The sequence below is a fragment of the Lynx canadensis genome, chromosome C2 (genome assembly GCF_007474595.2).
Source record: "Lynx canadensis isolate LIC74 chromosome C2, mLynCan4.pri.v2, whole genome shotgun sequence".
NCBI classification, from domain to species: domain Eukaryota; kingdom Metazoa; phylum Chordata; class Mammalia; order Carnivora; family Felidae; genus Lynx; species Lynx canadensis.
The window spans coordinates 133,069,212-133,141,300 of record NC_044311.2 but is presented as its reverse complement, the minus strand read 5'-3'; the positions used below and the strand labels follow the sequence as shown (position 1 = coordinate 133,141,300).

General features: G+C 38.0%; 1 protein-coding gene across 6 annotated transcripts; it reads left to right on the top strand.

Moving 5' to 3' along the window:
* Positions 1-21,926: 21,926 nt before the first annotated feature.
* On the top strand, positions 21,927-63,396 carry CC2H21orf91 (chromosome C2 C21orf91 homolog). 6 transcript variants are annotated; one of them, XR_003971605.1, is made up of 7 exons: positions 21,935-22,248; positions 23,153-23,286; positions 47,822-48,358; positions 49,604-49,666; positions 50,845-52,242; positions 57,544-57,729; positions 60,102-60,709. XR_003971605.1 is itself a non-coding variant. In XM_030328534.1 (5 exons), exons 1-5 carry the CDS (start codon positions 22,115-22,117, stop codon positions 51,009-51,011), a joined length of 1,035 nt encoding a protein of 344 aa, XP_030184394.1. In that variant the 5' UTR covers positions 21,935-22,114; the 3' UTR covers positions 51,012-55,548. The 6 variants fall into 6 exon arrangements, 2 of the variants coding, with proteins under 2 accessions (XP_030184396.1, XP_030184394.1); XR_003971606.1 differs by lacking the exon at positions 21,935-22,248 and adding an exon at positions 22,612-22,802; XR_003971607.1 differs by lacking the exon at positions 50,845-52,242 and having other exon boundaries at positions 21,928-22,248; positions 60,102-63,396.
* Positions 63,397-72,089: the final 8,693 nt, after the last annotated feature.

Sequence of the window (72,089 nt, the reverse complement as noted above, 5' to 3'; positions counted from 1 at the left end):
GCGTCCGACTTCAGCCAGGTCACAATCTCGCGGTCCGTGAGTTCGAGCCCCGCGTCGGGCTCTGGGCTGATGGCTCAGAGCCTGGAGCCTGTTTCCGATTCTGTGTCTCCCTCTCTCTCTGCCCCTCCCCCGTTCATGCTCTGTCTCTCTCCGTCCCAAAAATAAATAAACGTTGAAAAAAAAAAATTAAAAAAAAATAAAATAAAATAAAATAATAATAATAAATCATTGACTGAAATGGTTCAACACTATATTGAAAGTAACAAAGTGAACTGCTATTTTTCTCACACCTGGCCTTCTCTCTGAGGCATATTCTGATTCTAATTTAATGCTGGGTATAGGTCACCAAGGTGAGAAGGGTTGCTAGCCGATATTCTTTAGTACAGTGCATTCCAAAGACGTCCAGTCCATTCTTGGGTCAATTAAAAGTCTACAGGACTCCAAGAAGGTACATTAGGTATTGAAATTGGCCAGATAGTTAAGATAAACCCTAGAGCAGTGGTTGTCAGTGGGCACAGTGGGGAAAAGCATCAGGTGGTTGGGGATGGCAGAGGCGGGGGGGGGGGGCGGTTTGCTCCCCATGGGAATGTTGGCAGTGTCTGCAGATAGTTTTGGTTGTCACAACTGAAGACAACTGGTAGAAGCCAGAGATGCTGCTAAACATCCTACAATGTACGGACAGTCCCCACAGGAATCAACAGTCAAAAAGGTCATTGCTACTAAGGTTGAGACACCTGCTCTAGAGGTGAGTTAGAAGTCTAACCACTTTCAGGATCCTGATAGCCTCATAGAGTCGACCTATCACTTTGAATTGTTCATAGAAAAAGTTCGGTGTTCACGGGATCTTTTGTTCTGGGGAGAGCTTGGACAGAACTTCTAAAATTGTTAGAAAAATACTTTTTCTTTTAAGGGGCTCATGATGATGATGATGATGATATTCAGGTAAACTTAGTTCTAGTTCTAGTTTAGAGCAAGAATGACAATCTATTCATTTGTTTATTTTGGATCCTATATTATGGCCATTTCAATACTGAGATCAGGGAGAGAACAGAAAAGGGAGAAAGAAAGAAGTCTGTAAGAGAGAGGAGCTCAACATTACCTGTTACACTGAGAAACAAATTACTAGGTCATTTAGTAATATTAGCTTTGAAAAATGTAAACATTAAATTTTAAAATGGTCATTAAAGGGGTGCCTGCCTGGCTCAGTCAGAAAAAGCATGTGACTCCTGATCTCTGGGTTGTGAGTTCAAGCCCCACATTGAATATCTCTACACCTAACTAAAAAAAAAAAAAAAAAAAAAAAAAAAAAAAAAAAGGTTTCTGGAACACCTGGGTGGCTCAGTGGCTCAGTTGATTAAGCATCAATTTTGGCTCAGGTTATGATCTCATGGGTTCATGAGTTTGAGCCCCACATCAGGCTCTGTACTGACAGTGCGGAGCCTGCTTGGGATTCTCTCTCCCTCTGTCTCTGCCCCTGTCCCATGTGCACATGTGCATTCTCCCTCTCTTTCTCTCTCTCTCAAAATAAATAAACTTTAGAAAAAAATACTAAAGGGGAACCTGGGTGGCTCAGACGGTTAAGCGTCTGACTCTTGATTTTGTCTCAGGTCATGATCTCGCGGTTCCATAGGTTTGAGCCCCGAACTGGACTCTGTGTGGGCAGCAAGGATCCTGCTTGGAATTCTCTCTCTCTCTCTGCTCCTCCCCCACTCGCACTGTCTCTATCTCTCTCAAAATAAATAAATAAACTTTTAAAAATAAATAAGTAAATAAAATATTTCAAAAAATAAAAGGATCATTAAATTGTTTTAAGAAATAGTTTAACTTCTAAATAAAAATGAGGGCGCCTGGGTGGCTCAGTCGGTTAAACGGCTGACTTCGGCTCAGGTCATGATCTCGCGGTCCGTGAGTTCGAGCCCTGCATCGGGCTCTGTGCTGACAGCTCAGAGCCTGGAGCCTGTTTCAGATTCTGTGTCTCCCACTCTCTGACCCTCCCCTGTTCATGCTCTGTCTCTCCCTGTCTCAAAAATAAATTTAAAAAAACGTTAAAAAAATTTTTTTTAATAAAAAAATAAATAAAAATGAAAGTGCAGTCTAAATTCTTCCTTTACTTAAATGTAGAATCCAGTTAACCAATAAATAAATATGGTAATCTCCATCTTAATTTCAATAATCTGTTTTTGAATAGTTCTGTACAAAAATGCTAACTGGGAACCTATTATGATTTACATAAGAAAAACTTATAATGTGGCACATATCAACCACAAACCCACAGCTAACTTCCTAAAACTCAGTAAAATACCTCTAAATAAATCACAAACCATCATACTAGGATGTAAAACGCTTAAAAAATTACTTCCTAGTAGCCAACAAATTAATACAGCTAATAACTAGTTATTTGGTATATAGCAATATATTGAATACCTCCTGTCTGAAGGCTCAAAAGCTTCCCAAAATATCAACATGTGACCCCGATGTTGTGGTTGAAATAACTCAAATACTTGTCCATGCATTGTTTCATTGAAAATATTTCGTTGGGGCCCTGGGTGGCTCAGTCAGTTAAGCATCTGACTCTTGATTTCAACTCAGGTCATGATCTCATGGTTCATGGGATCAAGCCCCACATCAGGCTCTGTGTTGACAGCATGGAGCCTGCTTGGGATTCTCTGTCTCTCCCTCCCTCTCTTTCCCTCCCTCTCTCTCTCACTCAAAATAGATAAATAAACATTTTTAAAACGAAGAAAATATTTTGATTTTTCATTTCATTGATAACTAATGGCGTTGCATTTTTTAAGGTACTCAGTGGGTATTTGTATATTTTCCTTTGTTAAATGTCTCTTCATGTATTTAAGTTACTTCGTTTATTCAATGTATGTATTTTTATTGTTGAGATATAAGAGTTTCTCTATATTCTGGGTACGAGTCTTTTGTCAAATATATGTAGTGTGGATATTCCCCCCACCCCTGCTTGTAGTTTGCTTTCATTTTTTAAGTGTTTTTCAAAGAGCAGAAACTTTTAATTTTGATGAATCCAATTATTCAATTGTTTCTTTTCTAGTTAGTGATTTCTATAAGAAATCTTTACCCACTTCAAGGTCACAAAGATATTTTTGTGTTTCTTTCTTCCAGAAGTTTATACACACTAGGATGGCTGAAAATAAAGGTTGACAACACTTAATGCGGGAAAGGATGTGGAGCAACCAGATCACTCATAAATTGCTGCTGAACTTGCAAAATAGTACAAGCACTTTGGACGTTTCCTTGGTAGGTTCTTATGATGTTAAACAAACCGCTACTCTATGACCCAACGATTCTACTCTTAAGTATTTACTCAAGAGAAGTGAAAACACGTTCACTAAAAGCTTATTTAACAAAAATACTCACAGCAGCCATATTCTTAATAGCTTAAAACTGGGAACCACGCAATCGTCCAACAACAGGCAGCAGATGAACAAACTGTAGTATATTCATATAATGAGGAATGAACTAGTGCTGCATACAATATGGATGAACCACAAAAATGTGGTGAACAAAAGAAGCCAGACACAAAAGAGTATTTGTTTTATGACCCCATTTACAGGAAATTCAAAACAGGTAAAACTAATTGATGTTGATCAAAGTTAGAAGAGTGGTTGCCTTAGGGGGAAAGAAAGGAGACTGACCAGGAAGGGGTACAAGGGAATTTTCCAAGGTAATAGACATGCTCTATGTCTTGACAATGGTGTGGATTACGTAAGTATATTGATTCATCATGGAATTGTACACTTAAGATGTATACATTCCACATTATACCTCACAAAATGTACATCATCATATTGCATGGGCACAGCTGAGAGCTATGTATATTTTATGACATTTGGGTATTAAAAGTCACAAGCATTCTGCTGGAAAATGTTAAACTGGGAGAAATCCTGTTGGGGTATGCCTGTATTTCCTGTATGCCTGCAAAGATCTGTCCTTGCCTGTGCCCTTTTAGATGCAAGTAGAGAGTCAGATTATGTGCTGGAAGTTGTTAGACTCTGGATTACAAGATTTTAACTCAGTGGGAATCCAAACAGTGGAGCTGTGTTCTCCCCTATTAGATCGGTACTATTGGCAAGTGCCAAAAGTTAATTCTATCTCTACCTATAGTTGCAAGTACAAAATATGGTATAATAAGATTTTATTTATAAAATAAAAAAGTTGAAAAAGATTTCCTTAGCTATAAAATTAAATGTAACCCTTCTTCCCAAGGACCAGAGAAAGTATATTACTCGATTAGTGATGGATTACCTGCTGAGCATCCAACCTAGTCTTCATAGTACAAAGGAGACCACATAACTGTGAGTAAAGCATGAACTAAACCTCTTGTCCTTTATGACTAAACCTGACCTTGGATTAACTTTATAACACTGTTTCTCTGGAAACCTGAGAAGGGTAGATTGGAAGTGGTACTACTAGGTAATATTTCTTATGATAAAAAAAAACACAAATCGCATCTAGCAGGAGAGAAACTACATAAGAACTAAGAATACCTTGTGGGAAATCATAGCTTTGGGCTCCCTAAGTGTGATGATTCTCATAAACTGACAGGCCCCTTGCAGGGACTCAGGAATTTATGCCCCCTGATTGGTGTGAGGACTGCGATCAGAAGTCTTATTGAAGAGGAGTGCTGAATGCTGACCTTCTAGCAAGTTCCATTTCCAAGCCCATATTCCTCTAAATGAGTCTGATGCCAGGTACACCCTATGGAAGTCTTGTGAGTGAGTCAGAATTTTTAGAGACTACCCTGGTGGGTATTGCAATAAGTCGGCTCACAATATGCAATACCATACATAGAATAAATATGTCTCTCATGATCATGGGGAATTCGTTACTCGTGGAGTCATTCTCATCTCTGTTCCACAGATAAGTCATTCTTCAATGCTAGAATATAAAGTAGAGATGGCAAGTGCTCCTGTACAGTAGTAGGAGTGTCACAAACATAAAATACCATATGAAATACTTTGACTTCCTTAGAAGAAAGGCATTATAAAAGTCTAAGTATACTTTGGTACGGGCAGAGTTACTAGCTTTGGTATCTTTCACATTTTTATATCCTCTATTTTTTACTTTCTTCATAGATGTATACGTAACTGGTTTGTCTCTTTAAAAACCACAAGTTTACATGTATCACAAATGAAAATTATAATCTCTCTTCTACATTGGTTAACTGCACCTGGCTATTAAACTTCACAAACCAGGGGCGCCTGGGTGGCGCAGTCGGTTAAGCGTCCGACTTCAGCCAGGTCACGATCTCGCGGTCCGTGAGTTCGAGCCCCGCGTCAGGCTCCGGGCTGATGGCTCGGAGCCTGGAGCCTGTTTCCGATTCTGTGTCTCCCTCTCACTCTGCCCCTCCCCCGTTCATGCTCTGTCTCTCTCTGTCCCAAAAATAAATAAACATTGAAAAAAAAAATTAAAAAAAAAAATTAAAAATAAAATAAAAAAAACTTCACAAACCAAAAGCAAATAAAGAAAACTGACAAATACCATTAGAGAAGTCAGTGACCACAGAGTAGACAAGACTAAAGAATGGAAATAAAAGCATTCTAAAGCAGAGAGAAATAATTAAGGATTCTTAGACTTAAAGGTATTTGATATAAACTTTAAATAAATAAAGCAAACTGAGAGTAGTTCCTGAACAGTTTCCATTGGCATATAAATTAATCTGTCAGATCTGTCAGAAATCAGTGTACTGCCCTGAGTCACTATCTTTTCTTGAGTTTGCCATACAAGCTTTTTTCCTACATAAACTTTTAATGAGCTTAACATAAAATGTAAGCCAGTGAACCTAATATTATATAATGCACTTTAGAGAGATTATGCATCCTAAGCATACATGCATTTGTCATTTGAACTTCAATTATGAAAAAGAGCTGGATACAGTCAACTTCCCTTACTGAGTTTTAGGTATAAAGCCCACATCCTCACTTGGCAGCTAACATTATCATTCATCTGCACACTAAATGGCTTTGCAAAAAAAAAAAAAAAGTTAAACATATTAAAGACTAGATAGCTAGCTTTGGATGATAAAGCTGCAAAGCTTTTTTGTTTTCTTTGATTTTTGCAGACAAAAAAAAAAAAAAAAACAAAACTATAGTTTCCCAGATGATTAAACTGAAATATTTAACACTCTGCAATTCTAATTTATTCTCTAGGCATGCATGAAAATTTTACCAATAGCCTGTAGCAGCATACTTAAGCTGCCACAAGTTAATCAACACACCGTACCCACAGTCAGTTCCATTTTCCCTGGGGTTTAAAAAGGACCCATTGGTGGACATAGAGGAGAAAGAGGCAAACTATCTTACCTGATTCCTTAACTCTATAATCTTCTCCACCAATGGGTTTATGTCAGAATAAATAGAACATAAATAATATGACCAAAATTGCCTATATTCGTACTATTCCTTAAAGCCTCCCTCAAATGGTAACTGAGAGTAAAATCCATGTGGACCCATTGCAGAGATGATAGGCTACCTCTAGCCATGTTGGTCTACCTAGAAGACTAACCAATTCTACTAGTTATACTGAATTTGAAAGTTAATAAACACTTGCTCTGTGATAACAATGTGCTAGATACAAGTCTTCTAATTACAATGGGGTTATATCCCTATAAATCCATTCATTGTAAGTTAAAAATATCTTAAGTTGAAAATACATGTAATAAATCTAACCTATGAAACATCATACCTCAGTCAAGCCTACCGACATTACATTAGCCTCCAGTTGGGCAAAATCATCTAACACAAAGCCTATTTTATAAAAAGTGTATTTATTTATTTTACAATAAAGAATATAATAAAAAGTATCTTGTGAAATTTATTAAATATGGCACTGAAAGTGAAAAAGTGGTTGGAAGTGTATCTGTTGCTTACCCTGGTAAGCAGTGGCCCCTGTAGCCCCATGTCTCAACACAGTATGGCACCACGTATCACTAGCCCAGGAAAAGATCAAAATTCAGGATTCAAAGTATGACTTCTAAATGCGTATCACTTTTGCACCGTCATAAACTCAAAAAATCATTAAGTTGCGGGGTGCCTGGGTGGCTCAGTCAGTTAAGCATCTGACTTCAGCTCAGGTCATGATCTCAGGGTTCGTGAGTTCGTGCCCCACGACGGGCTCTGTGCTGATAGCTCAGAGCCTGGAGCCTGCTTCGGATTCTGTGTCTCCCTCTCTCTTTCTGCCCTTCCCCCCTCTCTCAAAAATAAATAAATACTTTAAAAAATTGTTAAGTTGAACCACTGTAAGTCAGAGACTGTGTAACTGTGATTATTTGTTCATACCCCTATTGTCAATTCCTTGAGGATATGCATGAACTGTATCTTATTAATCTTTTTACTCTAAGTTTTGCATATAGCCTGATATATCGTAAACTTAATAATGAGTGAATGGACAAATGGTTAAATGAGTAGCAGTATGGCAGCCAATTAGTCTGAGCAGCTACTAAAAATACTGCTACTGTATCAGTTAGAATATTTTCAGCTACAATAAACAAATAACAGAATAGCAGACAAAAAATGGATTAAATAAAGTAGATATTTATTATCTCACTTTAAAAGGGAGTGATTGGGGCGCCTGGGTGGCGCAGTCGGTTAAGCGTCCGACTTCAGCCAGGTCACGATCTCGCGGTCCGTGAGTTCGAGCCCCGCGTCAGGCTCTGGGCTGATGGCTCAGAGCCTGGAGCCTGTTTCCGATTCTGTGTCTCCCTCTCTCTCTGCCCCTCCCCCGTTCATGCTCTGTCTCTCTCTGTCCCAAAAATAAAAACGTTGAAAAAAAAAAATTAAAAAAAACAAATAAAAAAATAAAAGGGAGTGATTGAATTATGTCATATGGGTCCAAGTTCTTTCTTGCCATCTTTCAACCTCAGTATGTCAGTGCTGTCTGCCTTCATGATCACAAGATGGCTGCTAAAGCCTCAACACCACACTATCACAAGAATAAAGAATAGCCAAAGCAGAAAGGAAGAGAGTGAGCAGGAAAAAAAGAAAAACAAAGCCAAACAAACAAAAACAATTTTCTTTTCTTTCCAGAGGTTCTCCATCTTAACACACTTTTGCTTACCTCTCACTAAGCCAAGACTGGGTCACTTGTCCATTGTTAGGCTGAACAAAGAAGAATGGAATTTCCACAACTGGCATAGAAACTCTATGGCTAGAGAACAGAGAACAAAGATGCATCCTCCCTGCCTTACGCTACCAAATACACAAAATGAGGATTCTGTTTACACGGAAGATGAAGAAATGGTTGTAACCCCCAGTATCTGCAGAGCTCACTAACAGCATGATATATAGAAGATCTTAAAGAGTCTGCATACTCTCAAATCATTCATTCATTCAACAAATATTTGTTAAGCACTTATTATGTGGCAGACAGACACTATTTGCATCCCTGGGTTACAACATAGAAAAAATATAATTCCAAACATCATAGAATTTACAGCATAGAGGAGAAAAACAGACAATAAACAATAACAAAAAGATATATATCACATATATAAATATATCATATATATAACTATTTCATATATATATATGGAAGTGATTTGGTTTTATTTTTTTAAGATCAGGGCAAAGTGGGACTGGATGGAAGATAAGAATAGAGAAGGCCTCTTAAGAAAGTGACAGTGATTTGAAGGTAAAAAAGGCAAAGATTAAGGCCCTGGCCTAAAAAGCTGACTGATTCTGGATTCTAAATGGCAGAAGGTCAGATTGTTGCTTTCTCAGCCCAGTCTAATTGTTCAGATGGCCTCAAGGTAGCTGCCATTAAAATGAAAGAACATATCAAAAAGGAAGAGTAAGAAAGCAAAACCCTAAGTACTGTGCAGAATATATGCAAAAAAAAATTTTTGGTTGTGCTTATAGACACGCTGGAAGAAAAAAAAAATGGAGCTTACTAAAACTGCAGAAATTGTGTTGTTAAAGAACCTATGAGCCTAAGAATCAAGGAACCATGTGACTCTTTGAAGTCTTAAAACAACCTATGGGCCTACAAACAACTGCAAAATATATGCAGCCCCCAGGGAGAACATATTCCCAAAGCCAATTTCAGATGTGACCAAGAGAAATAGTAGACAAGATAGGTCCTCCCAGACAGAGAAGCAGGGGCCACAGACAGCAATGGACAAGAATTCCTTCCCAGGGAGTGAAACAGGGTGCACTGGAGGGGCCTCATCCACTGCCAGAGCACAGGTCTTTGACACTCCTGTCCTGCTGATCTCCATCTGTGCTAGGAACCAGTGACTGCGGTTTCTCATTCTTCTCTTTTCTGAATAGAAGTTTTAATTTTCTGATCCACCTGAGCTACATTTGGACATGAATGAAGAGACAGATCATGACCCAGGACTCGTTGGATTTAAGCTGAATACAGAAACTGGATGATCCTTTGAGTGGTCTCCCTTGGAAAGGGGTGAGTGTGCTCTACGTGTCTTGCTTGGAGAAAGGATGAATGTGAGAAGGATACACACAGAAACCTGGCAGCCAGAGCTGTAGGCTGTGGGAGACACCATAGCAGCCCACCAATATCCATCCAGCCCTTATTCTTGGGCATATAATCAGATTATATACATAATCTATCTACATATATATGTATATGTACATATACATATAGATAGATTATGTATATAATCAGGTTATTTCCTAGTCTCCCTTGTAGACTGATGCAATCATGTGACTAAACTGTCAGCAACAGGGGCACCCGGGTGGCTCAGTCAGTGGAGCATCTGACTTGATTTCGGCTCAGGTCATGATCTCACAGTTCTTGAGACTGGGCCCGCATCAGACTCTGTGCTGACATTGCGGAGATTGGTTGGGATTCTCTCTCTCTCTCTCTCTCTCTCTCTCTCTCTCTCTGCACCTCCCTGCTCATGTAATAAATAAACAAATAAATAGTTTACATACATACATAAATAAATTCTCAGTGATAATATGTGGGTAAATGGGATATGTGCCTGCCTTGTCAGGACTGGGGCCTGTAAGAGTGGTGTACCTCTGATGCACTGTTCCCCTTTCCACTGGCTGCAACCTGGATGTGGTGAACAAGCCCTGAGACCGTGCACCTGATGACAAGGTCCTATAGGATGAAGGAGTCACAAGAAGGAAGAGTCCTGGTCCTTGAAGCAGCATTCACAAGAGTGGAAGAGAGCTGCTACCAACCTGGAGCACCCTCGACTATTACTCGTTCCTGAAATCTCTGATTTTCTAACTCTATGTGTACAACGACTTAGTATACACTAACATAGAAATTTAACTCCCTGGCTGATGCAGAAGTTATCTTCTATGTATTTTAAGATGGTAAAAAAAAGAATATAATTCACTTTAGAAAGCTTTTGTCTTAGTTTGGGCCCATAGACTACTAGATGGGTTACAAATGACACAAATTTATTTCTCACGGCTCTGGAGGCTGAAAGCTAAGATTAAAGTATTGGTGCATTCAGTGTCTGGGGAGAGCCCATTTCCTGGTTCATAGACAGACATCCTTTTGCTGTGTCCACATGTGGCAGAAGGGTAAGAGAGCTCTTTGGGATCTCTTTTATAAGGACACTAATTCCATTCATGAGGATTAAGTCACCTCACCAAAGACCTCACCTCCTTATACTATCACATTGGTGATTAGGATTTCAACATATGAATTGGGGGGGAAGGGACATAAATGTTTATTGTAGTTTGCTTTCAAAATAGCTAAAATTTTTAAAGTTTTGAAAACATTTTTGTTATTTTGGAAAAAAATTGTGGAGGAACCACTCATTTTCTACAGATTATGGATACATGAATCATTACTAAACAACACGTAAGATTTAGAAGAATAATGAAGAAAAAGACAGAAAAATATTATTTGCCAATGTAGTATTCAGACCCTTTATAGTGCTACATCAATTAAAACGCAAGTATACTTCAATGTCATTAAAAACGCCATTCCAAAAGCAATCACTTAATGCCTGTCTCTTCCACTAGGTCATAAATTTCTCAAGAATGATTATTTTGCTTTCTACTGTATAATTAATACCTGGCATAATATCTCACACACAATGAGCATTTAATAAAAATGTGTTCAATGATCAAATGAAAAAAAAATTAATGTTTAATTAGTTTTAACTTTTATGAAAAAATACTGTGTTTTGGTTTTGGTGGGGTTTTTTTGAGAGAGAGAGAGAGAGCACGAGCCTGGGAGGGGCAGAAAAAGAAGGAGATAGAGAATCTTAAGCAGGCTGCATGCCCAGCAGCCTGACACAGGCTCTCTATCTCATGAACTGTGAGATCATGACCTGAGCCAAAACCAAGAGTCCAATGCTTGACCAACTAAGCTACCCAGGTGCCCCCAAAGTACCATGTTTAATAGACACCTGAAACACAAAAAGTTGTATTCTTTCTCACCCACCCTGAATGCTACCATTTCCCATCAACAAATATTTTGGAATAAAGAAAATTATGAAAATTTAAAATTCTTAAATTTAAAATTTTATATCTAACTCAATAGGCACATCAATAGTTAACTCAGAAATATGTCTGCATTTCCATTTCTAGCTTGAGTATTCCACAGCTAGACATTTGATATTTATACAATGAAATATAAAAATAAACCTCTAATAAAATTTTATGAAATGGACTCTTCTCTAACTTGAGACATCACTCCCAAACTTTCCTTTTATCACCTTGAATTTAGCAGTGGGAACTGTGCACATTACTAAAGACTGGATTTGGCCCACAGTAAAAAAAAAAAAAAAAAAAAAAAAAAAAAAAAAAAAAAAAAAAAAAAAAAAAAAAAAAAAAAAAAAAAAAAAATCAATAGCTTGGTAGTTACCTCCCAATCTCCTCCCAGCAATGCCAACAGTGAATTTATCCACAGACTGGAAATAGTTTTGGTTTGTTCTGCCTGCACAGCAGGACAATGGATCAGCAGACAGTTTACCCATAATGTCAGCATTACTGAAACTATAGGTGGTAAATCCCTTTAATGCAAATATTTGTATCCCAAACTCTCAAAGGGATGCTTGTCTAAGCTTAAGAGGAGACATAATTTTAAGAGAGACATTTTCTTTAGGGTTAAGGATTCCAATACAGCAGCACTAGACTTCATCTCAAATACTGTTAAGGATTAGACTTTTAGAAAATGGATTGACAAAGCGGAAATAAGACCCCCGCACTGTTCAATTTGAGGACAATGCAAAAAGAATTCTAAAACAAACCATCAACTTTTGCGTTCTTGCTTACTAAAAATGAAGAATAGTTTAAAAAGGCATTTTAACCTCAAATATATTAAGCATGCATAGAATCTAAGTATGAAAATTTAGTCTTCAGTGTTTATTAACCAATTTTAATTTTTAATATGTGATTCATTCACTCACACTCCTCTACAACAAATATTTATTGAGCACTGCAGCAGAGATTGCTTGTTGCCTGCTCCAATATCCTCACTCCTTTAGAAGCCCTGAGTTTTAATTGAGCACACGGACGCTGAAATAAAGACCTGACACCCTAGTTTCCCTTTCAGCTAGGCTCTTAACACCACAAGGGAGAGGGGTAGTCAGAAATGTTATGTGGCAGCTTCTGAGACATAGCCCTAAAAAGCAGCTGGCATGTATTCTGTGCTCTGCCTTTTGACCTTCCTCCACCCTGCTGTTTGGAACGTGGTTCTAATGAAAGAGCCTGTGTCCTGTACACAAACAAGAGACCCACCTCGTAGAGATGACTGAGCAGAAAGCTAGAAGGATCATGAATGCCTAAGGACTTTGTGAATCAGTTACCACACCCACCCTAGACTGCCCACCTCTAGACTTTAATGGAAAAGAAAAAAGTCCTATCTTTTAAAATCACTGTTCTTTGGGGTTTTTATATTGCTTGCAGTGAAATCTAATCCTAATTGATACAAGATATTTGTAAGATATTTTAAGTGTTGAAATAAATACAAGATGAGTAAGGCAGAATTCCTGTACACAATCAGCTTAAAATTTAGCAATGAATACTGAAGTATAAACAGCACCAGAGTGGATTATAATAGTTTTTGCCTGTTTATTATGATTTCAAAAGAACTCTCTTCTTCTGATAACAGCATCCATTTTCCTTTGGAATAACTCTTCTCATATACCATAAGATCAAGTTTCAATACCTGTAGCCCCATTCCTGAGCCAACCCGTAATTTGAGAAGGTGGGGAGGAGGGGAGAGATGGAATGTAATCTAAGCTTGGCCAATTAAAGTACTAGCCATTGTAACCGATTCAGGAATGAGCATATGAATTAAACTTGGCCATTTAGAATCCCACTGTATTAACAGCTATCACTGCAATATGTTGCATATCAAAACAAACCATAAGTTAGTGCTTACAGCAACAAACATCTGTCATGGGGCTGCAGGTCAGCTGAATTTACCTAGCTTTAGGCTGAAGATTAAGCCCAGGCCTGCTCCACATCTCACATGCTCCTTGGACCAGCAATCATTTGGGTAAAGTTCTCATGACAGGTGGCAAAGGTAAAGAAGCCAAGCTAAACCACACAAGTACATTTACGGTCTCTGCTCATGTTGCATTTGTTAACACTTCATTGGAGAGGGAAAGTATATTCTGCCCAAGGTAGTGAATTGTAAGGTCACTCGGCAGAGGGAGAGTATGAAGAAGTAGAAATAACAATGTAATAAATTATGCACATATCTTGAGTTTCTGGTGCCTTCAGAGTCATGGTATTAAAAAGTTCTAAGCCAGTGGCATCATATGCCCATCATGCAGGCTAAATGGATGAGGCACATCTCCAACAGCAGCGAAAGATAACACGCGAAGAAAAGCAAAGATGGCAGGGGTGAGATATGGATGGATAGATATTGCAAGTATACTGAATCCTTTTTTTTTGTTAAGTTTTTATTCATTTATTTTTGAGAGAGAGACAGAAAGAGAGAGAAGGGGAGGGGGAGAGAGAGAGGGACAGAGGGAGAATCTCAAGCAGGCTCCACATTGTCAGTGCAGAGCCCGATGCGGGGCTCAAACTCACAAACTGAGCCAGACCCAAGAGCCGGTCGCTTAACCAACTGAGCCACCCAGGTGCCCCTGAATCCTTTACTTTAAAATGTACACAATGCCAGTGGTGCCTGGGTGGCTCAGTTGGGCGTCTGACTCTTGATTTCAGCTCAGGTCATTATCTCACAGTTTCTGGGATCAAGCCCCACATTGGGCTCTGTGCTAACAATGTGGAGCCTGCTTGGGATTCTCTCTCTCCCTCTCTCTCTCTATCCCTCCACCACTTGTGAACACGCATGCACACACTCTCTCTCAAAATAAACTTTTAAAAAAAGAAGAAAGAGGCAGCTTCTCCTCCAACTTCGCCTACCCCTTCCATCACTATCTTCATGCCTGTTAGAAAATATGTTTGTAAGGTAGCCATTCTGTACTCTTCAGAGGAAATCCAGAATAGTTGCAGAGTGGGTAGTCTTGACAATGACTAGCCAACAAACAGAGTTTGTTCCTCTGATTTTGTTCTGTGAAACAGAACTTCACTCAATTCAGATAATGTTAATCAGGTTTTCTGTTACTTGTACCTGAAAGAATTCCTAACTGCTTTAAGCCTGAAGTCAAGGTAATATCTGTTTTAGGTCAAGAACCAATTATATAACTTGTCTTTGTATATTACTTTACACATTTTTGTTTATAACAAAATGTGTTTATAACATTTTTGCCCATGCTATTGAGTTACTAGAGTTGAAAGGATTGCAGCTAAAGATAAAATCCTTGACTATCCAAGTAAATAAGTTAGGTTTTACCAAATAAGTTGGTAAACTGGCAGGTCCACTGTAACTGTCTAAATGCTAAATAGATTTATATATTACTGTTATGAGAAAGTCAAGAAATCAGCACACGTTTGGGGGGAGAAAACTTCATCTGTGTTTATTTCAGAATGGACTGTGAAGGATGGACTGCTAAAACTAGACTGGAAGCAAAGAAATCCTGTGAAGAGGGTCTTGTTTGATGAATGAAGAATTCACTCACAAAGTAAATGATTCCAGCCAGGATAGAGTGAAGAGTACCAGAGTCACTGTTAAAAGTTAGAAAACAGGGGGAAATATATGAAATTTCTGTTTTCAAACACTGAAACACAGGAAAGCAAATAGGAAAAAAAAGAAAAAATGAGGTGAGCCCTACAATTGTCCCAGTTTTATAGCTGGAGGTACTTTTAGGCCATGATCAACACAGGGAGACCCAAAGCAAAGCTGGGCCGAGGAAACAAAGATTGAGCTTGGGGAGTATGAAATGTCTGGAATTTGCAATATGGAGTTAGAAAGGAAGAACTGTACACAGAAAGAATTTCATAATACCCTTTCTTTAAGTCTTTGCCTGAATACTAAGCTGTGCATGTATAGGGTAAGGCTCCAAGAGAATGGGCAAAAATTAACTACCAGAGGAAAAAAAAATTACTGTAGAACTATAATCTGAGTGACTACTGGCACTCACATGGGAAAGGGGTCATTTGAGTTTCATCCAATTAGAGTATAGAAACTTTATTAAAGACCTAGGACAGACAACAGAAAGCCTAATCCAAATTCTCTAGAAAAGGACTAGAAAATCCTTAAAACAAAAGGATAATCCAGACCCTCACAAACAAAGTTTAAAAACAAGCCTCAAACGGATCAAGCTGATCCACTACTAGAGTAACAGCCTCCCAAAACAAAGCCCAGTACTCTAAAATTCTAAATATCTAATGTATTAGTTTCACAATGCTGCTGTAACAAATTGATATAAATTTAATGGCTTAAAACTATACCCATCTATTATCTCATTATTCTGTAGGTAAAAAGCCTAAGTACAGCATGATTCTGTTGAATCCTCTGTTTAGAACCTCACAAGGGTGAAATCAAGGTGTCAGCAGGGTATTAGAATGAACTTCAAAAACCCTTTCAATTTGTTGGCTGAATTCAGTTCCTTTCAGTTTTAGGACTGAAGTCCCCATTTTCCTGCTAGCTATCAGCTGGGGCCCAGTCTCTGCACCTAGAGCAATGGTGGCTAAAATCTCATGCTTCCAGTCACTTTCATTCCTCCTTCTGTGCATCTCTCTGACTTGAGTTGGAGAAAGTTCTTTGCTTTTAAGGGCTTATGTGATTAGACCGGGTTTACCCAATAATCTGGGATAATCTCCACATCCTAAAGTCCATAACCTTAATTATATCTGCACAATCCCTTTTGCTATGTTACATACTGTATTTGCAGGAAGCAAGGAGTAGGGTATGAGTGTCTTTGGGGAGCTATTCTACCCACCATGCTCAACAAAGTCCCATTTACAATGTTTAGCATGCAATCAACGCATATCAGATAAAGTGCAGGAAAATATGACTTACATCCAGGAAGAGGAAAAAAATCTGTTAATATATTTTTATATTTTTATGTTATTTTTTAGTAATTTCTACACTCAATGTGCAGCTCAAATTCAATCCCAAGATCAAGAGTCACATGCTCTTCCGACTGAGCCAGCCAGATGCCCCAAAATATCTATTAATGTTAACAGGCAGAAATCAGAGATAATGGAACTAGCAGATAAAGTTTGTTTTTTTTTTTAATTTTTTTTCAACGTTTATTTATTTTTGGGACAGAGAGAGACAGAGCATGAACGGGGGAGGGGCAGAGAGAGAGGGAGACACAGAATCGGAAACAGGCTCCAGGCTCTGAGCCATCAGCCCAGAGCCCGACGCGGGGCTCGAACTCACGGACCGCGAGATCGTGACTTGGCTGAAGTCGGACGCTTAACCGACTGCGCCACCCAGGCGCCCCGATAAAGTTTTTAAAATAGTCATTAAAGGGGGTGCCTGGGTGGCTCAGTCAGTTAAGCGTTCAACTTCGGCTTAGGTCATGATCTCATGGTTCATGAGTTAGAGACCCACATCAGGCTCTGTGTTGACAACTCAGAGCCTGAAGCCTGTGTCAGATTCTGTCTCCCTCTCTCTCTGTCCCTCCTCCACTTGCACTCTGACTCTCTCTCTCTCTCTCTTAAAAATGAATAAAGGTTTTAATTAAAAAAATAGTTATTAAAAATATATCCAATGTTTTGGGGGATCTGGGTGGCTCAGTTGGTTGAGCAGCAGACCCTTGGTCTCAGCTCAGATCATGATCTCATGGTTTGTGGGTTCCAGCTCCTTGTCCAGCTCTGCACTGACAGCACCAAGCCTGTTTAGGATTCTGTCTCTCCCTCTCTCTGCCCCTCCCCCATGTGCCTCTCCCTCTCCCTCTCAATAAACTTTAATATATATATACATATATATATATATTTATATATATACATATATATGTGGAATATATATATATATATATATATATATATATATATCTCCAATGTTTTAAAGAAAAACATAAAGACACTGAGGAAATAAATGTAAGTTAAACAGAAGTAAACAGAATTTTTAAAATATTTAAAATATTTAAAATATTAATATTAATATATTTAAAGTATATTTAAAATACTTTTAAAATATAAAAACAGAATTTTAAATATATTATCTGAAATGAAATTTTCACTGGATAAGCATAAGTTAGACACTACAGAAGAAATAGGAAACTTGAAGACTTGTCGATAGAAACTGTAAAAAGTGAAGTACAGAGAGAAAATGTTGAAAAATAAATGACCAGGGCCTTAGTAATCTCTAGTATAATATTAATCAATCTAACATGTATAATTGCAATCTCATACTATAAGAGAATATTACATTCTTTTTTACATTTGATGAAAAATATCAACCCCATATGCAAGAGGCTCAACAAGCCCCATGCAGGATAAACATAAGAAAACCAACCAAAACACATCATAATCAAACTGGCTAAGACAATTAAGAGAAGACTGGAAAGCAGATGGGGGCGGGGGGCGGGGGGTGGGGGGAAGACACATTATACGTAAGAACAAAAGTTAAGAAATTCAAAAGGCTAAAAGACAAAAATCTACCTTCCTAGAATTCTGTATATACAGAACGATTGCTTCAAAACTGAAGGTGACATAAAGACACTGTCAGACAGGGGTGCCTGGATGGCCCAGTCAGGTAAGCATCTCACTCTTGATTTCAGCTCAGTTCTCACTCTTTTGTGAGACCAAGCACCATGCTGGACTCTGCACTGACAGCAAGGAGCCTGCTTGGGATTCTTTCTCCCCCGCTTTCTCTGGCCTTCCTCCCACCTCACACTCACACATGCACGCTCTCTCTCTCTCTCAAAAACAAATAAACAATTAGACCTACCCTATGACCCAGCAATAGCACTGCTAGGAATTTACCCAAAGGATACAGGAGTACTGATGCATAGGGACACTTGTACCCCAATGTTTATAGCAGCACTCTCAACAATAGCCAAATTATGGAAAGAGCCTAAATGTCCATCAACTGATGAATGGATAAAGAAATTGTGGTTTATACACACAATGGAGTACTACGTGGCAATGAGAAAGAATGAAATATGGCCCTTTGTAGCAACATGGATGGAACTGGAGAGTGTGATGCTAAGTGAAATAAGCCATACAGAGAAAGACAGATACCATATGTTTTCACTCTTATGTGGATCCTGAGAAACTTAACAGAAACCCATGGGGGAGAGGAAGGAAAAAAAAAAAAAAAGAGGTTAGAGTGGGAGAGAGCCAAAGCGTAAGAGACTCTTAAAAACTGAGAACAAACTGAGGGTTGATGGGGGGTGGGAAGAAGGGGAGGGTGGGTGATGGGTATCGAGGAGGGCACCTTTTGGGATGAGCACTGGGTGTTGTATGGAAACCAATTTGACAATAAATTTCATATATTGAAAAAAAAAAGAAAAAAAACCAAATAAACATTAATGAAAAAGACATTGTCAGACAAATGATAGCTGAAATAAAATTTGTCAGACAAATTTCTCCAGGGGAAAGAAAATGATACCAGTGGCAATATGGATATACACAAAGGAATGAAGAATGCTGAAATTGGTAAATATGTGGGTAAATATAAAACTTATTTCATGCTCTTATTAAATTTATTTAAAATATAGCTTGTTGAGGAAAAAATGTATTTGGAGTGTATAACACATGTGAAGTAAGATACATGACAATAATAAATGATCAGAGTAGAGAAATATATTATTATAAGCTTCTTATGTTTTACATAAAATGGTATAATATTATTTCAGGTAGATTGTGATAAGTTAAAGATGAATCTACTAAACTCCAGATATTTTTCAGCCCCAAAATACATAAATATATCCATCAATCCCTCCACACATAAAATATAGCTAATAGAGGAGATAAAATGAAGAGACAAAATACTAAACAACAAAACAAAACAAAAGACTCAACTAATCCAAAGAAGCCCTGCAAAAAGGTAAAAGGAACAAAGAACATATAGAACAAATAGAAAACAAATAATAAGATAGTAGACTTAACCCAACTATATCAATAATTGCATTAAACATAAATGGACTGAACACACCAATTAAAAGACAGAGATTGTCAGACTGAATTTAAAAAGCAAGACACAACTATATTTGTCTACAAAAAAAAAAAACATGTAGTAATATAAAGACAGAAGAGGTAAAAATAAAAAAAGAGAAAAAGATACACATGCAAACACTCATTATAAGAAAGCAGGAGTGGCATCAGAGAAAGCAGATTTCAGAAGAACTATTACCAGAGATAAAAAAAATTGTATAGTGATACAAGGATTAATTCATCAAGAAGACATAACAGCACTAACTGCATAAAATGGTATAACTTCTGGGGCACCTGGGTGGCTCAGTCAGCTAAGCATCCAACTCTTGACTTCAGCTTAGGTCACAACCTCATGGTTCATGGGATCAAGCCCTGCACCTGGCTCCATGGTGAGCATGCAGCCTGCTTGGGATTCTCTCTCTTCCTCTCTCTCTCTCTCTCTCTCTCTCTGCCCCTCCTCTACTCACTCTCCCTCTCTCAAAACAAATAAACATTTTTTTAAAAAATGGTATAACTGCTTGGGAAAGCACTTGGGCAATTTCTTTTAAAAGTAAATATGCACTGGGTACCTGGGTGGCCTAGTCCGTTAAGCGTCCGACTTCAGCTCAGGTCATGATCTCGCAGTCCGTGAGTTCGAGCCCCGCGTCAGGCTCTGTGCTGACAGCTCAGAGCCTGCAGCCTGCATTGGATTCTGTGTCTCCCTCTCTCTCTGCCCCTCCCCTGCTCATGCTCTGTCTCTCTCTGTCTCAAAAATAAATAAAAACATTAAACAAAATTAAAAAAAAAAAGTAAATATGCACTTACCATATTACTCATCAATTCCACTCCTAGGTATTTACCTGAAAGAAAGAATACATGAAAACACAAAAAGACTTTTAAATGAATATTCATAATAGCTTTATAATAATAGTTCCAAAACTAGAAACAACTCACAGGGATAACAAATTGTGCAATATTACTCAGTAGTAAAAAGAAACTACTACAAAGCTCATCATAAATTGCAAAAACATGCTGCATGAAAGTAGCCAATCACAAAAGAATACATACCATTTAACTCCATGTATGTGAAGTTCTAGAAAAGGCAAAACTTGCCTTTAAGGATATAAATTAAATCAGAGGTGGGCGGAGGTTGACTTGGGAGAGACATAAGGGAATTTGGGGGTTGTGGAAAGGTTCAATAAATTGATTGGCGTGGTGGTTACACAGTGTGTACATTTGTAGAAATTCACTATTTTTAAAATAGGAAAATTTTATTTCTGTAAATTAGGCCTGGATTTCTTGACTTAACAACAAGAAGGGTCAGGAGTTTTAAAGAGAATTAACAGGGTAAAATGCCACAGGAAGTAAGATAATTCTGAGAAACGAAAAGAACTTGTTTAAATGCAAGAAGTGTGATTTTAGAAAACACCTTTATTGAAAAGATGTGTAGAATCCATGATGCAAGACATTTTGGTTATACTTACCTAGACTGAAAAATTCAAATAGAAAAGGCACAGACTATTCTATTTCAGTTAATGCTTCTCAAACTTCTATTTCAAATGTTTCTTTAATGTCCATAGGAATCACCTAAAGGTCTTGTTAAAATGCCGGTTCTGATTCAGGAAATCTTGGGTAAGATCTGAGATTCTACATTTCTAACAAAACACCAGGTGATTCTGATGCTGCTGGTTCATCCACTACACTTTAAGCAGCAAGAACACAAATAACATTACTGAGGCATCGATGGTTTGTATCCAATGCCAATTTGGTCTAGAAGTTTCCCAGATCTATGGAATCCATTCCTATCATCCTTTACATGCAGACTGACAACCCAGCCCGCTTCCTGTCTGTGAATGTAACCAGTGCAGGTGCTTATGATGCTGTGGAAAATAACAGTGATTTTACATCGGCAGCCCTGGGTCCAAGTCCCAGTTCCGTTTCTAACCAACTATAATCTGAGTTAGTCATTCATAGCTATGAAATGAGAGAATAGTTCCGGTTTCTCCTAAACTGTTGTGAAGATTACAACAGAAAATGTAAGCGAAAGTATAGCACGAAGTACAACCTTAAAAAAATAATGGCTTAAAATGTCAAGCAAAGTAGGCAGAAGATTTCAAGTACTACTCAGTTTGAGAACAGGGAGGGACCTAAAAATATGAGGCGGGGCTCTGGGATTATCCCGTGGGCGTGCAAGGAATAGACCATATTATACGGAAGGGAAGCCCCATTTAAAAAGTAAGCTTCTGTATTTAACGTTATCCCTAAAGGATGAAACCTGAAATCTGAACTTCTCCCTTATTAAATGTTTCAACTGGAACCTAACTCGACGTTCAGTGATACTACTTTTTCAGTCTAGTGATTTCAAACAAAATCCTACCCACGCATTTCTGTCCCCTTCTCCGATCCATTCGTCACTTTTCTGCCCCCGCCCCCTGCGGCCCCCGCCCGAGGGCAGTAGTTTCCACTACGCTGAAGGGGGAGGTGGTAACGGACTCCGGTATCTACTTGCCTCGAGAAGGGGGGTGTATCAGCAGCCACGTTCCAGAGAACCGTAAGAGATGTGGGCCAAGAGACTCGGAATCACGAGAAAATCCTAGCCAAGAACGCGGCGTCGGAGCAAGCGGAGAAAGTCAGGGCCCGCAGCCGCCTGGCCAGCGCGCAGCTTTGCTCTCGGCCGCGTCCCCCCTCCCGCGCGTCCCCCTACCAGCCTCCGCGGGATGGCACCGGCGGGAGGGGGCGGGGCCGGGTGCGCTGCTGCCTCCTCTGCTGCGGCCGCCTCCGCTGCGGCCGGAAACAATAGTGGAGGAGCCCGAGCCGTGCGGAACGGCTGCTGCTGCGCGCGGAGCCGACGGTAAAGACCTCGCGTCCCGGTCCCAGACCCGCAAGCGCCTCGGCCCCGCGATCCCGCGGTTCCGCCGCCTTCGCGCTCCGAGCCCCGCGGCCCTTCGCACTGCTCATCGCGGGGCGCCTGGACGGACAGAGAGTCGGACTCGGGTCCGCGGCTTCGTGAGGGACGGGCGCGCCCCCCCAACGCCGGATGTGGAGTGGGGGCCTGGCTCCCCGAGGCGTTGAGTCCTGGGCTGTCCGGCTGCCTTGGCACTTGGACGCCTTCTTGGGTGGGAAGAAGTCCAGGGCGAGGGGTCCCCAAGACTCCTACCAGCTCGGCTTGGACACCCCGGCTCCGGCCGTGTCCGACCCGTGCTGTGGAGACGCTGCCCGGCCTTCGGTGCGGGTCCTTTGGACGCTGCCGGGACGCCCTTTTCGGGTGTTCGCGCTGGCACGTGTGTTTTTCTGCCGCGTATCTCTGATAGGAAGCCTCGCTACATCAAGTTAGCGAAACCCATCAATGAAGTTAGCAAAGCAGTGTCCCGAAGAGATCGTTTTTCCTGAATTTAACAGTGTGAAGTAGGTTGAAAGACCCCTGGCAGCGCTGCTAAGCATTCAGTGCCAGGGCCGGGGATGGGGCAGAGCAGAACACCCGCAAACCGCTTTCCTTCAGCTCACCTCCTCAACCAAATGAAGTACGAGATCAAAAAAGGCGCTCAGGCTTAGTGACGCCTATGGCAAGGCTTTAAGTTTTACTAGCTTTGTGACTTTACACGATAAAAGTGTGATACTCAAGTACAAGCATAGCGATGCTTGTTTGATGGGGCTGTGACGTTAGATAAACAGCATCCTTCCCCTAGAAGTTCCTGTTATTGCCATACCGTCAAGTTCTTGAAATTGCATAACCTACCCTTTCTGTTTCTTAACAGGGGCACTATGAACGAAGAGGAGCAGTTTGTAAACATTGATTTGAATGATGACAACATTTGCAGTGTTTGTAAACTGGGAACAGACAAAGAAACACTCTCCTTCTGCCACGTTTGTTTTGAGCTAAATATTGAGGGTAAGGATACAGTATAGATTCATTTTAATGGCATGAACTTTACACAACTACTTTTGCTGAACTAACTATAAGGTAAAACTAAAATTTCTTGAATGATTGGCACTTGTGCCAAGTATGATGTGTGAAGATCTGTGGAAGATAAAAATTTATGGAAGGGAGGCCAAAGTTCTCACAGCTGTGAATTTAAGATAAATCTTTTCCTTTTTTTAATTCCCAGGGTACTAACCCCATTTTTGCTAATAGAAAAACAAGGTATGAGCATTGAGTAGGAAACGTGTTTTCTGGTTTGAGACCCTATTAAATTGTCAGGTGGATGCTTTTGTTCGTTGTATATTAAGAATGAACATAACCAAACATTTACATGGATGAGAAAATGTAATTTAATTCCTTTGGCCTTTCATGCTGGTACCTGACTGAGGTGAACGAGAACTCTTTTCCCCAGTCATGTCTTATCTGGAAAAACATTTTTAAATTTTTAGATAATTTCTAAAAGGTGATCACACACACCTTTAATAATTTTTAAAAACTAAAAAGGTTTTTTACATTTCTTAATAGTAATTTTGAAAGTATGTGAAAGAGTTCTCCAACTATTAAAAAAAAGTCTCTTATTAAATGTACTATTTGTTTGGATTCGTGTACAGTTAATATGTGTATGGACATTAGTAGTTTGCCCCCAAGAAACATGTGGGATATGTTTCTTTAATCTTGATATTATGATAAAACTCAGATTTTTTAAAAAAATATTTATGACTCAAACTAAAACGAATCTTAATATTCTTGTGATTAAAAAGTTTATGTGTCATTTGAATTTTGAATTGTAACATATCAGTACAGAGATTTTGTTAGACTTTTAGATTTGGGACAGTTTCAAAACAGTATTTAATTTTTTTTTTCCTGGACTGTATATTTGAAAAATTTCATTACCTTTCCTTTTTCTGTTAAGTAACTAGAGATGTGAAATGTTCTTATAGTTAATCCTAATGTATTTGTTGTTACTGTTTTCAGTTTCCTTTTGAGATTCCTGTTAGGACTTTTCAGATATTGTTGTAGGCACCAAATTAATATATTTAGCTATTCTGTAGTAACAAGCCAAAATTATAACCATAAGTAGACACTAAAATCATAATAAATTTCATGACATTCATCTTCCCCTTACGATCGTATTGGTTATGTTAGTTTTGCCATTTTACCTTCTGGAAGAATTGTAGTTCCTGAGCATGATAGTTGATGGAAGATCATGGATTTCTTGGGAATAAATAGAATACATATAACTTGGGCCTTAATAAGTGTAGTAATTATAACTAATTTGAAAGGACTGACTTAAAAATATGATTCCTCTATAGCATTTAAATTACCATGTCCTTAATTATGCCAAGGTGACAGATCTAAATTTATGTTCTTTGGAAATAGAGTTGGCCCTATATATTCTTCTACATTGTAGATTTTAATTTTGAATGGGCAAAGGCATTAGAAATGATCCAGCCCAAACCTGTATTTTAATTGAAGGAAACTGAGGGTCAAATAATAGAACTGTTCAAGGTTGCAGTGGTGATGGCAAACTGTCATTAGGTGCCAGGCACTGTAGTAAGCATCTTACGTGGATTATCGTATTGAATGAACTCAAAATAGCTCTGGGGTGGCTTCTATTATCCATTTTAAAGGTAATGGGACCTAACCATTGAGACCTTCAAGAAAGGCACTTTGAAGTCACACAGCAGTAATTGACATGCTGGGGTTTGAAGCCTGGTGATCTCCTTCCAGTATATATTTAAGTCCATTGATCTTTTGTCAATAGTTATTTTAATATCGGAAACCCATTTTCCTGAATCTTAATTAGCTATCCTTGCTATTCAGTCAGCCAGCATTTCCTAACCAGTGCTTCCTAATAAATCATCATTAGTGGTGTTCATGCTGTGATAGAATTTTTCCACAGAAACCTAAACTTCCATAATTGCTTTTCTAGCCTTTCAAAAATATGCCTTTCAACTTGTTTTCTGTCATTATATAGAGAACATACAAATATTCTTCAGGTACCACCTTTGTAAATATTTCATCTCTGATAACATCTATTTTAATATATAAGCATAACATAAGTCATGTTGTTGAAATAATAGTGATGTGTAACTTAAAAAACAAAGAGTTCTCAATTTGAATCAGAACTGTTTCATTTTATGCTCTACATACACTGAAGATTTTATATTTTAAGATGTTAATTAAACTTCATGGAGAAAAATTATTTCAGAATTAAATTTTCTTCTCCATTTATCTGATGTTGCTCTTCCAAATATATACATTTTTATACTTAACTACAGTGACAAGCTAGTCTATTATAACCATTTTAACTTAATGTCATGAGATTATTATAGGAGGAAAAGGAATGAGAACTCTGAATTCCACAGAATTTCAGTTTTCATATCAGTATACAGGTCTTTAAAACTCAGTGAAAAAAAGTGATAATAAAGTAATCGCATACCTGAAAAATAACAAGGTATATTCTGGTCTTTGTCAATAAATCTTTTAAATTTTCTCTTCCTTATGAAGTTGTTAGCACAATACCAGCCAATAAATATTAGAATATAAGAGGAACTTTTAAAAACAATGGCATTTAACTACAGTAGTTTTGTGTAAGTCTTTGTAGTATGGTAATGTTGCTCTTACTTGGTTTCTTAGTTTACTAATTGCTAAATTTGTTCTAAAGCATTCTATATTCTCCAAGAGGCCAGTTTGAAGAATAATAACAGTTTACCTAATTTTGAGTCCACACATTTGTAGTAAACAGGAAATTTTGTATCTTTTGGGTTGTTGATTACATCAAATCAAAACTGGTCCAATCAAATGGCCTGTTGTTTAAAGCTGTGTACCTGCATATATTTATAACTGAAGACGAAAGAACAAAGAAATAACAAAAGACAGTCAAATCTTCTTGGAGAGATTTCGTATTCTGAGCATGGCTCTAAATTGCCTTTTTTCTGTGACTTCACAGTAATTAAAAGGAAATGGTACCTATATTTTTTATACTTCCTTGTATACTTCAAGGACCTAAGAAATGTACTTTGAGGACTTAACTGTTTTGAAATGCTTGCAAGATTGATTTTTCGTTGTACCTGTAATTCACATTAAAATAACTTGTCTACTTCTAGGATTAGAAAACAGATGCATAAACTTCCTAATACTCATGGCCTATCCTAGGCTCTAAGACACTATAAACTTTTTTATGCATGTATAATCAGATACTCTAATATGCATCATAGTTCATGATACTAAAATCTTTACAATTAGTGACCATATTACTACCTTTCCCTAAGCTATTGAGGCTGGGAAGAAGATAGCCCAGGATAGTCGGGAGCCAATAATAAAACTCAGCTGTAATGTAACAAAGTTGGAAATGAAGCTAGAGGGGACAAAAGTCCAGGACTCCAATCTGTTACTTCATACAGTTTTCATTTTCTGCCAAAAGACTGTGCAAATAATTTTTAGAGCATTCTTACCTTCCTCTAATAACTGACTTCCTCTCTTTTCTTTTCTGTGGAGATAAACTTTTTTATAAAACTGGATTGGGGGCGCCTGGGTGGCTCAGTCGGTTAGGCGTCCAACTTCAGCCCAGGCCATGATTTCACGGTTTGTGAGTTGGAGCCCCGCATTGGGCTCTGTGCTGACAGCTCGGAGCCTGGATCCTGCTTCAGATCCTTCACTCACGCTCTGCCTCATTCTCTCTCTCTCTCTCTCTCTCTCTCTCTCTCTCTCTCTCAAAAATAAATAAAAATTTAAAAAATTAAAAAAAAAAAAAAAGACCGGATTGGTTCCTCTTATGCCAAGCAAAGTTTTCAGTCCAACTTGATGGTTGATTAGTAAGCACCACCAATGCTTACTAGTTCGTCTCCAACTTCATTCTCCCCCTAATTTGTTGAAGCTTCTAGAAACTTTTCTAGAAACTGACCCAAATTCATATCCTTGGTAATCTTTCCAGCAAGAAAAACCTATAGGTGTTTTCTCACTGGTGAACCCAGTGCTTACTTTTAATCTGTTCTTCCTTGATTTTATGTCTTTGACCAAAACATTGTTCACATGGTTAGTAGTCAGTAGTCAGTGAGCAGTTTGAATCTCAACATTAAATCCTGATTCAGTTTGGTTGTCAAGACTGGTCATTTACTACTCAAAGTCTGCCAATAGCTCTTCCTTTGTCCTGCTTCTGACACACTAGCATCTTTCCACTTAAGTAAAAAGATCCACCTCTTGTGATAGGAAAACTGTATTTATAGCTAACTGTATCTGGCATTAGCCTCTTGTTTCATATAATTGCAAACGTGATATATTGGTATTAACTAAGAGAATACTTTTATTTTTTTTAATTTTTTTATGCTTATTTATTTTGGATAGAAAGAAAGAGTGTGAGCAGGGGAGGGGCAGAGAGAGAGGGAGACACAGAATCTGAAGCAGGCTCCAGGCTCTGAGCTGTCAGCACAGAGCCCGATGTGGGTCTCAAACTCCCGGACTGCGAGATCATGACCTGAGCCGAAGTCGGCCACTTAACCAACAGAGCCACCCAGGTGCCCCGAGAATACTTGTAAATATAAAGCTCAGTGTGACTTTTAAACTTTAACTTGGCTATCTTTGATATACTTAGAAATACAGGCACAAAGTTAATTCTTTAACTGCCTTTCAATGTCACTTTAAATAAATTTGAATGCTTTTTAAATGGCTGCAACAGTAAAACCTCATTATTTGGACAGGAGTAGGGAGGGATGAAAGTGGAAAATAGTTTTAACTGGTGATAAGTTTAAATTATAGAATACTTTAAAAGAAAAATAATTGAATCTAGGCTAACAGAATCTAATGAAGACTTGTGACTTAACTACCAACCCATTTATAAGGAGCCAGGTTCTAGAATCATCCCTGTGCTAATTATGTTTGCCTCTTTTTAGTTACTCCCAGCTTTTCCTCCCTTTTAACTTTGTGAAGCTTTCTAATTCTAAAGTCTAGGATGAATTTAAAACCTAGATCGTACACAAATTTTGATGGGGAAGATACATCCATCAGGAATGAGATCTGGCCGCAAATAACAGGAAATCCAAATAATAATGGTGAAATAAAATGGAATGGATATTTATATCTCCCATATAAAAATAAGTTGGACCTGGACTTGGTATGATAGCTCCCTGATCAGAAGGACTCAAGCTACTTCTGTTTTTCTATTCCACTTCCCTTACCACATATGTAACTATCTTCAAGATCATCTCATGAGCCAAAGTGGCTGCTGGAACTCCAGCCATTGCTTCCTTATTCTCAGACAAGAAAGAAAGGACAGCAGGACATCTGACAAAAGATGCATGTTAGCAGTCTTGCATCTAAAAAGGGATTTTTCGTGAAGTCCCAGCTAATAGTTTCTTACACATTTCGTTGCCCCTAAGAGAAGCTGCTCCAAATAACGTCAGTGTTTCACAAAGATGGGACAAAGGATATTGAGTAGGCAAGAAGTAAAATCAGGCAGAGAGGGGCCTTCCTAGTAATTAAAGGTTATTCCATGTTGGAGACAAACTATTTGAGCTACAGCTAATACTAACAAGTAATGCTCTGATGATTCTTCCAGTCCTGGAGTTAGAACTGGAAGGGATTTTAGCGGAATGAGGGATTGTATTCTGAGGATGGGCATGCAGGCAGATCACATGTGGACTTGTTGCCAGAAAGCTGTAAGAGTTTTGAAGTATCTAACCTATCTCATTATGTATCATGTAAGGATTGATGTTACTGTTCTGAAAGAGGTCCCCCAATTTTTGTCTGGAAGAAATTTGTGTGGTTAAGCAATTTAGAGATTATAAACTTGGGAAAACTTTTCCCTCCTCTCTCCCAGACTCTGTTCATGGTAGACTCACATGGTTTCTACCTCCCTCATACTTTTACAGGGAAGATTGCTTTTCCGCAGCCGGGTGCATCTGCCACTGCTCACTTCTGTTCTGCTGATTAAGCACGTGGGTCCTAGACTCAGACCTGGCCTTGCATTTGACCCTGCCACATAACTAGTTGGGTCTTCTTGGCAAGATATCTAAGTTTTTGTGTCATACTGGTTCTCAAATGTCACCAGTAAGAGCAATTTCCTATTTGTATTTCTTAACCTTGAAATTATTGTGCCAGAATCTCATTCCGAAGGCTGACCTCCCATAGTTGACATTTGTTCCAAGAAGAGCACTTGGCAAAATAAGCAGTGGATCTCAGGTTTGTTTGTTCTTGATGCTGAGGATGAAGCTGCAGAGTAGCAAGCAGTGAATGGGAGCACAGGTTCCTAAAACTGCTCCAGAGGCCCAACACCTCCAGCTGGGGCACACACTGCAGAGCCAGACTGGATTCAAATTCCCATTCACCAACCAGGAGAACTTGGGCAAGTTGCTTAAGTGTATTATGATCCTGTCAATTCAGCTGGAGGCATATGCCTATCTGAGTTTTAAGTAGGAAATGATTAAGATTTATTTTCTCTTCTTTAGTGATACAGTGTATAGTTAAAATACCTGTAGAAATGACTAGAAAGGTTGGAAAGCCTGACTTTGCCTACTGATTTTTAAGCATAACCAAGCATTTATTAGAGCTAACAGAGCTCTCCCGTCAGGACTAAGAAGTAAGTGGTAATATTCCCAATATATATGTGGCGAAATAAAGGCTCTGGGGTCAAGTAAACTTGCCTAAAGTCACATAGACAGTAAACGACACAGAAGGGATTCCAATCAGGTGTCTCATATCAGAGCTGATGTACCACTGTGTGAAATGGACATTTCTGTTTCCTTTGTCATATTTTAACAGCTTAAATTGTAGACCAGCACCTCTATAATGATGCCATTCACTCATTCACTCACTGGTTTTCTTAATGTTTTTGAGTGGTCCTGATAATCTGTATAGGTTTCTTTAAAAAAAAAAAAAAAAGAAAAAGGAAAATTTAATGTTGGCCTCCTCTGTTCTAGGCTTTTCATCCTCACTCTGGGCTTTCATAACCTTTTATATGATGAAAACTAACAAAACAACCCCTTGCCTCCTCCTCCTTCCCTTCACCCCCACCCCCAGCTATACATCGATATATGTAACTAATTTTTAGACATCTTCACCTGTATAACCAATAAGTACTTCCAAGTTACATGTCTAAAGCTTTAAGCTGTTATTCCTACCCTAGCCATATCTCTTTTCAGAGTGAGTGAATGAATAAATAAGTAAATTCCCCTTCTATCCCTGAAACCAAAAATATCAGAGTTGGAAGTCAAGGGTGGAGAAGGTAAAGACTTAGATGCCTAACTAAAATCTGTGCAGGTTAGCTCCACAGAGAGAGCCTGCCTGTTTCTTAATTCTTAGAAAGTTACTTCTCAAAGGATCCCTCCCTGCCTTTTAATTCTCCTCCCCCCAGCCCCTCCCCACCACCACTACTCTCCCCAATATTCTTTTCCTCATAGCACCCTTTTTTTTCATGGCACTCGTTATAATTGTTTACTGTAGTTCTTTGCTTGTGTGTTTGTTTAATGTGCTTCCCTCCCCCCCCCCATTTGTAATTCTGTAAGGACATGGATTTATTTTAGAGTATGTTTTGTTTGCTAGTACATAATCAGCAGTAGCACAGGACTGGCAAAGAGAAATGAATAAATATTTGACTGAAGACTGCATCAATCTAAAGGAGACTTTAGAGTACTGTTTCTCTTTACATTATTTTTCCTTTGCTCACACTGAAACTTTTCTACTATTTTTCTGCCCTTTTAGAGAATTTCATGAGATCTTTTTAGAGTCTACTAGAAGTTTTATGAATCTTAACTAATAGAACTTTGTACCATATTCAAAAAAATAAGATGTAGCCAATAATACTAATAGTGATAATTGGTTCTTTTTCAGTCAGGGTAAAAAACAGACATAAGTATTTTTCCCCAAATACAGAGCAAGAAGTTTTAACAGGGCTGTGTCAAGAATGGGAGTTTCTAGATTCATTTTACGCATTGCATTTCTCTTTTTCTGGACACCCCAACATAGTGTTGTGTGCTCATAATGATGACCCCTAGGCATTTGATGACCCTGAGTCCTCTTTAAATCCGTGATAAAAATATATTCGTTAAATCAGTGATTTAAAGTTGAAAACAAGGAAGCAGAATATACAACCCAGAATATCTTAGTAATAAGAACATCATAATTATAAATAAAAAGGATTTGTTAGAATGTTAAAAATGTGGCATTCTGGTTCAGCTTCATAATTCTTTCATCCCATTGTGTTGACAAAGATGAAAAATATTTTATGAGGTATGGAAATAAATTGAATCTAGATTGAAAGTCTTTAATATGTAGGTCAAAATTATCTATTCTCAGTAAATGGATATGATTTATGTGACTTAAAATAATTTAAAACTGTTACTGAAAAGTTGATAAAGAGAAATCAGCTACCCAGAAATAAAAGGGTAATTTTTCTATCACATGCAAAATAATGTCCTGTGAAGAAAGAAGACAAAGATAGGTTTCTCTGTTCTCTGGAAGAAGTGAACTATCACTCTCAAGTTAGGAAGAAGCTAGTTCAACTGTCAGTAAATACTTAAGGGACTTACACTTTCAGATAAGAGACTTATTTAAATAATAGGTATTGTTTGTCGAGTATTGTACACTTTACATGCGTTGTTTTTATTGTTATCCCAATTTGATGAATAAGGAAAGTGAGCAGACAGGCTAGGTAACTGGTCCAAAATTGCACAGCTTACAAGTTCAAACCCAAGGTCTCTGATTCCAAAAAACCAAGTGCCTAAATCATTTCTGCTTCCAAAGAAAATTACATGAACTATTAAAATTTAGGAGGTATTAAGTTAGGCAAAGTCAGGGGTGAATTATACAAATGTGAATATTGAGGCAAGGAACAAAATCTGGGTCTCAGGAGACATAAAATTTTTTAAAATTATTTCTCCCCATGATATTAATACATGTTCAGTGGAATATCTGAAAATATACATTTCTGATGACTTAAGAGAGTAGGATGATGCAGTCTCCACATGGATTGTAATCTCAATATGTTGTAATCTCAACAATCTGTCAAGAAAATACAATTTTTAGAACCCTTGGATTGGGCTGGTAACGATCAGAGTGAAGGGAACACACCTGTGACTATCTTGCCACTCCTGCCCAGAAAGGATAGGCTTATTGAGCTGTAGACTGACATTTGCTAGAGAATCATGCAGGTGTCGACTGGTAACGAGGCAGTGGTTCTAACACTGTTCTCTGTCCTCCCAACCATCTGGGTAATGGAGGCTTACCCTGATTATCAGTCTTTGAAGAGGGAATAGGGATCTGAGTAAATGGATGTAGTCAGTGCAAACACAAGTGAAAATGTTAGCACCATTCCTGGAAATTGCACACCATGGTCCTTTTGCTCATCGGCCTCAATAAGTGCCTGGGGCACTTTCAGAAAGAGAAAAATAGGTAGTTTATGAGATGAGTTTTCTAGTTTCTGAGTTTAGAAGGTAATGAGCATTGAACTTAACTACATCAATAGAAGATTTTAGAAATACTTAGAACATATTCAGAAATACAGCACCCCTGCTGATATTCTGCTTAAAAAAAGACTTAAATTTTCCAGTATTTATTACTGAAAATAAAGACCTCATACCTTTATATTTGCATAGTACTTTAGAAAGTGAAAGGTGCTTTTACAGCACCTTAATCTCCACATTATATAGGAAGTTAACATTGTGAATTTCAAATATAGTAATACATGAAAAATGTATAAGTGATTAAAATCAAAGAGGCTAACACTGAAAACTTATCAAAATGTGGTAGCTATAGTTCTAGTTAGAGTGGATTTAAATTATGCTAATCCAATTTGGCACACCATATGGTCCATTACGATTTTGATAAGGGGAATAAACCCATTAAACACAGCCTTGGATTTATAGTTTGTAATAAGGGAAACTTGCCTGTTTGTTTACAAATAATTTTAAACTAGTGTATCTCTGGTAATTTTTTGCCATTCCTGTCTCAATTGTATACCAGTAAAGCAGAATAATTTGTGTGTACCCATTAAAATCTAAATCTCATAATTAAAGCTGTGTGGTTGGGTCCATAGCAATTTTTAAGCACAATTATTCAGTAAATATTAACTAAGCAACCACTCTGTGCTGGAAGTTATTCTAGTAGCTGAGGATAAGACATGGAATAAAACAAACATAAATCTCATAAAGCTTATATGAGAGGAGGGAAAAGACAATAGAATAAATTAACTATATAGTATGTTGGAAGAGGATATGGGATTATTTGCCGTTATGAAGTATAGATTAAATCACTAGTATATTTTTCCATGTATTACCTTACTTGAAATTTACACTTAATGTTCATTTCTTATGAAATAACGTGGAGATTAAGTAGATAGTGAAAGCACCTTCCAATCTCTAAAGTGCTATTCAAATATACTTAAATGACATTTTTAATATCTAAAACTTAGGATAACTGTTGGAATAATATCTACAATGAATGTAGTGAACAAAAATTGCTAGTCTGATTTGAAAACAGAACCCATATGTTAAAGTTTAGGGGTATTGGGGAGTGTTTCAAAATTAACATAAAGTACTCTTCATATTTTTGTATTTCTGTCTTTAAATACTTACAGATCTGGGGCGCCTGGGTGGCGCCGTCGGTTAAGCGTCTGACTTCAGCCAGGTCACGATCTCACGGTCCGTGAGTTCGAGCCCCGCGTCAGGCTCTGGGCTGATGGCTCAGAGCCTGGAGCCTGTTTCCGATTCTGTGTCTCCCTCTCTCTGCCCCTCCCCCGTTCATGCTCTGTCTCTCTCTGTCCCAAAAATAAATAAATGTTGAAAAAAAAATTAAAAAAAAAAAAAAATAAATAAATAAATACTTACAGATCTTTAAGTATTGGGTACAATGTAAAATATTTTCAAGTTTTTGTATTCTTTCTACTTCCTTACTAACACTGTTTGTTAATATATTTGTCCTGATAACATTTCTGTTTATTATTAAAATATTCTTTATAATCTTGATTATGTTACTTTGGCTTATTCAGAGTATTTTCAGGATATTAACAATCAGTTTTCAACTCCGTGTCAAGCAACATTTTGATTGTATTTCTGCTACGAAGTAGAATAAATATATATAGATTAAATATAACAGTATAGATAAAATATAATTCCTACATACTGTAACAGAAAGTTCTCCCAAAAACTCAGTTTTAGGTTACCAGTGTATTAACTAAATGTGTCTGGTAAATACCAGCCGCAAGTATCTTGAGAAAGAAACTAAAATCTCACAATTCTATATCCAGTTAGGACTAGATGTAGAAAAATATCATGCTTTTTACAGACTGTCTTTTCTACCACCCACTCTTCTTAATTCATTTATTTACTCTCTCCTCCATTTGTTGTAACTTCTGCTTACTCATCATCTTGCCTACCTACAGTTACTATCTCTGTATCCTGGCAGATTGACCAAAAAGATGGTTAGAGTGGCAGAAATGCTCATGTCTCCCATACTTAAAAGAAAAAATCATAAACCATATGATTTCTTTCCCTGAAACCATAGTTCTTGGAACAGTCGTGTTCATTCTGGGTCTACTCAGTCCTCCCATCCTATCCTTCAGTGCCCTTACAATTTGCCATCCTCCTTTACTCTCACTAGTGACCTCCTTGTAGTCAATGCAGTAACTAGTCTCATGTTCGTGCCATTATCAAAATCTGACATTTAACATTTTCTTTTGAAACACTTGACTCCATGGGTTCTGTGAGAAAAGAGCTGTGTCCTCTTATTTCTGCCCACTTTTCTGTCTTCTCGGGTTCATTGCCAGGTACAAGTCCCTAAAATACTAGTGTTTCATTGAATTCTGTCCTTCTCTTATTGCACTCATCTACTTCTTTCATTGACATGTCTTTAGCTATACCTCTGTACTATACCACAGACACATTGCCAGGCCAAACCAAATCTTTCTTCTGAGTGCCAGACCTGTATATTCAACTGTCTTGAATATTTTGTGCCTTCCATTTGAATATTTTGTACCTGTCTTGAATTTAAGTTTCTCAGAACTAAATGGATCTCTATTTCCATATACACATGCATTTTATATTTCATTCATCTTTGGTTCAAATGGAACTCTGGGATCCACATGCAGAGATTTTGATTTCATAGGTCTAGAGTTGATCTTGAAATTTGCATTTTAACAAGAGTCCCAGCTAACTATTCTGCAAATGACCTCAGGACCAAACTTTGAAAAACTGCCATTAGTGAATGAATGGTTCCTGGTTCTTCAGGACTTTCTATGTAGAGTTGTGTAGGTACAATGATAATGTAGCCCAGAATCTGATCTAGGCTCTGCTGTTCAAGCTGTGTACCCTGGTAGGGATGACTTTCCAATATATAAAGGCAAGTTGGCCTATGGCCTAGCAGCAGGTCCTGTCTGTTACCCGACGGCTTCCACCCGCCCTCTCTTTGCACTCTGTCCCTGAGTCCTATTGATTCTCTCCCATTTGTTTCCTGCTTTTCATTCCCACTGCTATACTTTTGTCCAGGCCCTTTTTCCTCTTTACCAATATTACTCCAAGACTACTTAATTAGCTTCATAGATTTAATCTTTTTATCCCCACCGCTACCCTTCCTCCCCAGTTCTTTCTCAGTATCAACAGAAAGGTCTTTTACTTTAAAGATCTGATCATGCCATTCACTGTCATAGAACTAACTATCCATTGACTCCTTGCTATTTTACTCAGATTATTAGCTTCCTAACACAACACATAAAACATGTCATGACTGGGTTATGTCTGTTCAACTGGCCACCTTCATCTTTCATTACTCTTCCAAAGGCACTCTACAAGCCAGTCTGTGTGCCAACTCTATCTCTGTCTTTCTCACTCTGGTTCATTCCCTCCATTTCTTTCTCACTTCCATGTCTTTCTAAGTTTCCTCTGTCTTAAATGCCATTTCTTTCTCCTTCCTCCTAGTATGCAACTGCTCAACTTTTAGAGTACATGTATTAAATAAAGGCGATGATAAACAACATCAACGCCTGTGTTCAAGGAGCAGTGTGAGGGTCACATCAAATGATGAGTATAGAGGAGCCTTGTGGTAAATATAGTATATGAAACAAATGTTAGTATTTAAATTCAAGTATTAGAAGGATCTGAAAAGATGAAATACTGCTTGTATATTGAACATCTCCATTGACAAAAATAATTTAATGTTCTATTGTACATTGAGGAGGTTTGAATTTACCTGATTTTACCTTTCTGTGATTTGGTTTCATTAGGTTTTTCTGCTCTAGCTTTCATTTCTGTTTTGTAGCAGCTGCTCAGCAAATCCTTTCACCATACATTCTTTGTTTTTTTAATCAACAGTATGAACTGTCTTCACTTATCGGTGTCTTTTTCCCTTACTCTCTTTGGGTCCTTGGGTCATCACCGAGGATTGCCAGATAAAACGATAACATGGTTATGATTTTTCTTTGGAGAAGAGGAACTGCTTTCATTTGAAGGAAAATACTTTTCCTTGCTAGATACGTTGTTCGCCTAAGAAAATTCTCACAGTCTTGAAAAAATTAAGAATCTTAGGTATGTGTGTCTTTTACCATTATCAGTATCTCCATCTTTTTTCTTTCACTTAGTTCAATGGAACATACAGTCCAATACTAAAAGCATAATTTGTCTTAGACTAAGGAATGCAGTGTTCTTTCCCAAACCAAAATGTATTTATTCCTAGACATTTTTGGGGCGCCTGGGTGGCGCAGTCGGTTAAGCGTCCGACTTCAGCCAGGTCACGATCTCGCGGTCCGTGAGTTCGAGCCCCGCGTCAGGCTCTGGGCTGATGGCTCGGAGCCTGGAGCCTGTTTCCGATTCTGTGTCTCCCTCTCTCTCTGCCCCTCCCCCGTTCATGCTCTGTCTCTCTCTGTCCCAAAAATAAATAAAAACGTTGAAAAAAAAAATTTTTTTAAATGTTTTTCACTGAAAAAGCAAATAATGCCTATTCCAGAAAAATCAAAATATAGGAAATAATAAGAATATTAAGATTCATAATGCCACTCATCTACCAACAATCTCTTGATATTTTTGGTGTGTTCTTCTAAATTTTTTTCTGTAGTAGACTATGTATGTGTATGTGCATGCACACATATGTAGTAAATTGTGTTTAAAAATGAAATCAAGCTATATATAGCATTTAGTAATCAGCCTTTTCATTTAATATATTAGGAATATCTTTTTCATGCTAGGTAAAATTTTCTACTTTTTTTAAGGTTGCAGTCCATTGTACCCTAATTCATTTAACCACTATCCCATTGCTAAATGTTTAGCTTGTTTGCAGTTTACCAGTACTAAAACATTGTTATATGTACATTTTTTATGCATGTCTGATTAAATTCCCATTTCATTGTAGTTTAAACTCCCAGAGGTAGACTTTTAGATCAGAGTCCTGTCCCAATTTGTAGTCCTATCATTTGTTTCAATGGCTTCCATTACTGCTGAATTAGGACCATGTAATCTTCCAGTTAAAAAAAAAAAAAAAAAAAAAACTATTTGTTTCATCATGGGAAAATTTTATTTTATTTTATTTTATTTTATTTTATTTTATTTTATTTTATTTATTTTTTTTTTAAAGTCATTTTCTTTTTTTTTTTTTTTTAACGTTTTTATTTATTTTTGGGACAGAGAGAGACAGAGCATGAACGCGGGAGGGGCAGAGAGAGAGGGAGACACAGAATCGGAAACAGGCTCCAGGCTCTGAGCCATCAGCCCAGAGCCTGACGCGGGGCTCGAACCCACAGACCGCGAGATCGTGACCTGGCTGAAGTCGGACGCCCAACCGACTGCGCCACCCAGGCGCCCCGGAAAATTTTATTTTATGTCAGTTCACCAACCCCTTTGTTTAGTTCTTTCTACTCTAGAATTACTATGATGCAATTATAACAGTCATAATATTTCTATGTTTAGCATCATGCAATATGATTTATCAATTATTTTTAATGTTAGTTTTTCTTATCAAATGGTTAGTGAATTGTAATGATTGTTTTCCATCAGCCTGAATTTTTACCATTTACTACCTATAGTAGTAAGTGACTTATACATGTTTTCAAATTCACTAGCTAATATATCCCTATTAGATGCTACCATTTAGCATCTATTTAAGGAATAGGCAACTAGAGTTTCAGGAACCATGATTCAAATTTATGCAAAAAGTTGAAATGCAAAACTGAGGTTTTAAAATAGCTGTAGGACAGCTTTTCATTTTTTTTTTCCTCATTTGTAAGAAAATAAATCATTCATAACCTTTACTGGGCAGACAAGGTTTCAGGAGATAAAGGGCAAAGAATTCATATGTCTATCACATTTCTTGCTTTGGAACCTATAATTTTACTTTGTCATTATGATTTTCCCTGTTTATCTGGTGTTACTATAAAAGTGGATTTCTTTTTTTTTACAGTCTCTTTTGTTTAAGTAACATGTATCATTTTAACTTTATGTATCTTTAGGAATGTTGGGATTTTTTGTTTTTTTCTGCAAATTAGTGTCTCTTTGTGCCACATATAAAACAGCTCAATCATACTACAGTTAATTAGAGTAACTTTTTTCTTAAGTTTATTTATTTTGAGAGAGAGAGAGCACAAGCTGGGGACAGTGTGTGTGGGGGGGGGGAGAGAAAGAGAGAGAGAAAGAAAGAGAGAGAATCCCAAGCAGACTCCATGCTGTCAGCACAGAGCCCAGTGTGAGGCTTGATCCCATGAACCATGAGATCATGACCTGAGCTGAAATCAAGAGTTGGACGCTTAACTGACTGAGCCACCCAGGCACCCCTGATTTGAGTAACTTTTTGGGAGTCTTTTATACAGCTTCATGCACAAAAACAATTTTTTAATGTCAGTATACTCAGAGCTCTTTTGGGGAAAATGAAACAAGTAGATGTTTACTTGAGTCAGTTGGATTATTGACTTAAAACTTTTTATAGTATAATGTTTTTTTGTACCACCAAAAAATTACAGTCTAAATTTGACATATTTTAATGTACTAGACAAACAAATTTAGCCTTTTATATTGTATGCTGCTGTAAGCTTAGTAGCCCATATTAAACCATTAGTAAGAACATGGACAGCTTCTATCCATGTTCTCGTTCCAAGTACACTTTTGCTTAATTACTTCCAGACAGACTGCCCTGTCCAATTTGGTAGCCTTACCACAGTATGGTTATTAACCTTAATTAAAATTAGATAAGGTTAAAATTTTAGTTCTTGGTCATGCCAGCTACATTCAAATGCTTAATAACTGCATGTGGCAGTGGCTACTATTGGATAACAGTTATAGACCATGTCCATCATCACAGAATGTTCTGTTGGACATTGCTAGTTAAAAAACAGGTAGCTAGGAGTGCTTGGGTGGTTCAGTCAGTTGAGCATCCGACTTTTGGTTTTGACTCAGGTCATGATCCCAGGGTCATCAGATAGAAGCCCATGTTGGGATTCAGATTCTCTCTCTCTCTCTCTCTGTCTCTCTCTCCCTCTCTCTCTCTCCCCTGCCCCTCTCCTCTGCTTGTGTGTATGCTCTCTCTCAAACAACAACAAAAAAAACAGGTAGCTAAATTAGGGAATAGAATTGAATGTGGACTTATTTTTTGTACTGTTAGTAATAAACAGTTGTTATGTAGGTGTGTTTCCCCAGTTTTCCAACTGTTAAAATGAAAAAGTAAAATTCACCGAGAGGTTTTCTTTTTGACAAGTCATTTGCAGTTTATAGATCTCCTTTCATTACCAGACCTCAGTTCCTTCATTGTTAGAGATTGAGGTTTATCTTTTAACATTGTCTCTCAGAACTCATTGCTTCCTGGAATTTGCCCTTGTAATTCATTTACTGGATTAAGCTGTTTAACGGCTTAATCCTTCTCCTAGCACATACAGTAACTTGAGAATGGAATAAACATCTCTAAACTGCAGTCTGCTGTCTAAAGACCACCTGTTGATACATCTTCCGTTAGGGCATTGGTTCTCAAAATGTAGAAAAGCAGGTTGCTGAACCCATCTGTATATTGGCTTACTGTGGTTGCCAGCAATTCCATCTGCTAAATGCAGAGATAAGCAATTACCTATTACTTTTTAACAGTATGTTCAGTACTTCAATATGACATACTCTTCAGTGGCTCCTGAGTTAGCTAAAGGCATGGGGTGGGAGGGAATAGGACACTGTTAGCATAGTAGTCACTAAAGCACTTGGGCATCCAATAAAAATAGAAGCCTGGCCTATTATGGGTGTGGAAAGGAAGTGGGTGCTCCAACTATGTATCCTTGCCTTCCTGCCTTTGGTCTAATTTCTCACCTTTAGCCCCATGGCAGGATAGACAATCTGAGCATCCTCCCACTGAGTGGCTGTGATGGGCAATAGATACAGTGGTAATAACTCTTGTTGAATCCTAGCTTGCCTGTTCCTGCTTGCTCATCAGATGCAAAATAGCCTGGTCAAGTTAGGTGTCAAAGCATCATTGGGACAAGCAGTTTTTGCACCAAAGCAATTCAGATCTGTATCACTGCACAGTCTTGGTATATAGCACATGTGTCACTAGTTGGCAGCCTGGCCGCAGAGCCTGCTGGGTCATAGGTACCCTGCACACTCAGGAAGGAAATGATAAGGACTGTTTTGGATTAAAGAGAACTTGCCCTATTTTCAGATGGCAGCTGCTTCTCACTACTAGCCAGTTGCTGCCAGATCTTCAGATTTGGCTTTTAAGAGAAACCAAGAAACTGAAAACTATAAGTAGATATAATTTTTTTCTTCTTTTAATACACTTGTAGGCTAAACAAAACTTGTCTGCAGTATGGATGTGGGTGTGCTACGTCTATTTACAGAGCTTTTCCTCTATTCCTTTTATCAGAAATGGGATCGGATCCTCCCTAAGTAACATCTTAATCCTTTTAGGCTTTCTTAGCACAACAAAGTTTAGCTCTCCTCCCATTTTTACAATTAACACTTTAAAGAAGCTCAAGATTACTTTAATATGAACAGCACATAAACATGCAGGTACTTGTACAACCCTTTCTTAGCAACTAAGATAAGATCATCATAAAAAGAAAAACATCTTAACTCTTGGAAAACTCTTTAAACTGGGCAAAATGTGAGCTTGCATAGAAAAGATTCTGAAGCAATACCACACGAATTGTTGCACAAATGTTGGTCATGTTTGAAGGCAAAATGTTTCAAATTTCTTCACAGCATGTTAACAGCCTGGAACTTAAATTTATAACTAAAATTTCCTTGCCTTATTTAAATATTAAGAAAGAACACACAAACCCACAGTTTGGAATACCAACACTGCCAGTTGTCTAATTCTGTTTTATGTTTGAAGTAAAACTTGAAGAGCTTGCTCTCTTAGAGCTGTCCAGTCTCCTACTGATGTGCTAACGTGTGTATTCACAGCTTTACATCCAACGACTGGTTGTGTTCTGTTTGCTCTGCCTAAGGAGCACCAAATTATATGAAGCCATTCCTTTGGGAAATGAAGTTATGTAATCAAATTCAAAATGAACTCTAATGGACGGAGTCCAGTAAGGCAGGATTGGAGTAAGTCAGATGACGGGATTCAGGGATGTGTAAAGTAGAAAGCCATGTGGCATCAGTGTAGTCCACTGAGAAACAGTGCTGTTTGACAGGACCAACTGGTGAGCCATCAAGAAAAGATTGCTTTGTTTACCTCATTACCACCAAATCCCAAATAAGGTCTTCAAGAGGCTGGAGGTGAAATCCAAGGATGGGGTGCCTGCGTGGCTCAGTCGGTTAAGCATCTGACCACGGCTCAGGTCATGATCTCACAGTTGATGAGTTTGAGCCCCACATTGAGCTCATTGTTGGCAACTCAGAGCCAGGAGGCTGCTTTGGATTCTGTGTCTCCCTCTCTCTCTGCCCCTCCCCTGCATGATCATGCTCTGTCTCTCTCTCTCTCCCAAAAATAAACATTAAAAAAAAATTTTTTTTTAATCCAAGGATAATGGGACATGTAATACAACTTGCTAAGCGTTTGGGTTTTGTTCCTATTTTTTAGTGCCACTTAAGAGTCTCATCTTACTAGGGAAAAAGAGATATGTTGCTACGATAGGCAGATTAAATATAAGCATGGAAATATCCTTATTTTAAAAGGGCAACCGTGGCAGGTAGACAGAAAAGTCTATATTTGAGTGACTTTGCTCTTCTGTGGGTTTAACCAAGTTTTCTTAAAAGTAAATTGATCTTAAAGAGGGACTTAAAGAATAGAAATGGGGATAGCATGCCAGATGGGTTAGTGGGAGGGTTTTCAAAGTATGTGAGAATGGTATAACAAAATCAGAGATGAAAGTGGGAAAAGATAAAAAAGAAAAAACTATTGAATAGGAACAGCTTAACTTTTTAAAATACCCCCGTTCATACAGAAATATACTGCCTATGTAATTCTAAATGGCCTCTCTCCAGAGCAGCTAGTACTTAAAAAAAAGCAGTCATGGTTGCCAATTAAGGTCTTGGTTCACTAATAAAAATGACTTCATGACAAAAAAAAAAAAAATTACATGGACCTTTTTGAAGTATGATTTAAAGAAGTTTTCATAATAGTTAGGATGTCAATTACGTTGGCCTTCAAACATTTTTATTAGTGAGGAAGTTGTAGCGCAGTTTTTGTTGAACTGGTTTGGAAACTCCTTGTAACTCAGCTCTTCAAAAATATCAACTCATTTGGGGCGCCTGGGTGGCGCAGTCGGTTAAGCGTCCGACTTCAGCCAGGTCACGATCTCGCGGTCCATGAGTTCGAGCCCCACGTCGGGCTCTGGGCTGATGGCTCAGAGCCTGGAGCCTGTTTCCGATTCTGTGTCTCCCTCTCTCTCTGCCCCTCCCGCGTTCATGCTCTGTCTCTCTCTGTCCCAAAAATAAATAAACATTGAAAAAAAAAATTAAAAAAAAAATATCAACTCATTTAATTGCATTTAGATTCATTCCTTTTCAAAAGCTGCTAAGGAAACAAATTGGTGCTCAGAGCTGTTTACACTTGTAAATGCAATTAAAATTGAAAAGTCAGTAGGGAAACTCACTGGGATCTCTGATAATAGCAATAGTTGTTTCTTTTATAATAATTCGAACTGATGAAGTGAAGAAAACAAAATCACTTCAAGAGTTTATCAAATGGCACGTATATTGCTGATACAAATTAAGTGGGCTACTCACATTCTTTTCTAGATTAAAAGGTAATTTGTTCAAGTATATGAAGTAATCAGTATATTATACTTTTTGAATGTTTTGTTTCCTGTGCTACTGCATGGGATATTTTAAACCATGTTTATAAAACAAACATTTTCAAATTGAACTTTAAAACTTAGTGAGCTTAAAGAAATTAAAGGTATTAATGAGGTACAGTTCACGTAAAACAGCCTTTTATATTCTCTACATGTAAATTTCTGTTAAAATTAATACAGTTGAGTAGACGTTCATGGTTTTGCCTGGCAGATTGAACGATGCCACAAGATTGCCATCTGTATATCAGTGCCACTCATCAGTTCTTCAGACTAGTGGCCCATTAAACTAAACATAGGAGTAATTCCACTGAAGATGGCTTTCTTCAGTTAACTTCTGAGTAGCCTGGCAAAACTGCATATCCTGCTTCCCTTGCCCAGGATGGGCAAAAGTTCATTGTAGTAGACCTTGAATGACAATCGCTAATAAGTTTGTTTTATTTGGTTTTAATATAATTTAAATTTTCCTTTATTCATTTAACTGCTTTTTCTTGAGTACTCCCCATGTGCTAGGCATGTGCCCTTTCCCACAGAACTTACTCATAGTCGGAGATAAAGGCCAGTGAAGAGGCATTTGTGAAATCTGGTGTTCTCAGCTAACCCAGACGTGTTGGAGTAAGAACCAGACAGGAGATGGTAATGACCCAGACAGTTCAGTGAGAGGGGTGATCGGGTGAAGCAGGATTTTGGGATGCTGTACCGCTAGATTTTATGGGGAAAAGAACCCTTTAAAATGGACAGCAAAACATTTGGGATAGGTGAGGGGAGGAGCTGTCAAGGAGGACACCTAGGTTTCTTGAGCAGTTGGTGGTGCCAGACTCAGGAAGAGAATCAGGTTTAAGGTTTGGGCACTTAGAAGAGGAAGAAGCATTTCGTCCAGGAAGCCTATGGGCCATCTAAGTATAAATGTTCCCTATACTCAGAACTCTTTCTTGCCCATGACACTTTTTTTCATGTGTTTTATTTTTCTTTTGTAAAATGTTTATTCATTTTTGAGAGAGAGCGTGAGCAGGGGAGGGGCAGAGAGAGAGAGGGGACAGAGGATCCAAAGCAGGTTCTGTGCTAGCAGCAGAGAGCCCAATGCAGGGTTCAAACTCAACGAATCATGAGATCATGTCCTGAGCTGAAGTCAGACGCTTAACCAACTGAGCCACCTAGGAGCCCCTCATGTCATTTACAGGTGACTTTTACTCCTGAATATCTGAAAGAAATTTATGTTACATTTGTGTATTTGTACAGTAAATTGAATATTGTTCTCTGATTTGCTTTTTCATCTCAAAAGATTATTTATATGCATGTAATCATGTTTTTATCCAGGTTCCTAGCATTAATTTGGGTATTTAAGTAAAAACTAAAAGAAAAATTATTTTGGGGCACATGGGTGGCTCAGTCAGTTAAGCAACTCTCGATTTTGGTTCAGGCCATGATCCTATGGTTCATGGGTTCAAGCCCCACATAGGGCTCTGTGCTGACAGTGCAGAGCCTGCTTGGGATTCTCTCCCACCTTCTCTCTCTGCCCCTCCACCTCCCTCTCTCTCTCTCTCTCTCTCTCTCTCTGCCCGCCCCATCAAAATAAAAATAAACTTAAAAATTAAAATATTTTTGAAGAAAAGTTATGTTGCACAAATAACTAAGAAGGAACATTGGAAAAGAAAAATCTTTAACTTTAAAAGTCCACGTTATCCTTCAAATAGACATCTGTTAACCTGCTGTTGAAGCTCTGGACACATCAGGAAATTCATTGTTTCATACAATTTTGTATCTTTTATCAGTACAGTTTTTGACGTTTCTAAATAAATACCAGAAGCCCACAAGATTTAACAGCAAAAATTAACTTCTGCAGCATAATTTAAACCCTTTTTTTATATGCTAAAGAATTTCTTTTCACAGAGACCAGTGAAACTTAAAATTTGCTATGTTTAATAGATTCAACTAAATCATGGCTTAGAGCCGTGGCAGTGGTCTGTGAAGACAGTTGACCGTTGGAGATTGGTTAGCCATCTGTTGGCAGTGAGACTGAAGGGAGGTTGCAGTGTAAGGCAGCTCTTGAAAAATCTTCCCGAGTTAGTAAAGTAAGCAAGTTCAGGTTCTCTGCCTACCTGCTGTTTATCCAGTGCAGTAAGTATTAGAATCAAACAGCAGAGTGGAGCTATTTATTTGGACTGTACTTTTGTACTAGCTACTTTTTTGTCTTGTTTATGGCCTTAAACATATATAATAACAAAACTTTTAATATTTTCATTCTAATAAGATTTGTGAACTTCCTTTTCGTGTTAATTTACCCAGTCTTGAAGGTGTACGCTCATGTTATCAAATAGAGCTTTGAAGATTTGCACTTAAGTATCTTAATTTTGCTGGAAATTTGACCTAATCAGACAGTAACTGGTTAAAAAACAAACAAACAAACAAACAAACAAACAAAACATACACACACAACTGCAGTAAAGTAGCAAAGGGATAAATAAAATGTGTATGAAATTCCATTTCAGGTCTGTTTTTGTACTTGGTGGAAGACAACGCTGAGATATTTGAGTTTGCTTCGTGAGAGCAGCTGTTCCCACATGCTTACATGATCATTGTTCAGGAGGTGTACTCCCCATAGCTCACTTGTGAGCCAACAGATAGCCCATTTAGCAGTGGTTTTGGCAAACTCAGCAGGTCCCACTATTGGCTGATGTTACATCATTTTAGAACAAATTAATACTTACACGCTGTTTTATACCTGATTTAATACCATTAAAGTGCAAATACTTCATTATCTTACTACTAGCCAAAGTTTGCAGTTCAGTTAATAAAATTGTTACAACTTCAATTTTTAAAACAAAGGATGAGTGCAGGGTTTAATTTTTTCTGATAAGTCAGCTAAAACTTTTTTTTTTTTTTTTAACCTGCCACCTGAGTGGCACTCCACTTACCCTGTTTTCAAAGCTAAGCAGATTTAGACTGGTTAATTCTGGCAGGCATTAATTTTCAGCTCCACATCCCTTATTCACTTTCAGTATAAACATACTGCTGTTTGACTTTAATAATATGGCTTGAGTTTATAAAAATGTAATAAGGTATTCTGTATTATGAAATGTATTATGTCTTTGAAAATGTGTTCTATGATCTGTATTTTAAAAAACAATTGAAATAGCATACTTAAGCTTACTAAAAAGTTAGGACATAGAAAAATGTGATAAGAGCATTTCTACTATTTATAGGATATCATGAAGATTTGTTGAAGAATTATACTGGTTATTGGAGCAGATAGAATCTATCGCTATGTGAAAATTAATTGTGTGTAATGCATTTCTTCTAGAGGATAAAATTATCTTGATAAAGTTTTAGAAAGCTAAACAAATGTGAAAACATTTTAGATGCTTTCATTTTGTTAAAAAAATAAATCTAGGGGCACGTGGGTGGCTCAGTCAGTTAAATGTCCAGCTCTTTCTTTTTTTTTTAAGCTTATTTATTTGAGAGAGAGAGAGAGTGCGCGAGCAAGCGGGGAGGGGTAGAGACGGGGAGACAGAGGATCCGAAGCAGGCTCTGTGTTGAGAGTAGAGAGCCTAATGCAGGGCTCAAACTCACAAACCATGAGATCATGACCTGAGCTGAAATCAAGTCAGATGCTTAACCGAATGAGCCACCCAGGCAACCCTAAGTGTCCAACTCTTGATCTCAGCTCAGGTCTTGATCTCAGGGTCATGAGTTCAAGCCCTGAATTGGGCTCCATGCTGGGCATGAGGCCTACTAGATAGAATCAAGATAGATAGACAGACAGAAAACCCACTTCATTGACTTTGTGAGGCTTTTATTAATGTGTATTTTTTTGGTTCTGGTATACCTTTCCCCAGTAAAATATAACTATAATTTAAGAACATGATCAACTTATGTTTTTGTTAGAAAAAAATTGTCAAGCATTTCTCTTACTGAGCCTTAAAGTAGAAATTTTTGCAAGTGTGTACTTCAGGAGGATTAGCAAAGAAAGCACTACACTATAAAGGCCAACATTTTGTAAATGTAAATTGCTAGTTTGGTACTACTTTTTTATATTATATGCAATAACCTCCCTCTGGAGCAAGGTTTAAAATGAATCAAGTCCTTGGAAAGGCTTTATTATTCATAAGAATTTAATATTACTGAACTATATAGTTAAACTGAAGCAGAAATTATTAGACCATATTTTATGTTATTAACACCCATATTCTTTAGCATCTTTCCTCTAATTTACAAACCTGATGACTGAGATCCATGTTTTACTAAGATCTGTATATACTCTTATCGCAGCTTTTAAAAAAACAAAATGTTGTCTTTTGTTTTTTTTTTTTTTCTCTATAGGAGTACCAAAATCTAATCTCTTGCACACCAGATCATTAAGGGGCCATAAAGACTGCTTTGAAAAATACCATTTGATTGCAAACCAGGATTGTCCCCGATCTAAACTTTCAAAAAGTACTTACGAAGAAGTTAAAACTCTTTTGAGTAAGAAGATAAACTGGATTGTACAGTATGCACAAAATAAGGATATGGATTCAGATTCTGAATGTTCTAAAAATACCCAGCATCACCTGTTAAGTTGCAGGCATAAGCCAGATAAAAAGTTACTCCCACAGTTGGACTCTCAAGTACCAAAGTATTCTGCAAAGTGGATAGATGCAAGCGCAGGCGGCCTCTCAAACTGTTCACAAAGAATATTGGAGCAGCGGGAAAATACAGACTTTGAGCTTGCGGTGTTGCAAGATTCAGGTGCCACTTTATGCCACAGTAGTGTATTGTGGCCTCATAGTCACAACCAGGCACAGAAAAAAGAAGAAATAATCTCTGATCCAGATGCTAACGTCCAGGCCCAGCATCCACATTACAGCAGAGAGGAATGTAAGTAAAATGGGGAGAAAAGTAAAGGTTGCAGTTTTGTTGGCTTTTCTTTTTTTTACATTTTTACATATGTGATATGTCAAGAATTTTGTTCTAGAATTATGGATTTTATAGAGTATTTAAATGACAGGTTCACCCTAGCAAAAATGAGGTGTCTTAAATTCTCCATCAGTTCTCTCAAATACTCCTTAGTATGTCCTAAAGCATTTGAATTCAGTCCCATCATCTTTTTTAATAAATTTAAAATAAATAAATTTAATAAATTAAATGTATTAAACTAAATGGAATTGACAAACAATTGGAAGTTTGAAGTTCATGTAGTTTAGAAGTACATCTTCAACCATTGGCTAACATACATTGTCGCGTTGCTCATCGCTACAAGATTAATCTACTGGGGGTGGCATTTCAAAAGCAAAAAGCTGACATTTCACTAAAGGACAAAGGTAATGTGTGCACTTATTTTAAAGTTGGGAAAAGTGACCCGTTCAGTTTTCATTTATTTCCACAAAAACTCACAGAAACTGAGATAATTCTAATTGACTTTAAGTCAAGTGATTTTAGAACTAGAAGGGACAGGGGCGCCTGGGTGGCGCAGTCGGTTAAGCGTCCGACTTCAGCCAGGTCACGATCTCGCGGTCCGTGAGTTCGAGCCCCGCGTCAGGCTCTGGGCTGATGGCTCAGAGCCTGGAGCCTGTTTCTGATTCTGTGTCTCCCTCTCTCTCTGCCCCTCCCCCGTTCATGCTCTGTCTCTCTCTGTCCCAAAATAAATAAAAAAAAAAAAAAAAAAAAAAAAAAGAACTAGAAGGGACATTGGTGTATCTTTAATGCAACTTCTACACATGAGTTATCTAAGGTTATATAATGAGATAGATCAGTTTTTCAGACTATTTCCACAGTACTTTAGTGTTTTCCCAACTGTGGATCATAAACTATGTAGTGCTTAAGCATAATCAGCTTGATGAGTAGTGGCTTCTAGCAGTTTACCAAGTATTCTTTGGCAAAACTTTTGATTCAGGTGGAGGTGTACTGGAAGTGATGTAAAATATGTTTCTTGCTGTGAGCTGTAGTTAGAATTTGAAAATATCCTCCACACTGTAGGAGTTAATGAATAAATCCTGGAGGACGGGTGAATACTATAATGGCAGTTAAGTGAATATTTTTTTAAATAGAATATTGTATTAGTGATGTAGACAATTTATTTTTCCAGGTTACTGTAGTAATAATTCACATATTTTCATGTTTCAGTGAATTCGATGACTCTTGGTGAGGTAAAGCAACTGAATGCAAAGCTCCGACAGGAAATACAGGGTAAAGACTCAGTGTCAATGTTTTATGCATGTGAAAATTTTGATACAGAAAATCCCTCATGACAGGACATTCTTAACTTTATCTGCATTTAAATTCGGAAAGGGGATTAGAACCCATTGGAACTTCCAGAGCAAAAGATTAAGAAAACGACTTCTTTATGAAATAAAGGGGAAATAAGTTTTTCTTTTTTAAGTAAAAATGGAGACAACTAAACCCATATCTCTTCCTAGCATATTATTATGCCAGACACTGTATGAGTGTGCTTCCTAACAGTTCCTTAAAGTTGTATTAGCCCTGTTTTGTGGAGTTTTTTTAAATTATAAACAATGTCAAACACAAAAGTGGTGAGAATAGTTTAGTGAACCCCTTGACCCATCTTCACCAGCTTCAACTATTATCAAAAGCATAGCTAATTTCCCCTCATCTCTGCTCATACCCATTCCTTTCACCCCATGCCCAGCATGGATTATTTGACACAGATCCCAGACAAATTGTTTTGTCCACAAATACTCCAGGATTTTCTCTAAAAGATAATTTCTTTTAAAGGTAATCACAACCTCATTATCACACCTAAAAAAAAAAAAACAACAATAGCTAGTAATTCTTTAAACATCATCAAATACAACGCTAACACTAACAACAGTTAATGTTGATATTCCCCTGTTCCCTTTTTTTTTTTTAAACAACTGATTTTCATTTTGGTGAGGAAATTACACTTCAGAGACATTAAGTTGCTTACAAAGATCGTGCGTTCAGTTAGTAACAGATTAAGGATTATATAACCCCTGCCTTAACTCCATGGCCAGTGGTCTTAATCACACATCAGCTGAGAATAATAAAATAGTAACAATAATAATAGTAATAGCAACTTCTGTTTATCAAGTGCTTATTCTGTGGAATGTACTTTATAATATGACCTCATTTAATCCTCACAGTAGCCCTGTGAATTGCTTAGTATTGATACCAAGATTATACATAAGAGGAAATTAAAGCGTGTAGTTTTAGTCACTTGCCTGAGACTTACAAAAGTGTAGGAACAAGAATTCAAAAATGTAGGTAGTCTGAATCCAAAACCTCTTAAGAGGTATTTCCAGACCTGAGTATTAATGGTCACTTCCTGTCCCATAAGTCATAAATGAACCTATTTATATATTCATCCACCTTTTAAATCTTTACAGAAGTTTTTGAAGAGTTAACACACCAAGTGCAAGAAAAAGATTCTTTGGCCTCAGAGCTCCACGTCCGCCACGTTGCCATCGAACAGCTCCTCAAGAACTATTCCAAGTTACCATGTCTGCAAGTGGGGCGAACAGGAACAAAGTCACACCTACCCATAAACAACTAAACCAGACTTAACATTTCCTTCCTTGGCCCTCATGCCCCTACCATGTACTGGTCTGCCAGGCATGATAACTTTAAAGAAGTTGAAGAAAGTTATTGGTCCCATTTTTTTATGGTCCTTAAATTTGGAAAGCTGAAGGCAGTATTTAACATCTTTGTCAAATAAAGCAGATCGTTACACTCTAGTCTTCTAGGATTAATCATTTTGGTTCATTTTGGGAATCTTCCTTCCCATTATTACTAAATGGCCCTCCCTAACTTACCACATGTGACTACTGTTACAGTGTGACTTGATTAAACATTTTAATGCAATTCACCTGTCAAAACAATAGAAAATTAAGCTCCTTAGATTAGTCTGAACTACTAAAGATAACTTTTAAGAGGGAAATGGAATTCATAATACACCTCTTATTTATTATGAGCAATATTTTAATATGAAAGTTTTATATATATAAATGCTATTTTAGGTACCTTTCCATTCTCTTTATAAATGTGTATTTGAATGCCTCTGTATATTATATTTACACTTTTCCTGTGTGAATACGTTCACTCATATTTCAGATCACTGCATTTTATTCTCTTAATATACTCTTTTTACTATTGTTTTCCAAAGATAAATGTATTTTGAAGTAGAAATCTATCTAGTTGAATTGTTTTGACTTCTAATAACTCTTAGGAAAGAGGAATTAATAACTTTTTAAAGCAAATATCCAAGAAAAAAGTACATTATTTTTTTCTAACAAAAGCAGTTCTGAGTTTGTTCAGAAAGAAAATGCTAATCTAGTTTTCATATGTCAGCTTGTCTCTATAAAAGTAAAAGCCTGTTGTATTTCATTATTACTTCCATTCTAATGACTTTGATGTGTTAGAATTTGGACAGAGTAAGTCACGCCTCACTTCCAAGTCCAGTGTAACATCTGTCAAATTGAATATGCTGCGAAATTGTTGTCCTATCTTAAAAAAAAAAACTTAAAAATTCTTCTTTGTGCTACTTCAGATATAGGTTCAAGAATCCTTAAACTGTCCAAATTCTCTTGTCAATATTACTGACCTGAAAAAAGCATTATGAGGTGTTTTTCTAAACTTTAGAACTTAAAGAGAAAGAGAAGACTGCTTGACACAGGAAAACAAAACTCTAATTCAAAAAAATAAGCCCATTTTAAAAGGATATTCTTGTAAGTTGCCTGTGATGTTTCCAAAGAATTCTGAACTAGTATGTCGTCTCAGACAGCTAGGTAAGTTTTATAACAATGTGTTATATAGTAAAAGCTATAACCAATACAGAATTAAAATGGGCTCTAAATTCTGTTTTGTGTTGGTGCTTAGAATATATTTATGAGGTAAAATCTTTGCTTGAAAGAATCTACAGAAAAGCCCATTAACTTGGCGGCTTCATGCATAAAGATATGAATGACTTCTATTTTAAATTTGGCAGCCTGCTCTGGCTTGGGTCAGTTTAGTCTGAACACAAACAGTATTTGACTAAGCAAAGAAACGCCTCAGTCTAGTAGAAAACAATTTTTTGTAATACTAACGTGTTAAATTTGCCTGAGAGTATTAATTGATATCTCAATTGATTTCATTTTGTTTTCTTTTAAGTCTGACATAACTGCTTTTCAGAGGGAGCTTTTGAAAAATACTTTGAATTTCTCTCAGTTTTTCGAGGCATCCAAAATGAATTTGAAATCCAGGGAGTGTGGGGATACATTGCCTTAGTTTTGATAAGCTTTAAACTGAACGTGTGCAATATCAAAATCTTTATAAATTTACAAGTTAAATAAAGACATTTCCTGATGATGCCAGTAAATACCTTAGTAAGTGCTTAGTTGTTAGGTCACATTTTTTTAATTTGACTTTACTCTTTTTTGGCATAATTCATCAAGAATGTTTCCAGCCAGTGTGCTTGCACACATTTGTGCTTCTATTTAGATCACTTAGGGACAGTCATAAAAGTTTGGGATGTGTTGCATTTGATATCAGTAGTAGCCTATTTCCAGAGGATGAGCCATATGGTGCAGTCCTAAATGCAACAGTGTTAATCCAAAGAAAAGTGTTTGCTTTGTTTTTGGCAAATATGTAGCTTTACTAATGAGTTTGGAACAATTGGGTGGGATTGTGCATGTACTAAGTAAGGTCTTAACTGAGGATTCTGATTTATTTCATTTAGATATTTCTACCTAAGCTCTTCAAAGGAAAGGTGCTGTAAACAATCTGCGGTGCTGGTACTCATATTAGTACTTTATTTGAATGAATACTGTAGTGAAAGAATTTTTCTTGAAGGACTTTGCACAATAGTTTATCCAACCATTTGGTAAACTTTGATTCCTTTGTTAGTTTTCTTGATTGAATGAAGATGTAGTTACTGTATATGCTAAAAGGAGGAGAAGGGACAGAGTTGAGTTCTGAGAGAATATGAAATACTACAAATATTGTTACCATCCTTGGCTATTCTTCTGTACAGTTGTTAGTACTTTTTGAGGAAGTTTAGAAGAAAATCTCATATATACCATCAGTTTCAAAAATGGCAAAAGGGAGAAGACCGCCAATCTAACATTTCCAGAGCTTATATTATTAAGGGGAGTGAAATAAAACTAATGTTTTTTTCATGTTAGATTTCATAATTTTAGACAAATTGGATGGGGTTTTAAAAATCAACTTGAAGTCCAAAGTGATTTTGACCACACGAGATTGTTCACATTAGAGATTAAAGTTTTCAAATTTGTTCAGACTTTTAATTAAGGTAAAAATCTATTTTAATTTGAGGTTATCACCCTTTGACCCTAACATTTAATATCCAAATTAGTCTTTCCTTTTTTTTTTTAAGAAAAAAAAGGTATGCACTTAGGACATCACTTAGGTGATACAGACAGCAAAATAGTGTTTCATTCCATTATGTAGTTCTTAAGTGTTGGAGCAAAGAAATGTTCTTAGTTTTTCAAATTTATGCGCAATTCACCACAAAGTGCCCATTTTTACATACACTTGAGAATTATTTTTAAAATAAGTTCATGTTGGGAAGTGATTTCAAAAATATAATCAAAATATATTTTATTGGCGTCTTGACAGGCATCTTGAGATTTCCTGGGGTTTTCATCTGACCACATTGTTTAACACTGAAAATGGTTTAAAGTGCTTTCTTTTCTTGTTTAGATATTTTTTACCTTGGCATTTACACTGTTGAGACTTGTCAGTTTTTGCTAGGATTTTTTTAATTAATTTTTGAGGATCTATTTGTGTTAATGTTTACCAGTTTTGCTTTTACTTTGTTTTGTATTAATGTTATAAAATTCAATTTAAAATGTATACGCTCTAAATTTAAGTAAGAACTATTAAAGAATAAATTATTTGTATCGCTTAGAAGGAGGTTCAGTTGGTGACCATAAAATTGTGACATAAAAGTTTTCAAATGGGACAGTGTAAAGGTCTAATAGTGTTTCTTTTTTTCTGATTTACTGACAGATATTGCTTATACTGAAGTAAGATATCTGAGTATTTTTAAGTACTTAATAAAAAGTTTAGTACTCTACAATTTTTTTAATTTAATTTTAATTTTAATTGTGTTATTAACTTCAGGTTGGTGGGAATAATTATGGAGGAAATTTGTGGTGAGAATCAGTGAGAGATAAAATCTTCAAAAGGTTATTCTTGCCATGTTAAGTTTTGTGGTGGTAGCATGGGAAAGAGGTTATTTACCAGAATAATAAGGTAATAGAGCTCCAGCACAAGGAAAGGTACCTTGGAGGAGGGCTCTAGTACTGTGGAATAACGAGGGTCTGTCCTACATCTCAGTATTTCCATTCACTTCATCCCTTCCTAATTGCCCTTATTATAGAATTTAGTCTAACACATTACGCAACTTGGTCATCTTGCTATGAACCAATCATAGCAAGTCTCTAGCATTAGATTTTTTTTTTAGCACCTAGCTTGTAACCTACTTTTCCCTATTCTTTTGGTTTAAAAAGAGTCCAGCCTACGAATGCATTTTAGTAATACTGAATTAGTACACAATTTTAAGCTTACCAAAGTAAAACAAAAAAATCATGAAGATGAGTATTCCCCACCCCCCTAAATTGTTAGTTGAACTTTCCTCAGCTGCACACACAGCAAAGGGAATTTTAGCAAATGTGTGTTTCTTTTTTCAAACTTGTGTAGAATGTTTATTTCCGTCTGCTGCCTCCAAAAGAGGCACTTTACAAAGTGTTCAGTAGTGACTTCTGTTTAAATGCTGCCATCCCTACTTTTATAGTCCGTATGTGTGTGTTAACCTTGTTTTAAAGTAGCATATACTACGATCATTGAACTTACCTCTCTTTGCTGTTAGAAATTTATTTTACAAAATTGTGCTAGGGTCTTTGGGAAAAGAAAATGAAACTACTGGCAAAAAACAAGTTGGTTTTAAGAGGGTTTCAGACATTACTGGCTATTTTTTCTTTTAAAACTGCAATAATTTATATATTTGTATTCTGCTTTGGAACTGTAACTGCATATGCTTGTCTATTTTTAATTTTACAACAATAAAATAAATATTTTGTTATCTGTTAGCTTCAGTGGATTTTTTTTTTAATACTTATTTATTTTGAGAGAGACAGAGAGTGCAAACAGGGGAGGGGCAGAGAGAGAAAGAGAGAGAGCAAATCCCAAGCAGGCTCCGTGCTGTCAGTGCAGAGCCCAATGCGGGGCTCTATCCCCCATGAATCGAACCATGAGATCATGACCTAGGCCAAAATCAAGAGTCAGGTTTAACCGACTGAGCCACCCAGTGGGTATTTTTAAGTGTACTTTCTTTTTCTTTCCTTAAATGGATGACCTATATGAAGCGTTTTGTTTTGCAGGCTTAGGGAGTCTATACTTAACAATCATCTTCTACCAATTTATCTTAATTTTTTGTGAGAATCTCTTTGAGAGTTAATATTCCCTCTGTATCAAGAGCCCAGAAACAGGAAATAAGATTCTTGTGGCTTACTGGGTGTCTGTGCAACTTTTTAAATTGGAGTGTACTTTGCATACAATAAATACACAGGTTTTAAGAGTGGTATTTGAGTTTTAGCAAAGGTACACAACTGTGTAACCATCAACCTTTGTGACCCTTTCCAGTCGTCTTAACTCCCCATTTCCCCTCCACTGTTCTGACTTCCATCACTGTAATTTGCATTTGGCTATATTAGGACTTTACATAAATGTTACACAGGATGTACTGTACTCATTTGCCTTTGGCTTTTTTCATGCAACCGGATGCTTTGAAATTTCTTCCATATTAACAAAAAGATCACTAATTTGTGCCCTCTTTTTTTTTCTTCTGACCAGTATTCTATTATTGTATGAATGTATTGTAAATTGTTTATCCATCACCTGTAATGGACATTTTAATTGTTTCCAGTATGGGAGTAATATGAATAAAGCTGTTGTGAATATTTTTAAATTGGCTTTTAAAATAATATTAAAATAGAAATTAAAGTATTCAAGGTCATTAATTGTGGTTAGCATTATTAATCCAAATATTCACAAATTACAATTTTTCCCCACAAATGATTTTTAAAGTAATGTATATGCTTTTGCGATAATTTATTTATTTTTAAATTTTTTTATTTTAATGTTTATTCTTGAAGGAGAGAGAGAGAGACAGATCGTGAGTAGGGGAGAGGCAGAGAGAGAGGGAGACACAGAATCTGAAACAGGCTCCAGGCTCTGAGCCGTCAGGACAGAGCCCGATGCATGGCTTGAATTCACAGAGTGTGAGATCATGACCCGAGCCAAAGTCAGACACCCAACTGACTGAGTCACCCAGGCGCCCCTGCTTTTGTGGTAATTTAAAACTAGGAAACAAGGACAGTTGTACAAAAAAGATCAGAGGCAGAATACAAAACAAGGGATGTTTGAGAACTGAAACATTTAACAGGTTGCTAAGAGAATAGTAATCATCCTTGAAGGTCTTTTCAATGTCTAACAGTCTAAGTCAGACCACTTTGTTTTCCAGAAGAGGCAAGTGAAGATCAATGGAGTCTGGTTTGGAGAAAATACTGGAAAGAGCACGAGACCACAAGTGAAATTGCTGTCTTGTTTTAGCTTTAACTACTTTGTGATGTTAAGGGAAATTCATCACTTAACTTTTCTAAGCCTGAATTCACCAAGCTAGAGCAAATAGTTGGTAGAATGCAAGCTTAGTGCCCCTTCCCAACCTTTGTTCCTGCCCAGTTGCCAAGCCTTCTTGGGAATTTTAAAACTAATAAAATTTGTTCTCTGTCATCTTTAAATGTCATGATAGGGCCTGGAATTCTTTGCAGGTAATTTAGAGCCTAGCAAGTAGGTGTGCATGTGTTGGACAGAACAGAGGGAGAGCAGCAATCAGAATAATATCCTTTCTATATCATTTATATATTGGATTCTGAGTATTAGTAAAAGGTTTCATTTTTGGTATCTGATCTAGATCATGTCTTAGATCATTACTATCTTAAATTACACATGACTCATAAGTTTATATCAATGGATCTCTCTCTCTCTCTCTCTCTCATTCGTGCTCCGTTTGAATTCCATTCCAGTGTTCAAATGGCACAAACCACCTTGACTTCTAGAAGCAAAAACTTAATCCCAACCTCTCTTACATCTGGGACACCCCACTCTGACTGGCAAAGCAAAGAAACTGGGTAGGAAAGGTCCATGTTGAGAGCAGCAATGTCCCTCAAGAGGACAAACATCCTACATCCAGTATCCAGTGGGGGCAACAGGTAAGCTCCTGGCATCTGGTGTTGAGTAGCCATTGCTCTGTGTAAATCTGGTCATGAATCTTGTACATTTTGTTCCTTCTGGTTTCCAAGCCTTTTGCGTGATCTCTGCCCATTGAGTAAGTTCCTTTTCAGCCTAAGTGAAGTGGTTGCTTTCTCTGGTTTGCAACTGAGAACTCAGTTACTCACTTCATGCACTGGGTCCATGTCCAATGTTCTGCTCTGAAATCTTAACAACATTCATTTCTAAAAGTGAACTGAAAGCCTTCAGGACCACAAGTTCTGCCTGCTGGGTTAGCTGAATCTGATGGGAAAATTTTGAAGAGAAAGTAAACCTTTTGGTAATGTGGGTGTCTTTTCCAATTAAACATTTTCATTGTTCGCACTTGGGGTGACTTTGGAGAACTTCTCACTGCCCTCCACTGATTACTGAAAGTGCTTACGGTTTGTATCTACCAGGATCTTGGAAGAGGTGATCTAATTGCATGCCCTCTAGAGGTAAATCAGTTACCAAAACAATGCCTAAGGCATTCATCCAGTGATTGAATACACCTCTCCTCGTATCCCACTTTTCACACCTTCATGACTATTTCAGGACTTTGATAACTCACATTCGTTCTGTCTCTATTTCTTCTCCAAAATGCTGGTTCTGAGTTTCATGGAACATAACATCACGCGGCTGCACCTCCAGTGCTTCTGAATCAATAGGTCAGGGGTGGGACCTATGAATTTTTGTCGAACAAACTCCCAGGTGATGCTGATGCTGCTGGTCTACAGAGCACTTTGCAAACCACTGCTCTAAACCATCAACTGCCCCAGAGTTTACTTCCCACAAGATGTAATACTACTACTTCCCTGCGCAGTCTTTTCTAGATTACCATTGCTCGTGTAATCAAAACGAATCCTCAGAGCTCAGCATTAAAAGCCTTCACCACTTGGCTCCTGCCTATTTTCCATTTAAATTTTGTCATCAAACTGAGACTTTTATGTGCCAGGAATTCTAACACGCCCCGTAGGCTTTGGGTCCAAAGGATACAAAAGCCAATAAGGTTTTATTGGTCAACTGAAAAGGATTACACACCAAGTTTAAGTCAATAAGGACTGAAAAGTGTCCATCGGATTTAGCAACCAAAAATTCAATAAGAAGTGTTTTAATGGACCTATGGGAGAAAAAAGTAGAGCACGATGAATTGAAGTGTGGGTAAAGCGGTAGCATAGTGGAACTGGGGTGTGATCTCTAAGAATTTTAACGATAAATGAAGGTGAAGTCAGAATGTGGTTGTGCTTTTTAAGTTGAGAAGTACTTTATCATGAGTAAATACTAAGAGGACAGATTAGTGGAAAGGCTACAGATGGAGAAGTAGCCATAATCAAGGAGTAGAGTACTGAAGAGGCAGAACAGGCTAGCATATCTAGAACAGGTTGTCTTTGAAGAAGTTTAGGATCATCTCAGGCTTTCACATCAGAGAGAAGACAAAACTGCAGATGCACGTGTTCGAGGGAGATTCATTGAAGAGTAAGTTGAAAAAGCCCCTATGTGGCCAATTCTATTTTCTCTGAGAGAAAAGAAAAAGATGATGGGGTCAGAGGCTCAGGAGAAATGGTGAAGTGCTAAATAGCTGCTTTCTCAGGCGTGAGAGAGATCCTGGCTACCGGAGGCAAGGTTGCCAGACTGTTTAGAAAAGGTGGAAACTGGGGTCTATGACTCGCCATTGATTGAATTTCTCAATTTGCATTCAGATTTTGTTGCTGTAAATACATACAGAGTAGGAATATTTTTGCAATTGTAAACTCAGCTGAAAGCACTGCTGAAAATAGAATCTGTAACTCAGATAACATTGTGACTCAAAAACAAAATTCACAAAAACCCTACCCACTAGATAAAATTCCAAACGTGGGGGGAAATGAGAAATTTGAAAAGTTACTGCAAATAGTGTGTAGCAGAAAAAATGAACTCTGTAGCTTTGACTTAAGCAATCATTTTCAAGCAATTATTTTTGTTTGAAGAGTGGATTAAGACTCTGTTGTCTAGGTCGGTTGGTGTCAAGCTTCAGCATAGAAGTGGGAAGTATCTACCCTAGATAAAAAGCAGTTTAGAAGAAGCTAGTAGGGATACAGAGTGTGGAGGAAAGCCAAGGCCTAGCTAAACACGGTTTCAGATCTGCAACTTCAAAGCCAAGAAAAGGCAACGTGAAGGAGAAGGGCTCTTCTAGGGAAAAAGAGGCAACTGAATGGAAAGCGGTAAAGGCAGAAGAGGAAGTTGTAATGAGGAAGGCATTGCTAAACTGACATTCGAGAACTTAGGTTCTGACCCTCTTCTGTCACTGCTGGGCGCCACTCTAACTCTCTTAGGCTCTGTGTTCTCATCTGTAAAGGGTGGCATTGAACTCGGTGATCTTCAGGGGAACTGCCAGCTCATATTCTAAAAGGATCATGAATTTTAAGAAGCCTGCAATGGAAAATCTCCCTAGCCCCGGCATGAACAGCAGAACTGAGCTGAAAAGAATATAAAGGAAGTGTGGTTTCATTTAAGAAGAAACTGTGAGGTGCTTTTACAGCAAGATAGTTGTATGATCATCTGTGACAGAAGAGAAAAGATAGCAGAATCAACCTGGCTCATAAACAGCTATACAGTTCTCTATGTATTGTCTGTAGAAAGAAAAAAAAGACTAAGTCTTGACACCTTATTACTGTCCCACATTTTTTTTTTTTTTTTTTATCAAGGAAAAGTATTTCTCTTAGGAGTAACAATGGGATGATTCCGTCACACAGTCAGAAGTTGGGTCATCTACAGCTCAGCCCCTAATAACTGGCTTGGACATTTCCACCTGGGCATGGAAAATGAAAATGTAAAGCAGTATGGTAATCTGTGTAGTAGAACATAATTCCATCAATACATCTCACCTTTATTCTAAGATTATATCTTTCCTATTATGGGAGTGGAAAATTGTTCTTTCTTTCATAAAGTGATAGTAATAGTAGACGGTAGGTTTTTATTTGTGTTTATTTCTTAAATTTTGAGTCCTTATTTGGTAAAAATTAAAACCACAAGCTTATGTAGATGATTAACCCTAGTAAAATCACTACCCAATAATTTTAGATAAATTATTGAAGGTTTTAGAATATTGATTGTTTGTACATCTCTTATTATCTTTGCTCTCTCCTACCTCTACCACACAAATAATTCTCCAGAGAGATACCACTAAATCTTAACCACCATCACCCCAAAGCCAACATCCTTGAAACAAATTTGCTTAGTCCTGGGTGCTCCCCACAATTAACTGGGTAAATAAGTTTCTGGCTATCTCACTGTGGGGAACTTGTTCCTTTCTGTCCTCATCAGATAGCTCTGAAACTAGAAAATCCAGCATCTGGGCCCCCTGCTAAGTTGCTGCCACACTGCCTCTCAGAAAAGCACCAGAAAAAATGTGGGGCCCTTGTGCACTGCTGAAGCCCTTCCGAAAGAAAGATCGGGGAGTTTCCCTTAACAGAAAAGAAAATGTAGGCGGAGTTGAGCTAGTGACATGTAAAACCACATTTCCTTTGCTTCTTCCATTTCTTTTCATCTTCATACCTGTGTGAACAAAGCACTAGCAAACAGAAAGTTCACATCCTGCAGGGCTACCTTGCTTTTCATCAAAGTGTGGAGGGAATTTCTGTCCCAGATTGACACAGACTGGTCTCATCTCAGAGAACAAAGTGAACCAGCATGTGAGATACATAAATATCATAGGAAACCACTAAATATGTAGTGCTAAAGGGGACTTCAAGAGTCCTTTAGCCTTTATTTGACTTGATTTTGTTTTATTTTAGGAGAGCCTTTCAAAACAAAAAGTCCTCTAAGAACATAAATTGTAACGTATGAAAGTAGAGTTACTGCTCTGCAAGAAAGACAGTGGAGATTCTTGGAACAAACTGCCTTCACATCCTTCTTAGTGACTGCCCCCCACCCCCAGGTCCCCCAAACTGTCACCTACACCAAAGCTGTAGGTCAGCTCTGAGTGATCTATAGCCCTGGGTATCTACGAAGCCCTATAAGAAACTGCTTAACTAGTCTCATCCCCTTAAGTGGCTTAAATCGCTTAAGAAACTTCCAAACATTCTACAGCTCTTAGTAGCCACAGAGGCAAGGACCAAATCCCAAATCTCCCCATTCCATTTCCAGCATTCCTGTGATATACCACCTCTATCCAGGCTTCTAGTTTTTATCTCTATCATATAAGATGTTCCATCTAATGGAATTGTAGGATATTTCTTCACACTCTGATGGACCACAGAAACAGCCAGAAGAGAAAAACACAGGGAAAAGAAAAAAACAGGGTAAGTTTTCCCTGCTAAGTTAAAGCAAGGCTTTGTTGGAACCAGGACAACTGCTAGTGAATCCAGAGAGTATCTTAGATGTCCTCACTGGGAGGGCAACCAGGATAGGCTATAAGAACAGTTCCTATCAGAACCTGAAGACAGCAAGTGCCTTCCTTACATCAAAAAGCCAGTTTCAGCAAAATTCATTCCTAGGAAATATGGAAGCTTCTAAATGTCCACTGCAATTACCTAGAAAAAAAGGAAAACATATGCCCATTGCTCCTAACTGGTTCTTCAAAACAGAGGTGCTAAAGTCCTATATTATTGTAGCTGTATGTTCAAAGGGCTATGCACAATGTGGGTGGGATTTCCTTGACAACAGAAGAAAATGACAACAGCATGTATAAAGTCCCAAATGTCCCACTCTATATATTATATTATATTATATTATATTATATTATACTATATTATATTATATATTATATTAATTCTTTTGCAGAAATTACATATTTCTGTACCACACTCTAGAACCAGTGAGAAGAAAGCTAAGGTAGGTGGACCAGCAAAACTCAGTAAGCCAAATTCCAATCCCACACCTAAGTGAATTTGATACAGATGTGTAGCCAGATACAAAGAAACTTTAGAACAAGATCTGAGACTGTTAGTTAAGTAACCCTCTTCTTAGTCATTACCACTAACTTAATGCTCATTAAAAGTAAAAGGAGGACCTATCCCATTACCCACTGCTTGGTTTCCTGTCATGCTAATGGACAGGAAGAGAATGAGAGACTGCTATAAAGAAAGAACTCATGTCTGAAAGCAGCCTGCAGCTTGGCCACATGTCTGGCTGTGCTAAATTGTTCTGAGCAGTCAACTTCACTGAAATCTCATTACTGGAGATGCCAGAAATAGCACCAGCAAAATGCCCTAAGAAAATTCAGGAAGTTTGTGTTGCCTCTTCCCCTTTCCTTCTAGACCAATTCAGCATAGGAACTACTAGGTGAGACAAATAAGCCAGCTGTCCAGAGGGTGGGGGTGCTGCTGGTGCGAGGTGTTAGAGCTGGGGGGGGGGGGGGGGGTGGAGGCAGCTGATGCAGTCTGACAGACTGCCAGAGAGATAAGGAGGGCATCCATGGGGGCATCAGGAGAGATGAAGGCCTGGCTGTGGGGTGTTAGAGCCTCAGTGGGCTGAAGAGGGCATCTGCAGGAAGAAGGGGGAAAGAGTGGCGATGAAGAGTTGGTTACATACACAGAGGTTGATCAAATGAATATATTAAGGATAATGGGAGCCTGGTTTCTCATTCCTGAAAGAGTTACAAATTGGAAAGGGAGAATACTAGCATGAACTCTGTGGGCTTGACTGGAACTGAAGATAATAGAGTGGACTCATAATTTTTAAGATAGATAAATGATAGCTAAGTAGATAGAGGAATACAGGTGCATATGTGTAAACACATTTATATGTGCTTGTCCACTGAAAGGGGCTGGGAGACTGACCCTGGACAAAAGCAATAAGCATCACCTAGAACCCAAACCTTAATTTCTACAAACCATTCTTTACTAAATCAGGCCCCTTGGGGAAATGATTGACTTTAGGACTAGGGCAGGAAAAGAACAAGATGAGTCTTTTTGTTCCCAAAAGTACAAAAGTGTTTAAAACATGATGTGGACATGTCAAAAGAACACAGAAGCCACATTAACAGGACTCCATTGGCTAAATCAGAAACAGTTTAAGTATCAAAATAATTAGTGAATCATTTGAATAAAATGGGAAAATAGGTATCCATACTGATTTTAAAAAGTGAATAAATTGAGTTTGTCATGAGAGATAGAGGAGTTACATAATCTCAAAACACCTCCCCTAAATAATTATGACTTAACAAGTGGAAAAGAATAACTTTAAGGCCCCACCTTAATCAGGTGATTAAGTGATGGAGGGTGAAGGTGGGGTGGGAAGAGGCACGGGACTGCTATTTACCATAAGAAAATGCAGTTTGATTTTTTTTTAATGATATAAATGTAAAACTGATAAAAATATTAAATTGGAAAACATTTGGTAAAAATTTTTGGCTGTTATTCTTAGGGCTTATTCACTGAAAGCTAGAAAAGAAACAACAAATTTTATGAATTAAGACTATTCTGGGGCGCCTGGGTGGCTCAGCCGGTTAAGCGTCCAACTTCGGCTCAGGTCATGATCTCGCAGTTCGTGAGTTCAAGCCCCGTGCCAGGCTCTGTGCTGACAGCTCAGAGCCTGGAGCCTGTCTCAGATTCTGTGTCTCCCTCTCTCTCTCTGACCCTCCCCCATTCATGCTCTGTCTCTCTCTGTCTCAAAAATAAATAAACGTTTAAAAAAAATTATTAAAAAAAAAAAAGACTATTCTGTGGGGTGATGAGCATTGAGGGCACGTGTTGGGATGAGCATTGGGTTTATACGTAAGTGATGAATCACTAAATTCTATTCCTGAAATCATTATTACACTATATGTTAACTTTTTTTAATTTTAAAAATTAAAAGAAAGACTATTCTGTGATAACAAAGCACTTGAAACGAAGGGGGGGGGAATCATATAATGGCTCTAAATACAAATCCTGATCCTTAGAGTTTCAAATTTAACCAATGTGAAAAAAGCAATTCAAAAAGTTAGTGAATACTATTATTCGTCATTGTAGATAATAAAATACTGACATGTATGGAGTCTTCCTAAAGAGCAAGCATTGTTCCTCTTGCTTTATACACATTGTGACATTTAACTTTCAAAATTTCTTTGTGAGGTAGGTATAATTAATTTCCCCACTCTACAGATCAGAAAACTGAGGTACCTTAATTCTAACCCTGCTATTTAATGCCTTGGTCATTAAGGAGCCTTCTAATTCTGTTATGTGCTCAATGTTTGCGTGCCTCCAGAACTCATGTATTGAAGACTTAACTCCCAATGTGACAGTATGGGAGCATGCTGTAGCTCATCTGAACCTACAAATTAGGTTCCTGTTAGGCAGTGAGGCCTTTGGGAGGTAATTAGGTTTACATGAGGTCATGATGGGATTAGTGTCCTCCTAAGAAGTAGAGAGACTAGAATGTTCTCTCCCCCAACACATATACCTCCTTCCTCCTTCAGCCCCCTCAGCCTTATGAAGCCAGTGAGAAAGCATACATTTGTAAGCCAGGAAGAGAGCCCTCCCCAAGAACCAAATCACCCAGTATCTTGATCTTGAACTCCTCAGCCTCCAGAACTGTGAGAAATAAGTTGTTTAAACCACCCAGTCTATGGTTTTTGTTACAGAGCCTGAGTTGACCAACATACCCCCACTCTGTCCAGACTTTCCCCATCCTAATCCATACACCAGCCTATCTCCCAAGTCAGCTTTCAAAGACCTTTATCCACATCACATTCATACTTAAAAAAGTGTGATGGTATGTTGCCTTAGGTTGGGTTTTAAACCCACCAGGGTATCCAAAACTCTGTACCTTTGGACCCAATTACTATTACTAACTTTACTTCTCCCTACAGTTTTCAATGAAATGTTCCCTCCAGCCAAGTCCCCAAGCACATCCTATGCAACCCCTTCTCTCTGCCTCTATACATGCTCTCTGGCTGTTTCTGGAATGTCCTTCCCCCGTTCTCTCCAGAAATTTATTTTTCCCTTTTGAGACCCACTCTAAGTGTTTAATCTTCTGAAAATATTTCTCCAAATTTCTGTGCTCCCTTAACACTAGACTTATGGATCCATTTTGGAAAGCATTTATTTAGGATCAGTTTCAGCCAAAGACTCAAAATGCCCCAAGGGCAAGGACAGTATCTCCTTGTCTTTGTGTCCTCGACCCTAGTAGAGAGACTTGTAGTAAATGCTCATTAAACTAATGTTGAGGGAATGAATTGGATCTATGAATATACTCTTTCTAAATTTTGATAGCCATTAACTTTGGCTGCAGTAGTACTTTTAACAAGTTGAGGCTTATTTTAGAGATAAACTTGCTTATCCAATTTCCTAACATTGCACATTTCCTGCACTTCTACATCGAGTTCACTGATCTACTATCAAACTGAAGGATTGCTTGTCATTACATCTGCAGTGAGTCACTTGCCTGGGGAAAAGCACATGTCACACATTTACATTTTGCCCGTAAGGTAAAGGCACTTTTTTGTTTTCAGAAAAGAGCAAGAGTCTTGCAAACTAAAACAGTAAATCCAATGCTGACTATGGTCAGTGATGAAAACCTAGTTCTGCTTCTAAAAATGTACAATTTTTGGAGGCACGTTCCTGGTCTTGAGCTGGTTATTTGGGACTATTATTACTACTGATGAGTTGCAAATTCCAAAGTCCCACTCAGATGACTTGTGCAAACAGAGCCTGGAAAAAGCTCTTGGGCCAAGATGTTTCTTTGAGGTTTGTCAACTGCTAACAACATCACTGGTGACCTTAAAACTTCCACTAAAAGAGGAGGCTCAACATTTGTATGAAAGGCCACTCAGGGGGAGGGCAGTGAGAGTGATGGCCTTTAAAGGACACATCACTTAGGAGGCACCTACGATATTCTAGATGGCCTTCCTCAATGGAAGGAGACAGAAACAGTTCTTTCAAGGTCCCTGCTGTAGCATGATTTGAAGTATAGACTGCTATATTTGAGACACACATGCACATGCACACACATACACATATATTTCCAGTTTCTGTGTTTACCAGCATGATGTAGCTCATTTGAACCTAGAAATTAGGTTCTTTTCTGGGCAGCAGTCATATAAAAGAGCATTAAACTAGACATCAGGAACTTGGAGTAAATGATCATAGCAAATAATAACAAAGCAACGAACAGCATGTGCCACAAATTGCTCTAATGATTTACACACAGTAAATGAATTAGTCCTCTTAACAAACCTAAGAGGTGGGTACTATTACTTTACAGATGGGAAATTGAGGCACAAGACTGAGTTGACCACATCATGAGGTTCTAAGTGGTAAAGCTGGGACTTGAGACTAGACATTCTGGTTAACAGGGTCTGGGCTCAGCTGCTAGCTCCAACATTTAGTAATTTCTAGTATATATGTACAAAGTGTCCTTATCTTATATCCTTTTGTGATTCTTCCCATTTGTTTGGGTTTTTAAGCATCAGCAGATCTGCCTTGCAAATAACCCTCACGCCTAAGGAGTATGAAAGGAGATAGTATACATCCAATTAGTTGTGTGATATTAATTAAATGGGCCAGATCATAGATGATCTTTTAGCTTAAATACTAGGAGACAACTAATAAAAGATGCTATTTCTTCAGCCAGCATTCACATTCCTATTCATAAACCTATCCCTAGGTCATAAAAACTCCCATTTTGTAACAGACACATACACAGGCATCTCCTACAATTCAGTGATCTATGCCTCATCACATCCTGCATTCCCTTTAATCCAACAGTGAAAAATGCTTCTCTTAAAAAACCGGAAAGTAGAACCATGTTGAAATCACTGTAGCTTTCACCCCTCTGGTGCTCCAAAGTGTCTTCTGTTTGGAAAAGCTCGGGAAGCACTATTTGGTTTGGTCATAATTCTTGCAATATTACATCACTTTCATACTAACAATCAACACAAATAAATGTTCAGAACTTAAACCAAGTGAGAGCAGTGGAGTGCGCTGAATGAGATAGGCCCCCAGGAGGTTTGCAGTGCTTGAATATCTAGCAACCTGATCTCAGCAAAAATGTCTGGTAAACTTGATTTGTCTTATCATTTCACAGCTCCACTGCCACCAAGATTAAACTTCGGGATTTCATTTCTTTACTCAGAGTGGGAACGTATTCAACTGTAGCTGCTTCTCTGCCTGCAAGTTTTATGGTGGCAGTGAACTAGAGTATATTGTGTTATTAAACCCTAACCAGGCAGTAAATTACAGAGAGAAAAACAAAAGCAAATTCTGCTGAGGAGGATGGTTTTTGTTTTTTAAGTGAACGACGGACTCTACCTTACTCTGAATGAGCAAATTGTGAAACATTTCTTAGGGATTTGTCATCATACTTCATCTTTATTTTGTCTTCAGTTTAGCAGTGGAAGCAATATTTAAAAGAAAGTTGCTACATGGGGGAAGGTCAGCTGAGAGAACACTGGTGCCCTAGCAGTTGTGACACTTACCAAGTAAACCCTGTTTCAATAACTCTTAGGACTGTGCTTTTAAATCCATGGATAAATATGCAGAGGAAGAGAATGAAACCCAAATATTTCAACATTTTCAGCTTTCCTGAAATTGCTGAGTATAGGTAGCAGTATCTTTTGCTCATGGATTTCAGATTTTTCAGGGGGAAGTGATGAGGAAAGGAGGAGACAGAGCAATGCCATAAAATAGACAAAAACCATTCTTTGCCTAAGTTGCGTAAAGACCATGGGGAGCAGAAGGGAGAATGGTAGCTCCCTGGAAGGCTGAGAGTGTTGGCCTCCCATGAAACCTATTTCTGTGAGCTTTTTCAACCCACTTCCACCCCCAAAGTTGGAGCAGAACTTGGGAGATGAAGAGCAAGGCATCTTTGCACCAAATAGGGAAGCACAAAACTCAGTAGCTCTATGCTTCCTTCAATAGTCCCTGCTTCCTTCGATAATGAACACAATCACCAAAATATCTTTATGAAACACTCGTGTGTATTACACTATAAAATCAAACAAAAAGAACCCATACGTGGTATGTTCCCCACCTATCCATGCCCCCCATTCCCATTATTCAAAACAACATTGAGGGAATAAAACTGAAGTGACAGGTTCTAAGAAGTTACTGTCCTCATTCCCACAAAACTTCCAAAGTTCCATTGTAGCAATTTTGAGAACACAGAATTGCTGTTCAAGGTCAAAACTGCCTTAAGGAACCTCCCTTTTTAACAAGTCCTCAGACTATGAAGAATTGGAGGGGCGCCTGGGTGGCGCTGTCGGTTAAGCGTCCGACTTCAGCCAGGTCACGATCTCACGCTCCGTGAGTTCGAGCCCCGCGTCAGGCTCTGGGCTGATGGCCCAGAGCCTGGAGCCTGTTTCCGATTCTGTGTCTCCCTCTCTCTCTGCCCCTCCCCCGTTCATGCTCTGTCTCTCTCTGTCCCAAAAATAAATAAACGTTGAAAAAAAAATTAAAAAAAAAAAAAAAGAATTGGAGGGATGAAACTTTATTATACCCTTTTTCTTTTAAAAAGGGTCCCATTAAAATGTTTCCCCAAATTAATATAACCATAAAAGTCTTAAGTATTATATGGTTTCTTTAGAAACAGATTCTCTTTCACCCTCTGTAGAGAGAGTTAAGGAATCTGTTTGCATCACAAATGACCATCAGCAAAAGAAATTTCATCAGAAGATAGGGGACTCTTACTGGAAATTGAAGAATTAAGAAATGTATAAAGGTCTATGAGTTTCAAAGATGATTCACCTTTAATTTTGCTGAGAAAACTAATTAGCTCTTCCTCAGGAGCGTTCTGTAAAACAGGGCTTTTTCAAGGATCTTTGAAAAAAGAAAAGGAGCAAAGAAGAAACCAGTATACGAGGGTGGTGAGGACAGAAATCATGCTCCTTAATAAAAATATTAAAGGACAGTCTTCTCACCACAACAAACAGAACCATGTGGTCAAAAGAGTTATGTGTCGGAATTGCAAACAGCTGAGTGCCTGAAAGAAACAAATAGGGTCAGTGGAAATATGCGCTTGCTCCCAAACGTTTTCAGGCCATCTCTTCAATCCTCTGCAAGGAACGTTAGGGATTCTTCTATTTTGGCTGACATACTTAGAAGAAGTCTGAGGATATTTCCAGGGAGCCCATCCACCACTTCTGGAGACACTCCTCAGGTGCACCTTTTCTGTGAAATTCGTCTCAACTCTGCAGGCAGAGGGCAGGGGCTCCTCTCCTAGGTTCACAGAGCCCTTTTACTACCACTACCATTTTGGCACACGTCATAACCACACTGTTATTTCTTTACATGTCCATGATCACCAGATGATAAGGTAAGAATGAGTACTTATGTCTATTTGTGTGTGTTAAGATCCCCTGTGCTTATTAGCAAAGCCTGACTCGATAAATGGATGTTAATTAATTGATTGCTCAGTTAAATGACAAATAACGAATGTGAAAAAGAAGGCCCAGACTTATAAATTGGCTATACAGATGACACAGCTACTTTGTGTCAAATTAAATCTTAATGGTCTTAAATTTTTTGCACACATATTCTAGCAAAGGAATTTATTATAACAAGAAAAATTCCATAATAAAGCTGGCAAAACTTTAGCTCATAACCCAAATGTGTGCCTCAAACTAGCTATCTTCTTTTAAAATATTTAAACAATGACACTATGCTAGACACTATGGAGAACATTTGAAGTTTTAGAGCAAATGTCAGAAACAATTCTGTTCAATTTTTCAACATAATTGTACCTCGCTTTGTCTGTGGGCCTAGTGCTGTGCTGGGAACAAGGACACCAAGACGTGTGGGGCAGATCCTGGCTTCCAAGGAGCTTGCCATCTAGTAGACACTTAATGGAAAACCTATGGATTCCTTTATTTTTTTTTAATAAATACAAGGTTTTTTCCAAGAAAAAAATTTTCCACAGAAAAATAATATATGTCATTTTAGAAGAAAATTTAAAGGTCACCTGGGTGGCTCTGTTGGTTAAGCATCTGACTCTTGATTTTTGCTCAGGTCATGATCCCAGGGTTGTGGGATGGGGCTGCATATTAGGTTCTGCACTGACAGTGTGGAGCCTGCTTGGGATTCTCCCTCCCCCTCTCTTTCTGCCCCTCCCCTTCTCATGCTCTCTTGCTCTCAAAATAAATAAATAAACATTAAAACAAATTTTTTTAAAGGAAGCACCTGAAGAAAAAGATACACTAAAAGGGGAGAACTGCATCCACTCTAAGTTCAGGTAGGCTCCTGGGGTGACTGACCTACTGCTCCCAGCCAACCTGGCTTTTCTCAGGCTCCTCACTACACTCTGCAAGGGGTGGCGGGTTGGTGGTGTCTTTGGCATTCTTTCTTAACCCATCATGGGCCGTATCTCCTGAGGGACACGCCATCCCTTCAGTGCTCTGTATTCTGAGGGGGGAAAAGCAGCACAGTAACAAAGTGGAGGGAAAGAAGGGCCTAGAAAGTCAGCTCTAACTCCAGCCTACTGCTCCACCATTTCCACATGCATCATACAATTCCTCTGCCTCGCCCTGTCTCTTTCCCTGGCATTTGCTTTCTCTTCCAGAAATGGCTGGAAACCCTTCCACGGCCAAGATCAGGACCAACTTCATGGAAACGCGACCTGAGCAGTCACACAGGCTCTACACTGAGAAGGGCCTCACACTTGGCTTCATCCTCTGCTGTTGCCACCTTGAAATTCATCATCATTCTTTATCGAAAGACCCCTCATTCTCATTTTGTGCTGGGTCCCACAGATTATATTCTTGTTAACTTATTCTTTTAAAAATCTAGGCATTAGGACCACACAGGTTCCATGTCAGTACAATGCTGTAGCTCTTTGTATACCATCCCAAGGCATGGTCACAGCAAAGTATTGAGTTTAAATAGTGGTGTATACCATCCAAAGGCATTATCACAACGGAGTATTGAGTTTAAACAGTGATTGACCTTCAAGTCTACTGTCCTTCCTCAGGGAGGTAAGGAACAGGGGAAAAGGATTTCTTTAGATTCCCTCACAGGTTCAAGGGAGCAACAATTTCCAAACAATGCCAGCCACGAAGGTTGGTCTCATTGGTCACAGTCTACTGACACACTGGCACAGTCCAAACTGTCTCTGGAATGTATCAAACATCCCCTCCTGAGTAAACAGACCAGAGCTAATTGGACAAAAGTGACTGAAGAATAATTATGTTATGATACTTACACAATTAATAGCTTATTACAGTAGGTCTCAAAATGTGGTGCCTGAACCTGCTGCATCAGCATCACCTGGGTATTTGTTAGAAATATACAATCTCAGATGTACTGCATCAAAGTCTGGGGGAGGGGCCCAGCAATCTGAGTTTTAACAATCTATGCAGATGATCCTGATGGCATTGAGAACCACTGGCTTATCAGAAATGGAGGAAACATTATCTTCTGGTTGCATCAAT

Coding starts and splice junctions, on each gene's coding strand:
- CC2H21orf91 (XM_030328534.1), top strand. CDS start 22,115: ATGGCACCGGCGGGAGGGGGCGGGGCCGGGTGCGCTGCTGCCTCCTCT. Junction 22,249..23,152: donor TGCTGCGCGCGGAGCCGACG/GTAAAGACCTCG, acceptor GTTTCTTAACAG/GGGCACTATGAACGAAGAGG. Junction 49,667..50,844: donor GCTCCGACAGGAAATACAGG/GTAAAGACTCAG, acceptor AAATCTTTACAG/AAGTTTTTGAAGAGTTAACA.